General features: G+C 32.7%; 6 protein-coding genes across 25 annotated transcripts in view; 5 read left to right on the top strand and 1 right to left on the bottom strand.

Moving 5' to 3' along the window:
- The window catches only part of LOC146921211 (uncharacterized), a 4,887-nt gene extending 245 nt beyond the window's left edge, over positions 1 to 4,642 (top strand). The window contains exons 1-3 of the mRNA XM_085711267.1: positions 1 to 1,483; positions 1,574 to 2,114; positions 2,565 to 4,642. The exon at positions 1 to 1,483 is cut by the window's left edge and continues 245 nt beyond it. Coding sequence (XP_085567393.1) covers positions 1 to 1,483; positions 1,574 to 2,114; positions 2,565 to 4,642 — 4,102 coding nt within the window. The remainder of the gene's footprint in view (positions 1,484 to 1,573; positions 2,115 to 2,564) is intronic.
- A 566-nt stretch (positions 4,643 to 5,208) lies between these two features.
- LOC146921210 (uncharacterized) lies at positions 5,209 to 7,713 on the top strand. Its single transcript, XM_085711266.1, has one exon. The coding sequence runs from the start codon at positions 5,209 to 5,211 to the stop codon at positions 7,711 to 7,713; it is 2,505 nt and encodes an 834-aa protein (XP_085567392.1).
- A 4,772-nt stretch (positions 7,714 to 12,485) lies between these two features.
- Positions 12,486 to 14,345, bottom strand: LOC146921209 (metalloendoproteinase 2-MMP-like). The gene is made up of 2 exons (XM_085714636.1): positions 13,924 to 14,345; positions 12,486 to 13,428 (listed from the first exon to the last, which is right to left on the bottom strand). Exons 1-2 carry the CDS (start codon positions 14,291 to 14,293, stop codon positions 12,830 to 12,832), a joined length of 969 nt encoding a protein of 322 aa, XP_085570762.1. The 5' UTR covers positions 14,294 to 14,345; the 3' UTR covers positions 12,486 to 12,829.
- Positions 14,346 to 25,267: 10,922 nt separating this feature from the next.
- On the top strand, positions 25,268 to 34,103 carry LOC146921208 (uncharacterized). Of its 4 annotated transcripts, none has more exons than XM_085714632.1 (16): positions 25,268 to 25,436; positions 27,063 to 27,178; positions 27,395 to 27,677; positions 27,874 to 27,983; positions 28,080 to 28,404; positions 28,769 to 28,872; positions 28,969 to 29,299; positions 29,686 to 29,795; positions 29,882 to 30,209; positions 30,337 to 30,446; positions 30,759 to 30,836; positions 31,022 to 31,451; positions 32,365 to 32,494; positions 32,568 to 32,891; positions 33,015 to 33,116; positions 33,409 to 34,103. In XM_085714632.1, the coding sequence occupies exons 2-16, from the start codon at positions 27,100 to 27,102 to the stop codon at positions 33,772 to 33,774; spliced, it is 3,210 nt and encodes a 1,069-aa protein (XP_085570758.1). In that variant the 5' UTR covers positions 25,268 to 25,436; positions 27,063 to 27,099; the 3' UTR covers positions 33,775 to 34,103. The 4 variants fall into 4 exon arrangements, with proteins under 4 accessions (XP_085570758.1, XP_085570759.1, XP_085570757.1 ...); XM_085714633.1 differs by having other exon boundaries at positions 29,674 to 29,795; positions 30,759 to 30,815; XM_085714631.1 differs by having other exon boundaries at positions 29,674 to 29,795.
- An 11,226-nt stretch (positions 34,104 to 45,329) lies between these two features.
- On the top strand, positions 45,330 to 49,914 carry LOC146921207 (uncharacterized). Its single transcript, XM_085710761.1, has 9 exons — positions 45,330 to 45,356; positions 46,019 to 46,093; positions 46,566 to 46,645; positions 47,300 to 47,360; positions 47,718 to 47,821; positions 47,957 to 48,136; positions 48,775 to 48,884; positions 49,129 to 49,217; positions 49,659 to 49,914. Exons 2-9 carry the CDS (start codon positions 46,054 to 46,056, stop codon positions 49,670 to 49,672), a joined length of 678 nt encoding a protein of 225 aa, XP_085566887.1. The 5' UTR covers positions 45,330 to 45,356; positions 46,019 to 46,053; the 3' UTR covers positions 49,673 to 49,914.
- Positions 49,915 to 51,863: 1,949 nt separating this feature from the next.
- On the top strand, positions 51,864 to 59,385 carry LOC146921206 (uncharacterized). Of its 17 annotated transcripts, XM_085714625.1 has the most exons (12): positions 51,864 to 52,213; positions 52,704 to 52,734; positions 52,832 to 52,904; positions 53,002 to 53,064; positions 53,178 to 53,237; positions 53,792 to 53,897; positions 54,359 to 54,664; positions 55,392 to 55,476; positions 55,673 to 55,776; positions 55,920 to 55,986; positions 57,541 to 57,704; positions 58,258 to 59,385. In XM_085714625.1, the coding sequence occupies exons 1-6, from the start codon at positions 52,207 to 52,209 to the stop codon at positions 53,819 to 53,821; spliced, it is 264 nt and encodes an 87-aa protein (XP_085570751.1). In that variant the 5' UTR covers positions 51,864 to 52,206; the 3' UTR covers positions 53,822 to 53,897; positions 54,359 to 54,664; positions 55,392 to 55,476; positions 55,673 to 55,776; positions 55,920 to 55,986; positions 57,541 to 57,704; positions 58,258 to 59,385. The 17 variants fall into 17 exon arrangements, 15 of the variants coding, with proteins under 15 accessions (XP_085570751.1, XP_085570743.1, XP_085570755.1 ...); XR_015012044.1 differs by adding an exon at positions 57,220 to 57,346 and having other exon boundaries at positions 52,704 to 52,904; positions 53,792 to 54,664; XM_085714617.1 differs by lacking the exon at positions 52,704 to 52,734 and having other exon boundaries at positions 52,783 to 52,904.
- The last annotated feature ends 9,331 nt before the right edge of the window (positions 59,386 to 68,716 follow it).

Raw genomic sequence — 68,716 nt, 5'->3', positions numbered from 1 at the left:
CTTTTTATCATGTGCACTAACTATGGAAGAAAGTGAAAGAGTTGATGAATGTAAGAATGCTAAAGAGGTATGGGATACTCTGAGAATACATCATGAAGGTACATCTCATGTCAAAGACACTAGAATTGACATTGGTGTCATAAAGTTTGAAGTCTTTGAAATGAGTGAAAATGAAACCATTGATGAGATGTATGCTAGATTTACTACAATAGTAAATGAAATGAGATCTCTTGGAAAGGCATATTCCACTCATGATAGGATCAGAAAAATCCTAAGATGTCTTCCTAGTGTGTGGAGACCTATGGTCACTGCAATCACTCAGGCCAAGGATTTAAAAACCATGAACCTAGAAGATCTCATTGGTTCACTGAGGGCTCATGAAGTTGTACTTCAAGGAGACAAACCAGTAAAGAAGGTAAAGACACTTGCCTTGAAAGCATCTCAGCAAACTCCATCAGTAGCTGATGATGATGTGCAAGAACCACAAGAATTAGAAGAAGTTCATGAAGAAGAAGCTGAAGATGAACTTGCTCTAATCTCCAAAAGAATTCAAAGAATGATGTTAAGAAGAAATCAGATCAGAAAGAAGTTTCCAAACACCAACAACAGCACAAGAACTGAAGCTGACAAAAGCCAAGTCACTTGTTATGGCTGCAACAAAACTGGACACTACAAGAGTGAATGTCCTGACATCAAGAAAGTGCAAAGGAAACCTCCCTTCAAGAAAAAGGCAATGATCACTTGGGATGACTTGGAAGAATCAGAACCTCAAGAAGATGAAGAAGCCAACATGGGATTGATGGCTCAGTCAGATGATGAAGAAGAGGTAATTATCTATAAAACTGATTCTTTTTACAAAGATCTTGAAAGTAAAATAGATAGTCTTTTATATGACTCAAACTTCTTAACTAATAGATGTCATTCTTTAATCAAAGAACTTTCTGAGATAAAGGCAGAAAAAGAAACACTTCAAAACAAGTATGATGAATCTAGAAAAACCATACAAGTTTTGCAAGATTCCCATTTTGAAATGTCAGAAAGACAAAAAGAATTAAACAAGAAACAAAAAGGCATTTTATCTATACCTTCTGAAATGCAAAAGGAAAATAAACTTTTGAAAAAGGAAGTTGAAAGATTAAAAAATGATCTTACATGTTTTATAAAATCTACAGAAACATTTCAAAACATTTTGGGATCTCAAAGTAACATTGCTGAAAAATCTGGTTTAGGTTTTAAAAATCCTAGCAAAATCATTGAAAGTTTTGTACCTAAGAAAACTGAGATTAAAATGAAATGTTCTTATTGTAATAAGCCAGGACATAATGAATCAGTATGTCATGCTAAGAAGAAATTTATCAGAAAAAATATGATTAATCTTAGTTCAGAACGTTCTCATCTCAATAGATCAGAAGGTTCACAAAAGGCTGAGAAGGCTAAGAAGATATGTTCCTACTGTAACAAATCTGACCCTACAAGACAGAATGTTACAATAAGGAAAGATCTCTTAGAAGAACTAACCCTCAAGGACCCAACATTACATGGGTACCTAAAGTTTTTATCTTGTCAAATGTAGGTTCTGCCTCAGGGTGCTAGATCAAAGCCATGGTACCTGGATAGTGGTTGTTCTAGGCACATGACAGGTGACAGGAACTGTTTTCTGACCCTTGAAAAGAAGGATGGAGGACTGGTAACATTTGGAAATAATGACAAAGGTAAGATCAGAGGTAAAGGTACTATAGGTAAGCCTAACTCTGCTAAAATAGAAAATGTTCAGTATGTAGAAGGTTTAAAACACAATCTACTTAGCATAAGTCAATTATGTGATAGTGGATTTGAAGTGATCTTTAAACCTAACATATGTGAAATAAGACAGACCTCCTCTAACAAGTTGTTTTTCACTGGATCAAGAAGAAAGAACTTGTATGTTTTAGAACTAAATGATATGCCTGCAGAATCCTGTTTTATGTCTCTTGAAAAAGACAAATGGATTTGGCACAAAAGGGCTGGTCATATAAGCATGAAAACCATTGCTAAACTTTCTCAACTTGATCTAGTTAGAGGTTTGCCTAAGATCAGTTTTGACAAGGACAAGATCTGTGAAGCTTGTGTTAAAGGTAAACAAGTAAAAAGTAGTTTTAAAACCATTGAGTTTATTTCAACTCAGAAACCTTTAGAACTACTTCACATAGATCTTTTTGGTCCAGTTCAAACTGCAAGTCTAACTGGCAAAAGATATGGTTTTGTTATTGTTGATGATTTTTCCAGATTTACATGGGTTCTATTTTTAAAACACAAGGATGAATCTTTTGAAGCATTTCAAAACTTTTGTAAAAGAGTTCAAAATGAAAAAGGTTCTAATATCATTACAGTAAAGAGTGATCATGGAGGAGAATTTGAAAATGCATCCTTCAAAACATTCTTTGATGAAAATGGTATTAAACATAATTTTTCCTGTGCAAGAACTCCACAACAAAATGGAGTTGTTGAAAGAAAAAATAGGACTTTGCAAGAAATGGCTAGAACAATGTTAAATGAATCAAATGTTGAAGATTATTTTTGGGCAGAAGCCATTAACACATCTTGCTACATTTTGAATAGAGTTTCAATAAGAAAGGTTCTTAATAAAACCCCATATGAACTCTGGAAAAACATTAAACCTAGCATATCTTATTTTCACATATTTGGCTGCTATTGCTACATTCTGAACAACAAAGAAAAATTGGGTAAGTTTGATCCTAAATCAGATAAAGCTATCTTTTTAGGATACTCTACAACTTCTAAAGGTTATAGAGTGTACAATCTAAAAACCCAGACAGTCGAAATTAGTATGCATGTCATATTTGATGAATATGATGAACATTCTCAACCAAAAGAAAGTGAAGACACAGAAGTGCCAGCACTTCAGAATGTTCCCAGTCAGAACACTGAAACTTCAGCAGAGAAAGAAGATGATCAGAATGTTCAAGACCAAACCTTCCAAAGTCCACCCAGAAGTTGGAGAATGGTAGGAGATCATCCTGTAGATCAAATCATTGGAAGCACAACTGATGGTGTAAGAACCAGATTATCCTTTCAAGATGCCAACATGGCAATGATCTCTCAAATGGAACCCAAGTCAATCAATGAAGCTATTATTGATGACTCTTGGATTGAGGCCATGAAGGAAGAACTTTCTCAGTTTGAAAGAAACAAAGTTTGGAACCTAGTTCCAAATAATCAAGAGAAAACCATCATTGGAACAAGATGGGTTTTCAGAAACAAGCTTGATGAAAATGGTAAGGTTGTCAGAAACAAAGCAAGGTTAGTTGCTCAAGGTTACAACCAACAAGAAGGTATTGACTATGATGAGACCTTTGCACCAGTGGCAAGGTTAGAAGCCATCAGAATTCTTCTTGCATATGATGCACATAAAAGCATTAAACTTTTTCAAATGGATGTTAAAAGTGCATTTTTAAATGGATTTTTAAATGAGGAAGTTTATGTAAGCCAACCTCCTGGCTTCATAAATGAAGAAAAACCAAATCATGTTTTCAAACTCACTAAAGCACTCTATGGTCTTAAACAAGCTCCTAGAGCTTGGTATGACAGACTTAGCACATTTTTGATTGAAAATGGTTTTTCAAGAGGAAAAATTGATACCACACTTTTTAGAAAAACACATAACTCTGATTTACTAATTGTTCAAGTTTATGTGGATGATATTATTTTTGGTGCTACCAAAGAAAAAATGTGTGAAGAGTTTTCCAACCTTATGCAAAGTGAATTTGAGATGAGCATGATGGGTGAACTTGGTTTCTTCCTTGGTTTACAAATCAAACAACATCCAAATGGAATTTTCATTAGTCAAGAAAAGTATGTCAAAGACATTCTTAAAAAATATAAAATGAATGAGGCAAAAATCATGGTCACCCCTATGCATCCATCTTCAAGTTTAGATAAGGATGAGAGTGGAAAATCTATTTCTGAAAAAGAATATAGAGGCATGATAGGTTCATTATTATATTTGACTGCTAGCAGACCTGACATAGTGTTTGCAGTAGGATTATGTGCTAGATTTCAAACATGTGCAAAAGAATCTCATTTAACTGCAGTTAAAAGGATTTTTAGATATCTAGTAGGTACTACTGATCTTGGCCTTTGGTATAGAAAAGGTTCTAGTTTTGATCTTGTAGCATATTGTGATGCTGACTATGCTGGAGACAAAGTTGAGAGGAAGAGTACAAGTGGCTCATGTCAATTCTTGGGAGAAGCTTTGATTGGATGGTCTTGCAGAAAGCAAAACACCATTGCACTCTCCACAACTGAAGCTGAGTATGTATCTGCAGCTAGTTGTTGCTCTCAAATGTTATGGGTAAGAAATCAGTTGGAAGATTACTCATTAAGGTACACAAATGTTCCTATTTTTTGTGATAATACAAGTGCAATTAATCTGTCTAAAAATCCTATTCAGCATTCTAGGTCTAAGCATATTGAAATTAAGCATCATTTCATTAGAGACCATGTTCAGAAAAAGAATATTGCATTAAGCTTTGTTGATACAGAAAATCAACTAGCTGACATTTTCACAAAACCCCTTGTTGAGGATAGATTTAATTTTCTTAAAGAGAAATTACAAATCATTAAAAATCCCAATAAAGATTGATCATTAAATCACTAAGGGCCTAAAACTTACCCCCTTGATATTATCTGATTTAAATTAGTAAGATCAATCTTAATATGAACATTCATCAGAATGTTCAAGAGTTCAGAATGTTCATCAGAATGTTCATACAATCAGAATGTTCATCAGAATGTTCATCTGATAGTTCAGGTCAGAATGTTCATAAGGTTCAGAATAGTCAGTCTTAGATTCTGGGTAAAAATCCTGTACGCAGGAAATCATGGGATTTAATCCAGTAATCTTCTCAAAATCTCTAGCATTTAATGCTTGATTAAGGGTTGTTGTGCTAAAGCTATGTCCATTAGACAAAAGCTTAAAAATTATTTCAACCACTCTCCTTCCATCTTGTCAAACGGCTAGTTCTTTCTCTCTCCCATAACTTTTCAGTTTTCATCTTTCCCAATAAAACTGCCAACACTCCTTCATTTCCTCTTTCCACTCTTACACGTTGGTCTATAAATCATTAAACCAACTCCAAACCTTTCATCACATCTTCAAACATTCTTTTTTCTCTCAAAAATTCTCAACACTCTGTTTTTCAAACAAAAATGGCGAGAACCAAAACCACCTCACGCTCTCACTCCCAATCACCACCACACGCTGCTGATCAACGCTCTGATTATTCTCCACTCAACGAAACTGCTGTTCATACCATTCTTCCTGATGAGATCATTCCTCTATTTGACTCTCCTAAACCTAAATCTTCTAAAAAATCTGTCAAACCAAAACCTAAGGCTACTAGAAGATCAACAAGAATGAAAAGAGGATCTTCATCAACACCAACCACTTCTCACATGGACCTAGTCTCTGATGATGAGAAGAAAGAAAAGGAAACAGCTTCTGAGGAAGGAACACACTCTGAAAAGGACGAATCTGACAAAACAGAGAAAGTTGAGGAAGAACTTTCTGATAAGGGAAAAGAAATTGCTCAAGAGGAAGCAAATTCTGAAGAAACTGGTGAAACTCTTCTTCAAATGGCTAAAACTGCTAAAAAGGTTTACCAAAGGAGGAAGAAAATTGCTGCTGATGCTCTGCCTCTAAAGAAAACTGCTTCTCCATCTCTGGAAAATGAAGAAGTTGGAAAAGAAGAGAATGTTGAGGAAGAAGCCCCTTCCTTGAGAAGAGGGAAAGGCAAGGACATTGCCATTCTTGCCTCTGCTTTGAAGGTTCAGAACTTGGAGAAAATGGCAGCTAGGCCATTAAGCAGAGCAAAGTTCTTTGATTTTGAAAGTCTCAAAACAAAGGGCTGGAACTTGGAAGTTTTCACAGATCCTCAAGGATGGTCAGGATTTGTCTCTACACAAGAACCAACCTTTGAGGACTTGGTGAAAGAGTTTTATGCATCAATGAGAGTCAAGGAAGAAAAAGGAGAAAAATTCCTAGAGTCCACAGTCAAAGGAGTAAAGTTCCAAGTCACTCAAGACTCTCTCTCAAACATTCTAAACATTCCCAATCAAGGTAAACAACTCTTTAACACTTGGTTTTCTTGCTCAGATGTGACACGTGAGCAACTCATCCTAGAGTATACCAAACCAAACCTTGATTTCACCTCCACAAACCTCAAAGATGCCCCCAAAATCCTTCATAACATGATTAGGCACACCATCTTACCTAGATGTGGAACCTTTGATGCAATCACAGACCTAGACCTTTGCATCCTTTATCATCTTATGAACAAGACTCCCCTAAATCTCTGCTATATCATGATTCAATACATGATTGACCAATGCTTCTCCTTCAAGCAAAAAGTTGCTGGTTTGCCATATGGGATGCATCTGACACCCATTTTCAAAGCTGTTGGTGTGTCTCTGGATGGAGAAGAAAGTCTGGATACTTTCATGAAGTTCACAGCTAAAACCATAAGTCAACTACGTCTCACTTCCTCCAACATGCCCATTCCTCAAAAGACTGAATCAGTAAAGAGAACTGCTGATCAGAATCTTCAAGAAGTCAGGAAGAAACAAAGGTCTGACAAGCATACCAAGAAGGTCATTGGATCAAGCTCTCACAATAATGAGAAAGGAAAACCCACTCCAGCTCAAGAAGTATTTGCTCATATTGCTGAACATGCAAGAGAGCTGGTTGAAGCAAGCACTCAACAGTTTGAAGCCATGCTTGCTAGGAAAGTTGTTGAGAATGTTGGAGAATCTGCTGAAGGGCAGCAGAAAGTTGAAGCACCTTCTGGAGATTTAAGAGTTGAAGAAAATACTGAGCAAGATGCTCAGAATGTTGATAATGATACACAGGAAGTTGCTACAATCCTGGCATCAAACACTCTTGGAAGTGAGAATCAACAAATGGAAGTTGATGATGAAGTTCAAGTAAATGTTGGAACACATTCTGACTTTGATCTCAACATTGAAGATACTACAAATGATCTCTATAATGAGATCTTTCAAGATGCTCAAGAAGAAGACATTCAGCCAAATGATCAGAATGTTCAAAACAATACTGATCAGAATGTTCAGGAAGCTGGAGATCAGAATGTTCCCACTGAGCAGCTGTCAGCAGATCCAAATCCACTGGATTCAGGATCTTTGCCCTCTATGGAAGTTCAGCATCTTGTTCAACCTAATCAGAATGTTCAGGTTAATCCGAATGTTCCCTCTGATCAGAACATGGAACATGCTCAGTTTGTGAACTTGTCAACATCAACTATGGGGTCTACTGCTGGAATTAGCCAATATTTGGTGTCCTCTCTACCAACACCAAACACCATTCCATCATCCACACCACCACCTCCTCAATCCAGAACCACTCAAAAGCTTCCAAACATGTCTGCCCTGTTTGACTCTTTGAACACTTTTGTCACAGCCAATAGAGAGAAATCTGAACCTTCTCATGCTGCTGAACCTGCTAAGCCTTCAAAGGCTGAGAAGTTAGCTGTTAGGGCTCTCAGGGTTTCAACAAAAACCCACAAGATTGTCTGTGCACTTGCTGATTGGACTAAGAATGTTCATGCTCCTGGTCTGGCCATTGATCCACCAATCTTTGATGATCCATCTGTCTTTGAGTCTGAACCATCCTCAGATTCTGGGGATTCAACTCCCTGAATCATTTCTGGTCCTACTCCCTATCCTTTTTGCAGATGACTAAAGGGGGAGAAGCTTTAGGATATTATATCTTAAGTTTTCTAAGTATTAGGCCCTAAGTAGGCTAAGTGATCAATAGTTATTGAAGTCTTATAAAACTTCATTTTTGCATGATCATATGTACTTTGAATTTCTTTTTTGTTTTTGAACCATGTTCATCATATAATTGTACTTCATGAATGATAAGTAATGAATGAATATTGATGTTGGTTCAAATCTGCATATTTTTATGTATGCTATGGATTATAAAAATGAGGGGGAGCTTTTATAACTTCTAAAAACTCATAATGGATTATAAAAATGAGGGGGAGCATTAAGATAAATTTTCTTTCAAGCTCTGAAATTCTTCATATATAATCAAAATCCATAATCCTAAATCATAAGTTTATCATCTTCAAAAAGGGGGAGATTGTTGAGGCAAAATCCCAAATTAATTTTAAAGATAATAAACTTTAAATGATTAAAGGATTAAATGGACTTTGATTAATTCCTTGGTATTTAACTTGTGCTCTTGAGTGTTTTTACTAAGACAAGAACATGTTTAAAACATACCAAATCAAAGGACATTTGAAATCATAAACTAACTCTGAGTTCAGAAAGTTAGTTCAGAAGGTTATTCAGAATGTTGATCAGTGAGTTGATCAGAACGTTCTGATAAGAGTTCAGAAAGCTGAACGTTCTGATGGAAACCCAGAAAGTGTTCATAAGCAAACACAGGATCATCAAGAACATGAAGAACATGCTAGTACATTTGACATAAATGAAAGGTCCAGAAAAGTACATTTGCATGGGTCTATCAACAAATAAAGGCATGAACAAGGAATCATATGGAAAGGATCTTTAATGTTCATCCAAGACTATGAACATTAAAGTACTAGGAATATTCCAATGTGAATTTAATCCTAGATGTTGCATTCACTGCACTTCAGTAGTGTCCTTACTATTATGATTGATTACATTAAAAGCTAGTCTTACAAATCATCCTAAAGTAAGCACAAATGGAACATTCTGATGGTCAGAATGTTCATGTCTGCGCATGCTTCAACCAATGAACAGTGTAGTTGGTGAAAAGTTGGCAAGCAAAGCAAAAGAGATCTTGCATCAGAGATAACCTGACCTCTGAGCTGTAAACAAGCAGATTTCTTTGAAGCATGGGCCTGAAGTTGCAGATCCACTGCTCTCTCTCTCCTGCACAAAGTCCAAGACAGATTTGGTGTACTTTATCCCACCTTTTCCAGCAAAACTGGATGCTTATGGAAAGGCTACTTTTTGGAGGATAAAACTCAAACAAATCTCACATCACGTGCTGGGCAAGCCCAGAAATTCATCCAACATTCATCCATGATGAACCCAGATGAAGAACATCATGAATATCCAACATTCTGATGAAGAACACAGCAACATTCTGATGTTCATCCTGGGAACTCAACAACATTCTGATGGTCAGAATGTTCACCCAGATTTTCAAGTAAAAGCTTGTGGGGCCCAGGACACGTGGCATAACACCATTGGTCACCTTACAACGGCTATATAAGCCCAAAAACTCTATAAATAGAGATCAAAGGCTCAGCACTACTTGCACCATTGCAAAGCATACAAGAAAACAACTTAATTTGTTTGAAGCTCTTGCAATTCAATTGATCATCACTGAAGGCTTTCTTCTTACCTTCTTTATAGTGTACATCAATTTTCTTTCTCCCTCTTTGTTATCTTATTCACAGATAACTTCTTCCTTCCTCTCTTCTTCTGTTTGTCTGATTCACATTCAAACTTTCACACAAATTGTAACAAAGTCTCATCTAGCTTTAGGGGTTCTAAAGTGTTAGCTTGAGCAAGAATTGTAAAAGTCTAAGTGGGTAACTTAGCAACAAGGTGCAAGCCTGCTGAGGCTTAGAGAATACAGGTTGTAAGTGTTCAGGTGAACACAGTTTGTAAGGTGCAGGAGTTGAGAAGTTATCTCAAGCATCATAGTGGAAAACTCTCACAAGATTGTGAGGAGAGGACTAGCCCACATTGGGTGAACCTCTATAAATCTCTGTGTGTTCTTTCTTTCTTCCTTATACTCTTTAATTTCAGTATACACAACACACACCAACACATTTACTTCATTAATCAGTTTCTGTGTATGAACTTCAGAACGTTCTAAGTTCAGAAAGTTAACTTAACCATTCCAAGAATTTTCTTGAGAATTATTTTTAAGTTACAGGTTATTTTTAAAGGGTCACAATTCAAACCCCCCCTTTCTTGTGACTATTTTATCTACTTCATATAGGACCTTGAAAGAATCACACTCGAATGTATCAAAACAACACCACTAGACCAACCTAAGTGGGTCATCTATATTAATCATTTAAAATTTAATTAGAGAGAAGCAACCATTATCATAAATGTGTCGGTCAGTCTACATTTTTTTATCAAGTACCTAGTGACTGAAGCTCACACATTTTAAGTGTGGAGAAGTGGAGTGTCCGGTGTTCGAACCTCGACCCCTACATATATTATGCATTGTCCCTACAAACTGCGCTAACCTCACATGGACTGTCTATCTGCTTTTTTAATTGCGCTAATCCATATAAAGTACGAAAATAGTTTGTGAAATTTTTATTTTAATTAAAATTATAGATATAGGTGATTTCTTTTACTTTCATATTTTAACAACTTATACTTATATATTTTTCAATGACATTATCAATATAACAAATATAATATAATTTTTTTAAATGACACCAATAACAATGACATCATCAATATAACAAATACCATATATTTTTTTTAATGACACCAATGATAATGACATTATCAGTATAACAAATATAATACAATTTGTTATCAGATGGCGATTAACCATGGTGCAAACCTCGAGATGGAAAGGTTCAACAGGGTGTGTAGCTTCATACTATGGCAAAGAAGGGTTAATGATATGTTGGCTCAATAAAGTTTACAGAAGGTGGTGCATGAGATGAAACCGACCGACATTGAAGATACTGATTGGACATAGATGAAGGAAAACGGCACAAAATTGATACATCTATGTGCTTATGATGAGGTGATGTATCATATCCTCGACCTAACAACGCCGAAGGAGGTTTGGGTTAAATTAGAGTCAGTATATGTCTAAGACGCTAATGAACAAATTGTTTGCGAAGTAACAATTATATAGTCTGAAGATGCATGAAGGATGGAATTTGCAACAACATATCAATATCTTCAACAAAATAATTACAGATGTGGTGAGTCTTGGAGTGAAGATCGATGACGAAGATAAGGCAATTATTTTGTGCTCGTTACTTTGATCTTATGACCACTTGGTGACTACTCTTACTTTTGGGAAATACACTTGGTTACTTTCATCTTATATTCCATAATTGAGAAAGAACTCAATTTCCCTTGGCACTCCACATGCAAATGGTTTCTCCTACATATCTGATGGAGATATGGAAATTACGAAGGTGAGAAAGGGTGTCTTAATTGCGTTGAGAGAAAGAAGAACTGCATGTAACATCTACAAATTGTAAGGGAGTACTATTGTAAGTGATGTTGTGTAAGTTGAGTATGATAATGATGCAACCAAACTTTGGCACATGCGTCTGGGTTATCTCAGCGAGTTGGGATGATGGAGCTTCATACTAAAAATCTATTGAAGGGTGTTCGCATTTGCAAGATGGATTTGTGCAAGTATTGTATCCTTGAGAAATTGTGTCGTGTTTGGTTCAAGATCGAGAAACACAAAACAGAGGAAAATTTAGACTATGTGCATTTTGATGTGTGGGGGTTTACTCCATGGGTGGTTTCGGGTATTTTGTGACTTTCGCGGATGATTTTTCTTGTAAGGGTTGGGTGTATTTCTTGAAGCATAAATTTGAAGTCTTTACCAAGGTCAAGTTGTGGAAGGCAAAGGTAGAGAATTATAAATGTAAAAAATAATCAAGTATTTGCGGTCAGATAATGGGACAGAGTACAATGATTCAAATTTCGAGAGGTTTTGTAAAGAACACGATATCCAGAGACATTTTTCCGTTTGAAAGACACCACAACAAAATGGCGTGGCAGAGATAATGAACGAGTCTCTAAATAGAAGGGCAAGATGTCTTTTTTCAAATGATGGACTATCTAAAGGTTTCTGGGCAGAGGAAACTCACATGACAAGCTCTCATATCAACAGGTTACCATGGGCTTCATTGGAGGAGAAGGTTGCAGAGGGGGTATGGACAAGTAATCACATTGATCTTGACAATTTGAGGAAGGGTCAATCGCCTCTAAGACTTGAACCTAGTAATTCATATTCATGACCAAAAGTGATAAAATCTTAAGCTATAAGGGCAGAATCTAAATAATTTTTTTCTTCAAAGATTTAAAACCAAAATTCGTTCAAATGTTACAGGTCAAAAGTAAACATTACCCAAATAGGTTAAGACATGTTGTTCAAGGACTAACTAAGGGTATTATAAAACAGGGTGATCATATAAAGTCCAAATGATTTGAATTTGTCAAACATGTTTTTCATGCTTTGACCACTCACACTTCATCAATTGGAATATGTATGTTAGCTACGACATCAACAAAATCACTCCACAATTTTCTTTTCCCCATAACTTTATTGATTTCAAGCAGTAATTTCGATAGAGAAACAAAATTTTAATACACCATCCAATAATTATTCAAACATAACAAAACAAATATCTAAAAACTTTTAAACTCTAAAGGGTATTTGATTTTTTTTAATTGATAGTGAATTTGGTAAAATCACTTTATATAATTTTAACAAAAATACACTTCGCAACTTCAACAAAATTGCAATATCATCACTTGAGCTTATTCAAACAAAAATCCACATTCTCTAAGAATGTGTGTTTTTCCAAACGTGAATCGGAGACGTACATCTTTCATGAAACTACACTTTGTATATACACACACAAATTGACGAACACCATTCAGTTGAACTAGGTCTTACAGAGTACCCTAACTGTTTTACAATCTTGTTATTATTACCAAAATTATAGAATACTTGTAACTCCTAATTTAATAGTAGCTTATTAGTAACATATACAAACCAAGAACATGAACTATGTTAACCTCTTCAAGTATTGACACCATAAATTTCCTGAATCCTTTGCAAATCATCATCATTCACCAACTCAATCTTCTTTTCTTGCAACACAATCGGATACATAATAGCCTCCTCAACAGAAGAATGCCCCAACCCTAGTAAATGACCAACCTGATGCATCACAACAGATTCCAGATCCACATCATCCTCTTTAACAACATTTTCACTAGGTAACACCCACTGTTCATCTGCATCCAAGTATACACTGCCAACATTAACACTATTGTTTATATAACTGCCTCCAACCGTTCCACCTTTTCCATCCAACGTCAAAAACGCTATACGAATATCTGAACCATTAAACGATGTTGTCTCAATAAAGTTCAATGCAGTTGCATTTGACCAACGGTTAAACGCGTCTTGAAACAAAGACTTAACATCGTCTGTGACGTTATTCTCTGGATGAAAAGCATATGTCAACGATCTGTTCTCCACATTCCTCCACCACGGTTTAAATGGACTTGTTTTGTTGGTGAAGTTGTTCTTCATGGTGGTGGTTCCATTGATTATGTCGGGAACACCACAACGTGGCTTTGAAATAATTTCATATATATCTTGATCAAGTTGACCTGTGGAGAAAAACTTGTTTGGTCACAATCGAAATGATATTTATGTGACACACACATAAAAGATAAATAATTAAACAATATACATTTTTAAAATAATTAAATGATATATATTTTTGTATGTGCGAGTCTAAATGATTTAAATAATTAAATGATATATATTTTGTATATGCGTATCTAAATGATTTTTTTTGGACCGGTCACTATATACTCCCTCCGTTTCAAAATGAGTGTCGCTTTAGCCAAAAAAAATTGTTTCAAAATGAGTGTCGCTTTCAGTTTTCAATGCAATAATAACTTTTTCTTTTCAATTGTACCCTCCAATTAATACTCTGCACACTACTTCCAAAATATAACTTTTAAAACTAACCAATAGTTAATAAGGATAATTTGGTAAAATAACCATTCTCTTTCTCTTAATCATTGCATTTCTTAATATGTGTGTAAACACCTAAAACGACACTCATTTTGAAACGGAGGGAGTAGTATTTATCTTACCTGTAGTATTGAGATTGAAATTTGTTTGAAATTCGATTATTGCAGATTGAAGATTTTCAGTGAAAGCATCTGTGAAATTTGAATGCAAAGTTGAAGAGTTTAGGTAACCGAAGAATTGTAAATATTCTTTCAAATCGGAAATTCCGCTAACGATGTCTCCAATCTCTAGAGCTTTGTTGAAGATTGACTTGAGTTTATTCCAGATGCTGGAAAATAATTTACTTGAAGTTATGCGTTTAAGATAGAAGGGAATTCTGCTTCTAACTATTAATCCAATTGCTGGTGCAAAAGAAATGGATTCGGATACATCTGCAAGTAGAAAAGATAATACTAAGAGAAACATATAGGTTTTTTGTGTTTTCAATTTCATAGTTTGGTAATTGTGATGTTAACTTGGATTATAATGTTTTTTGTTTGGGGTTAGAGAAAATGTGAGTTAAGGTAATACCTTAATATAGAACTTGGCCAATGGATTTGGAGAAAGTCAGATACCTTGTAAAACAAATATTATTATTGTCAACAATGTATTGGTCAACTAGTTGTGTTTATTCAATATGATGCAATCACGGGGAAATTTCGTTATTAACTTAAAAAATGAAATAAAATTTGATAACTATTCAAATGGTTCGCTCTCAATAAAATAAAGGGTTAATAGTGTTTTTCACCCCTGTAATATAGGCCATTTCCGGTTTTCGCCCTTGTAAAATTTTCGGTTTGATTTGCACCTCGTAAAAAAATTTTTTTCCGGAAAACACCCCTCCCCCCTCCAACTCAGCAACTTCGCTTACGTGGCGCTAATTTGGCAATTTTTTTCATTTTTTTTAAATGCCACGTGTAAAAAATAAAATCCAGGTCAGATTTTTTTTAAAAAAATATTTTAAAATAAATTTTCAAAAATAAAAAAATCCAAAAAATAATAAAAATATTCAGTTTTTTTCCAAAAAATTAAAAAATCGAAAAATAATATTTAAAAAATAAAAAAAATCCAAAAAATAATAAAAAAATTCAAATTTTTTTCAAAAAATTAAAAAATGGAAAAATAATTTTTAAAAAATAATAAAAATATTCAAATTAAAAAATCGAAAAATAATTTTTAAAAAATAAAAAAAATCCAAAAAATCATAAAACTATTTAATATTTTCCAAAAAATACAAAAATTCGAAAAATAGTTTTTAGAAAATTCAGAAAAAATATTAAGATTTTTTCCGAAATATAAAAAAACAGAAAAATAGTCATATTTTTTTTCCAAAAAATTTAAAAATCGAAAAAAAAAATAGATTTTTTTCAAAAATTTTAAAATTATAAAAAAAACTATTATGATTTTTTTTGGAAATTTAAAAAATTAGAAAAAAATCAGAAAATATAATCGGATTTTTTTAAAATTAAAAAGATTTTCAAAAATTCTGGAATTTAATTTTCAAAATACAAAAAAAGTAAATTTTCAAAATTTAAAAAAAAGGTCAGATTTTTTAAAAAACACTCTGGAAAAAAAATTAATTTTAAAAATCTGAATACAAATTTAGAGGTTTTTACAAAAGTTGTGGAAATTCCATTTTTCCTATAATTAAGCTCTTCCTTAGAGGAGGTAGAATTCATAAATCATCTTTCCATGACGATGACAAAACCCTCCGAGATTATTTGAGAATAAAAATTCTTATTATATCCCCAAAACGGATTTTTGTTAGAATCATTAGGCAAAAAAAAAACTATTTTTTTTCGATTTTTAAATTTTTTGGAAAAAAAAATATGACTATTTTTCTGTTTTTTTATATTTCGGAAAAAATCTTAATATTTATTCTTAATTTTTTAAAAACTATTTTTCGAATTTTAAAATTTTTTGGATAAAAAACTGAATATTTTTATGATTTTTTGGATTTTTTTTATTTTTAAAAAATTATTTTTCGATTTTTTAATTTTTTGGAAAAAAAACTGAATATTTTTATGATTTTTTGGATTTTTTTATTTTTTAAAAATTATTTTTCGATTTTTTTGAAAAAAACTGAATATTTTTATTATTTTTGGGATTTTTTTTATTTTTGAAAATTTATTTTTCGATTTTTTAATTTTCTGGAAAAAAACTGAATATTTTTATTATTTTTTAAAATTTTTGGAAAAAAAATAAATATTTTTATGATTTTTTATATTTTTTAAAATTTTTTTTGAAATATTTTAAATATAAAATCTGATTTTTCCACATGGCCAATAAAAAAAATAAAAAATGAAAAAAATAAGCCAAGTCAGCGCCACCTAAGCGAATCTGCTGAGTTGGAGGGGGGAGGGGTGTTTTCCGGAAAAAAAAAAAAATTTACGAGGGTGCAAATCAAACCGAAAATTTTACAAGGGCGAAAACCGGAAATGGCCTATATTACAGGGGTGAAAAACACTATTAACCCTTGTTTTTTTTTTCCGAGGGTAATGGCTTTGTCCCCCCTCTTTGTAATTTTTTTTTCCTTTTTTAAATAAAATTTACTTATTGGAAAGGCGGCAGAGGAAAGGGGTGTCTGTTGGGTGCCAACCTAGTTGGGATGCTTCAGATTCTCCTATATGTCCAACCTTTCTCTTGGCCTTATAAAAAAAACATGACAAATTCGATAAAATTTTAAATTTTAAATTAGTTTTTTTCTTATTATTTCAATTATTTATAATTTAAATATGAATCTAAAAAAATTTAAAATTTATTTTTAATAATTAATATTTTATTGAATTGTTTAAATTTATAATTTTCAAACGATAAAATTACATATAGTCTTTTCTTTTTTTCATAAATTTAAATACTTTACCCTAACTAACTTTTTCTTATAATTTTCAATATTATTTTTATGATTAATAAAATTTTGATTCTTAGTGATAGTTTTATTTATTATTTATTTTGAATAGTTGATATTTTAATAGGTTTTTAATTATTATTCAAAAGTAAATGCAAATATTTTTATATCACATCATGTTGGTTTCTAACTCGGCTCTCAGTGGCGGAGCCCTTCATGGATTAGGGTTGGCCACTGCCCACCCAAAAAAATTAAAAAATTAACGATCATAGGTCTACTTTGCGAGATTTTATACAATTTTGTGTCGATTTTAAGTTTCGGTTGATCCAAATTCCCGCAAAGTGGTGCAGTGGCTCACCCGAAAAATTTAAATAATTCAATTATAGGTCTAATTTGTGAGTCTTTAAATAATTTTTCAACGGTTATAATTTTTTGCGGTTTCAAAAGTGGCATACGTAATTTTTGTGATGCTTATACTTGACATATTGTCATGTCAACTGAAAAATTTTTCAGTTAATAGTCGTAATGTACAAAAAAAGTTTCATAATTTATAGTAGTTGTTAAATTAGTAATTTTTTAAGTATCCACCCTAACTTTTTAGTCAAACTCCGCCATTTCAACTTCGTACTTAATGTTTATTACAACTTTAATTTGTGTTTATATATTATAATTAATTTTAGTGGCCCACCCCACCCGAGTTTTTTTTTTCTGGCTCAGCCACTGTCGGCTCTCATCATGGAATACAATTTACACAGGAGAAATATGATACGACACAATCACAAGATCGACTTATCATATTTATCATATTTAATAACCAGAGAAATATGATTCTTTCGAAAGGAATATTGAGAGAATATAGAGTGAGTTCTAGAGAAACTATTAATATTTTTTTTGGTGGTGGCCGGGGTTCGAACCCCAGACCTTACATATTTTTTTATGCATTGTCCATACCATTTGAGCTAACTTTTTCACATTTAAAATGTGTGAGTTCTAGCCACTAGACTACTTGACAAAAAATACATATGTTAAAAATTCTACAAATAACAAGTAGTAGTGCGATAAAAAAAAATTAGTAGTATTTATTAGAAAAAAATTAATTTTTAACATTTGTAAAATAAATTGACATACTTTCCAATATATAATTAATTTTTTTGATATTAAGGACGTCTATTTATCATGAGTTAAGATCATCTCCATTTGCTACAATAATGTCAATGTCTATTACTATAGTTTTAGTGTAAATACATAATAGAAATGCACGTATTTATAAAATTATGACATTAATTAAACATTTATACATTAAAACTATAGTATTGGATATTGCCATTGTAGTGAATAGAGATGATCTCATCTCATTTATCATAATCCATTGCAATGACTTTCATTATTCACCTGATTGCATTCATTCCAGTAGTTGTGTTTATTCAACATGGTGCAATCGCGGGGAAATTTCGTGACTGACTTCAAAACATGAAAGAATTTTGTGTTGTTTTGACTAACAAATAAGGAAAAAATAATCGACAAATATTCAAACGGTTTGTTGCTCCAAATGGATTGATTTAAAAGAAGTTATATTTGTATAATTTTATATGAGAATTTTCTATTTTATACTTATATTATATTTTTATTTTATTTTTCTGTTATTTTGATTTTTGTATCAATATCTACTTTTCTTCGTAAATTCATAATTGTTCTATAAGTTATCATATAAATGGTTGTTCATATAATACACCTCTTGATTTAAATGTTAGAAAGCTTGGATTCCTTGAATAAATGGTTATGGCGTATGAAGAAAATTTAGATGGAACGAAAGAATTAATTTTTTTCATCTAACAAGTTTCACGATAGAGGGTATTCCCTTCTATTTAAAAAAACAATTTTCACATCTATTCCATCCGTTCCACTTTATACGTCATTCTAACAAAATTTGTTTGTCAAATTATAGGCCACTTTAAAGTATCAAGGAATCATTAATGTTTATTTTTCTATTATGCCCCTTTCTATTTATTACTTTATCTTTTTTCAATTCTTTTAATTTATGTTTTCCATACCATTAATGAAAGATATTTTTGTAAAACAACTCACAATTACTCTTTTCTATACAACATTAGCTACATTTCTTAATTCATGTGCATTTGTTAGAATAACATGTAAAGTGGACCGAAAGGAGTTTTTGGTTTTTCTCTTGTGATTTTGTGGTCCTAGTGCGACGTTGTTTTGTTAGTCTTATTTGTGCGGTGTTTGTCTTTTCCGTCTTGTTCATGTGTTTGTTCAGTTCAGATTGTTAGATCAGTTTCGATCCAATGCGTATTCAATCAATGATTTTGACGTCGTCAACAATGCAAATCCAGATGCATGAGTACTCCAAAGACTTGAATATAGTCCTGTTTTAAGGTTTTTGTAGTTTATAGTTTTATCTTAGGGTTAAATATGTTTTTGGTCCCTATAAATATGTCAACTTTTCGTTTTAGTCCCTCTAAAATTTTCCTTCAACTTTTAGTCCCTATAAAATTTTTAATCTTCACTCTTGGTCCCTCTTTTAAGGTAAACTCATTTGTAGAATTCATATTATTTAATAAAATTTTCCAGAAAAATTCAAAATATTATAAGAATCACTCCAAAAAAAATTCAGAATTTTTTAACAAAACATGAATTTAATATGAATTTTTATATGTTTTAAGGTTAAAAATTCATATTTAATTTGTGTTTTGTTAAAAAATTCTAATTTTTTTAGGAAATTTTTTTAGAATATTTTATACATTTCTGCACAATTTCATTAAAAAATACAAAAATTAAATTAAAAATAGGGACCAAAAGTAGTGATTGAAAATTTTATAGGGACTCATGTTTTATCTTGGTTTTCGGGTGTCAAACATTGATTACGTTTGAACCTTTTTAACCTTTGATATCTTATTTTTTCTTGGGAAGGGAAAAAATAAGTAAAACCCTTGAGAATCGAGGTCCGGGAGTTGTTTTCGCTACGGGAAGGTGTTAGGCACCCATAACGACTATAGTATCCTATAGGAACCGTCTTTACTTTCTACGCGCGTGCTTGATTTTTAAATGCTATTTGGAAAATGATATTTACACCTAAGAGTTTACTAAGTGAAGAATTGGAGGGAGAAGAAAGCGTTTGAATTTTTATTTTATTTGAATTGAAGGAATTTTGATTCCTTGCCTACGTGCCCTTTTAAGGGATCAAATCCACCGTAGTTCTCTTCCAAAAAATGTTTTTGTTTTTGTTGGTTGATTTTAAGTTTGAAAATTGGAATTTTGAAGAATGAGGGAGAGAGGCCTCAAGGGCATAAGATTGTGAAATTGTGAGGTTGAATTAGTTATTTTGCAAAAGAAAGTCAAAGTATGATTAAAATTCATTAAGATTTTATTTAAGAAAAGAAAAGGAAAATTCAATGGGATTTGATCCCAAGGTTTATTTAGAAAATGATTTGAGTGATGTTGTTCATGTTTTTTGGAAAAGAGAGTTTTTTCTAAGTTTCAAATCTCCTAAACATACATCTAAGCATACATATCCTAAACATACATCTAAAAATATCTATGTGATGTGTGTGCATGTGTCGGTGCTTGTGTCGGTGTACATCATTAGAGTCCATTGTCCTTTACATCATACCCTAGTTACATGCTATGGTCTTGCAAGAATTTAAAAGCATAAAGTAAAATACAAGGATTCCTAAGTATTACATTCTAATTTTTGCATGAATTTGAAAATAAAGACCAAGAATAGAAGATGGAGGATGAGATGCTTTTATGGAATGCATGAAACATGAAGTAAAGTGGTTAGTAGCATAGGGTATTATAGAATGGAAATTATAAGCAAAAGAAACACTAAAAAACTTGACAAAAAGTAATAAAACCCTTAACCTAAAAGCACTAAAATATGCCTAAAATTTACCATACATCAAAGCCATTATATGACCTATAATCCTCACATCATGACAATTTTCTAAAGGCTTTTATTACAATCAATGATATGAGAATTATAAGGACACATGCAAGTCAAGTATCATGATGTATTTTAGACACACTTGGCATTTTATTTTCACAAACAAACATTCACATGGCTTGTAGAACAAGTAAACACATACAATATATTCACATGCAGTAAAAACACTTCAAAACAGCAAGAAATCCATTACAAATTCACCCTTCACAAATCAATATCATGTATCATGATTAGGGATCAAGAACATGTACTTTTCACAAGTTTTTTAATGTAAAATATCACAAGGTAGCAAGAAAAGCATCACATTATTTTTTATCAACCTTTAACATGCAAGCTCATATCACAAAACTAACAAGAAGTATACATGGATTTTTTTAGAATTTTTAAAGGACATTTAAGCTCAAGAACATGTAAAACTCCACAAATTTTAACAAAAATAGTGAACAATTAGCAAGAACACCACACATATTTTCCCTCACATTTTTACATATGAAAATATCACAAATGTGTCAAGAAAATTATCAAAAACATGTGGAAAATTTTTAAGAATTTTTTAAAAGAAATTTAGGCAAAGCAGGGGTGTAAAAATTAAAGAGGTGAAAACGCAATCCACAGCAAAACCAAGCCCAGGCCCAAGGGAACATGGATCCTGGATCATCCAAACGTATCAGGGACGTTGGATTGATCCAGTTCCTAAAACCCTAGATCAGACGGTGTAAACACATGGTCTAAGGGTGAACCAGACCGGTTCGAATGAACCAGTTCGGTTCAAGCCTGTATAAAAGCAAAAAGAGGCCGGTTCTTTTCATTCTTAACCCTAGTTTCTCTCTCTAAGGCTCTCTCTCTCTCAAAGCTCTGCAAAGAACTCGCCGGAGAGGATGAATACCGGTCGGAAACTTCATCTTCTCCGACGTAGCCTCCAGATTCCGATGAACATGCAACTTAAACGTTTTCTTTAGAACAGAAACACCGTAACACTCGTTTCTTCGTCCTCTATCTGAATCTTTCATTATTTTTTGCAAAAAAATTGTAGATCTTCCTAGATCTACACTTTTAGGGTTCGGTTGTGTTGAGACTGACGAAGAACAAGTTGAAACGATGCTATGATGTTCGTTTTTACGGTGTAAATCCTCACCTCTTCCTCTATTTGCAAACGTTTTCAAGAAAAACGAGGAAAGAAGTGCAGATTCACACCGATTCACTTCGATCTGACTTCGCTGATGTATTTAAAGGAAAAAACTGAGAAGTTTTACGTGTTTACCTGTTGGAAATTGGAGATTCGAAGGAAGACGAAGGAAGATTCCTTGATTCTTCTCTGATCTTCTTGTGAACGCTTCGTTGTTGTTTCAACTGAAAAGATAAAACGGTGAATCTGTTTTGATGCACCGGTCTGATTCTTTCTCCTCTATCTTCTTCTCTGGTTCGATCTTGCTTTGATCCTTCTTCTTCTCTCCTTTAATCTCCTTCTTGTGATCGCCTTTGAGCTCGAATTGCAAGGAGAGAGATGCAGTTCGATGATGATGATTTTCGAAGAAAATCACTGAGAACTTGCACGAATCCAATTGAATTTGGTGAAAATTTGTTGAATTGAAATGGTTTTGGTTTTGATTCTCTGAGAATTTTCGTTGATTTTTGTGTAATTGATGATGAATTTGTTAATTTCGTGTTTGTTTTGGTGAATCTGGAAACGGTTAGGGTTTGTTAGGTTCTTCAAACCTTCATCATGTTCTTGGGATCTTTCTGGACTTTGATTCTTTTTACTGGGAGAGAGAAATGTGAATGTGTTTATGAGTTGGCACTGCGTGAATGATGATCCTGACACTTGTGCAGTGAATGCGCCTTTTATAGGCTGCCATGTGGCCGTTGACCCAATGAGACGCTGACATGTGGACTTGGCTGATGACTTGGACAAAAGGACTGAAATTGGACTTGGGGACTTCCCTGCAATTACCAAAAAATAATAGACTGGACCGTAGAATTAAAAAAAAGGACTGAAACGTAATTTTGACAACTTGAGGGACTAAAATGAAAATATTAGAAAATAGGGACTTTAATGAAAATAAAAATAAAATTTTGACTAAAATTTGGTAATTTGTAATAAACGTAAAGTGAAACCAATAAAAAACACAAAACGGACTAAAATGAACCAACTACATAAATGAGGTACTTCAAAGTAACCTCTCTCTGTCAAAATTTCATGTGAAATGACCAAAATGCCCCTAGGGACTAAACTGGCTCAAAATGTCTCAGATGCAATTTTAAAATGGTTTTTTAACAGGGAATTAAAGCAAGAGTTTATCCAAACCAATTGAACAGACTCAGAGACAATTTTTAGAGATTAAACAGAGTTCAAACACTGGAAATGACTAAAATGCCCCTAGGGGCTAAACTGACTCAAAATGACTCAGATGCAATCTTTTGAAATGGATTTTGACATGGAATTAAACAAAAACTCAATCAAACCAATTGAAAAGACTCAAACAATTTCAAGGACTAAAATGAGTTTGAATGCAGGAAATGACTAAAATGCCCTTCTTCATGAATTTTGCAAATAACATTGAAATAAAATGCAGAGAAATATGCAATTGATCAGAGACCAATTCAAATGACTTGAAATACAAGAAAGATGTTTTGGATGACTTGAAATGCAAGAAACATGGACAAATACACAGTTGAAAAGATTTGTAAAGCTAAGTTGAGAGATAAAGCAGAGTAAAATGTCAGTGTAAACAATAGCAAATTGGTAATTCTTCAAGAATAATAGACATATATCAAAGATGAAAGAAAATTTTGAACAAGTATTTTTAGGTCCAAAATTAGGGTATAACAACTCAAAGTTGAAGGAAAATTTTAGAGGGACTAAAACGAAAAGTTGACATATTTATAAGGACCAAAAACATATTTAACCTTTTATCTTATTAACATGAATGTTGTGAGTTTGTTCGTGGATTCATCCATTTTGTTTTTAGGAAATTTGTATTGTTCCGATATACTATATCAATTTAAATGAATGAATAGTTATTTTTAGTTAAAAAAAAAATTACAGTATAGATTATTCATCTCTAAATGACGGTGAAAGTTTCGTATTTATACCATACTAATAAAAAAGTATTTATGATAAAGTCTTATCCAATTATGCATGCTCACCTCATAACAAGATAATATTATATTATTATCTCTTGTTAAAAAACATTATATTATCGTATATTGTAACTTTTTTTTAGTATATGTTGTGTTTGAAAAGAATCAAATAATAATATAACAATTTTTTTAGGCAAAATCAAATTAGATTAAAATAAAAACAAAAGAGGTACAAACATTAGAGACATAAACTCGACTTAAGAAATTCACATAAAAATGTAGGTCAATCCCAAATAGGTGATATGGGCATACAAAGCAATCATAATGGAACAAATTTTAGTTAATCATAACATAAGAGCATCTATCACGAGCACAACCCAGCCTATGTACCGGCTAGAAACTAGATTGAAAAAAAAGTGATTTGTGAATATTAGTGAATACAACCAGAGTTTAAAAAATGGCAAGTGATTTAACCGCCAACATTAAAGCAGAATAATGTACCACAACTCCCTATCACAGACAACATCAAGAAAAAGGCCCTTTCGAGCCAAATAACGACTAAAACCAAACGCTAGCACAATTACAAATCCATGCATCCACCATTTACTATGAGAAACAACAGTGAGCTTATATCTATTTTTGGCCAACTAGGCGAAATTCATTCGCGAAGGACATGCGTGGATCACAAGAACATGAAAGCTCTTGACGCATATAAAACCCATATCGAAGGATGAATCCAACACTATGCGCTCGAGCCACAACAATTGACCCAAATTTGTTACCAATCGAGCCCATATTGCACACAAACCGAACCACACATAAGCATGCCACCGTAGCAAAAACAACCTTCATGTCGAGAGAGGAACATATATAGGTTGAACAAGACAAACATAAACAGACTTGACGAAGAACCAACAACCATCGCTGAAACGGAGGCGGTGTCAGACTTCCCTTGTTAATAACAAAAATTATGATTTTGTTAAAAACATCCGGTCAGTTTCACAACCCCAAAGGGGATCCACAACAAGAAAACTTTCAACACCACACAACAAAGAGAAAAAGGCTCGAAGCAGAGTTACATAAGATTTGGTTAGAGGGTGGTGCGAAGGGCCGACGCAACTCATCACGCCACCGGTGGAGGCTTCTACATCATGAAAACAAGAGTTTGGATAGGGGAGATATAGTTAGAGAAAGGTATTGTAGAGAAAGCACAGTCAACAACTAACATATTAATATTTTTTAATTTCAAAAATATATTTTCTTATTTTTTAAATTGATTTTAAAATTTGTAAATTAAGGGAATGTCCACGTCAACAAGATCCGGACAAAGTTGCATAGTTAACAACTACCACATAGACAAGATTATGACGAATCATAGCTTAAATAGGACTTTTTTAAAAGATAAATATTTTTGAAAGGGCATTTTTTATTATTATTTTTTTTTTTGAAAGAGGCATTTTTTATTATTTGTTATTACTATTGATATATTTTAGTCATTAAAATTGCTACAAATTTATTTTGCTGAATTGAAATTGCTACCAATTTTATTAGTGGCTTAATCGGCTAGGAATTATTTCGGGTACAAGGCTAGGGATTAACTACAACACTCGTTTTTTGCTATCGCTTTCGATTCTCCGATTGGTCTAGTCATCTCTCCGATCTAACCTGTTTCAGTTTGCAGAACTCGATTTGGAGTTTCAAATCTGGTATCCATCTCTACACTCTTCTGTTTTCAACATTCTTCCTTTATTTCTTCAAATTTCATTTCTCTATCGTTTTTATTGCTGATTGGAAAAATACATTTTCATAGAAAATTCACTTTTAACTTTGATTCTTCATAAAATTCAAGTAGAAGGAACACGCAAGTGGATGGTGGGATTGAATCCCACAAAAACAAAAAACAAACCTAAACCCTACCCACAAGGGTTTATGAACTACCCTTTTGGGCCTAGTGCGTTCATCCGGATGCATTTTGAAATTTAAGCTTTATTATAGATATTTCAAGCCATGGATGTATTAATGAGTCTGTTAGGTTTAACACTGCGTCGTGATCATTGTAGATGCACATCGGTGTTGAAGTTTGTGGTTCGGTAACAAAACATCGTATGCGATGTTGTAGGTTGTTTAGAAATATACACTGCAAGTCTTCACTTAAATCAGCCTTTTGTACTAGCAGTAACCACATAGAATATGTAATGCTAGTTGGAGAATGATGGGCAGCTTGCAAATTTTGACAGAAACTCTTTGTAGCTTAGAGCTTCGATGATGAACAGATGAATTGAATGAGAAGGATGCTAATGGTTATTAGTTATTACTAAGATCACAAATACTTAAGAATTGATCCTGGTAGATTTGAGATCTTGAGTTGATGGCGTTGAATGGTCTCTGAGTTGGGTTGTTCCGCCAGCGGTAGCCTTCTTCTTTGGAGGAATGAGGGTAGTGTACCTGCACACAGTCCGACGGTCAAATCAGTAAGCGCAGTGGAATGATTGGTACTTTAGGGTAAAAGTGAGTGTATCTGACCCAGTGTCTATGAGCTACTCCCTCCGTTTCAAAATGAGTGTCGCTTTAGCCAAAAAAATTTGTTTCAAAATGAGTGTCGCTTTCAGTTTCCAATGCAATAATAACTTTTTCTTTTCAATTGTACCCTCCAATTAATACTCTGCACACTACTTCCAAAGTATTACTTTTAAAACTAACCAATAGTTAATAAGGATAATTTGGTAAAATAACCATTCTCTTTCTCTTAATCATTGCATTTCTTAATATGTGTGTAAACACCTAAAACGACACTCATTTTGAAACGGAGGGAGTAGTATTTATAGTGTAGGTTTCGGGTTTTGTCCCTTGAACCTTGACCTGGACAGGTGTTCTGTGAGGGACAGCTGCAGCCCTCAAGGGACAACTATGAACAGACAATGAGAGGATGGCCTTGGATCAGGACGGAAGGGTCTAGGTCTCTTCCAGGGGTCATTATTTTCGTGCGGTCCTGCCTAAGGTCCATACCATAGTCCTTATGGGCCTTAGAACATATGTTGGGTTGGGCCTCGGTCCAGACAGGAACAAGAACCCACATTGTTTTTGTAGCAGATGAAGCAGAATTCTTAGCTGATACAAATGCATCAATGAAAGAAGTGGGCATAATAAATGATACACACGAGTATTATATGTTTTAGATTCAAATAGTAGTTTGTAACCTTGCCTCTTGAAATTATGCATGCAATTTAGGTTTATTTGTTATTACTACCATTTTTCTGTCTTTTTTTAATATCAAATTCATTTTACTCTAGTACATGAGCATAAATCAACAATAATGATTTTTAAACATACAGACGAAAATAAGACCAAGTTGCTTCTAGATATCATAACATGGTAGTCCGAGGCAGAAGATCTAAACGTGCTCAAGGGAGAGGTCGCAGTGATCTACCACAACCTTCCACTTCCCTAGGTAAGGACTTTTTTTAATGCTGAGTTTGCAATAACAAATTTTCTTAAATTTGTGAACTAGTGTCTCTGAATCTGTAGAAGTTTATTTATATCACCCTTTTAGCATTACTTGTGGCTTCAGACAAGCATTACTTGTGACTTCAAACAAATTTTCTCAACTTTGTAAACTATTATCTTTGCAGCCACTATGTGGATCTCACTATTTCTTGCTGTATAGGCGTCAAGACTGACAAGAACAGAATTCAAAAGAAAGGACCAGTAAAGGGTTTTGATGCATTAAACAATAAGCAAAAATTTGCTCCTTTCAATTCTGAACAGAATGATGAAGACAATAACTACAATGATGGTGAAGATGAAGAGATGCAATTCGTCAATATTTATCAACAACAACTACAGGCGACTGTTGCGAATAATTCAAAAAAATGTATTGAAGCTGGTAGAGGATCCCATGTAGAAACTGACAGGCAAAAAGTTATATCTTTAGAGGGCGCTTCTAACCCGTAAGTCACTTGCCACTTCTGTTTTTCTTTTTTGTTTGATATTTATGGTTTGATTTACCAAGAAACAGAAATAGGACTTGTAGAGTTCTTGCCATGCATTTGTAGAAGCTGTAGCTTGTATATATTGATATATCTCGTAATATACTCATAAAAATAAAACCAAGTTGTATATAATCATCTTTAACATGGAAATCAGAGGTAGACGGATTACTCGTGGTCAAGGGAGAGGTCATAGTGATCTACCAGGGCCTTCTCAACCGTGCATTGATCCACCGCCACAACCAGTACATACTTCGGTTTCCACAGGTATTTAATTTTATAGGTTCTTGCATATGGTGCTTGTTGCATGTTGTAATTGCATATGATGCCTATTGGTTAATCTCCCTATTTCTTGATCTATAGGCGTCAAGAACGACAAGAATCGAATGCAAAAGAAAGGCAGGGGCAAAGGGCTTGATCCATTAAATAAGAAGCAGAAATCTACTGCTCTTAATTCTGAACAGAATGAGCACTGCGACATTAATGGCGAAGATGAAGAATTGCAACTCATCGTTGACAAAATTTGTCAATCAAAACTACACAAGCAGCAAGCAACTGATGCAAATAATGTGGAACGGTTAATTGGATCTAATTTTGGACTTTCCAACAATGTGAGGTCATCAAGTGTAGGATATCATGTAGAAGCTGATACGAGAAAAGTTATATCTGTAGAGGGCATATCTAACCCGTAAGTCACTGGTCACCTGATTTTCATTTCTGTTTGATCATTTATGGTTTGGTTTACCAAGAAATAAAAAGCCAAATGCTGACAAGTTCTGTCGCGGCCCATGTTAAGAAATTGAAAATAGTTGAAAATGGTGTATTCAATTCCTTAAAAGTTAAAATACTGTTCTTTTCTAGACAATATACCTGTATTTGGTTTCTTAACATGTGTCACCAGGGCCCTTGTTAGCAAGACCGTAAAATAAACAAAGAACTTGTTCTTGCCATTCATTCGTAGAAACTGTAGTTTGTATATATTGATATATTTCGTAATATACTCATAAAAATTAGACCAAGTTGTAAATAAATATCTTTAATATGGAAATCAGAGGTGTTGGAAGTAGACGTGGTCGAGGGAGAGGTCGAAGTAATCTACCAGGGCCTTCTCAATCGTACATTGATTCACCACCAGCACATACTTCGGTTACCCCAGGTATTTAATTTTATAAATGTTTGCATATGGTGCTTGTTGCATGCTGTAATTGCATATGATTCATATTGGTTGAGCTCCCCATTTCTTGTTCTACAGGTGTCAAAAATGGCAAGAATAGAATTCAAAAGAAAGGACGGGGTAAGGAAATTGATACATTAAATAGTAAGCAGAAATCTACTGCTTTTAATTCTGAACAAAATGACGAACACTACACCAATAATGTTGGGGAAGATGAAGAATTGGAACACATCTCAGAGAAAACTATTCAAGCACAATTACACAAGCAGCAAGCAACAAATGCAAATAATGTGGAAAACTATAATGGATCCAATTTTGGACTTTCCCACAATGTGAGGTCATCAAGTGTGGGATATAATGTAGAAGCTGACACAAGAAAAGTTATATCTGTTGAGGGCATCTCTAACCCGTAAGTCACTGATTACTTGCCATTTTTCTATTCTGTTTGATCATTTATGGTTTGATCTGCAAATAAATAACAAAAGTCAAATGCTATTAATTGCTCTAGAGGCATATATTAAGGAATACAAAAAATATAAATATTGTCTTGAAAGTGGTGTATTTAATTCCTTAAAAGTTAAAATATTGTTCTTTTCAAGACAATATTCCTGTATTTGGTTCCTTAACATGTTCCTGAGGACATTTGTTAGCAAGACCCTAAAAAAAACAAATAACATGTAGTGTACTTGCCATGCATAAGTAGAAATTGTAATTTGTATGTATTGCTATATTTCATAGTATATATTCATAAAAATAAGACGAAGTTGTATATAAATATATTAGTGTGGCAATCAGAGGTAGAGGAATTAGACGAGGTCAAGGGAGAGGTTGTAGTGATCCACCAAGGCCTTCCCAATCGTGCATTAATCCTCCTCCACCACCAGCACATACTTCAGCATCCCCAGGTATTTCACTTTGCATATGGTGCTTGTCACATCATGTAATTGCATATGAGGCATATATGTGGATCTCATTATTTCTTGTTCTACAGCTGTTCAGAATAACAATGACAGTGTTCAAAGGAAAGGACTGGTTAAGGGGTTTGATGCATTAAATAATAAGCAGAAAGCCACTGCTTTTAATTCTGAAAATGATGAATACTATGGTTTTAGTGATGGTAAAGATGAAGAGATGCAGCTCATCATGGAGAAAATTTATGAACGACAATTACTCAAGCAGCAAGCAGCTATTGCAAATAACGTGACAAAATGTATTGGAGACAGATTTGGACTTTCCAACAATGTGAGGCCATCAAGTGGAGGATCCCATGTAGAAGCTGATAGGAGAAAGGACTTGTCTGTAGAGGGCATCTCTAACCCGTAAGTCATTTGTCACTTCTGTTTTATCGTTTATGGTTTGATTTATCAAGAAATAAATAAACAAAAAACATATACATAATGTATATTAGACCAAGTTATATATAAATACTTTTAACATGACAATCAGAGGTAGAGGAATTAAACGTGGTCGCGGAAGAGGTCGTAGTGATCCACCAGGGCCTTCTCAATCATGCATTGATTCACCAGCAGAAGCTGCACATACTTTGGTTTCCCCAGGTATTTCACTTTATGTAATGCTTGCATATGGTGCTTGTTGCTTGCTGTAATGGCATATGTTGATGTGCAAGTTTTTGCTGTCATGCTTTTGTTGTAATCAAATAACACAAAGAAAAACTGTTATACTTAGACAGCGGAACATGTGATCAAATATATCACTGGTTTATTTATTGTCTTATATGTTTCCCCTGTTTTCTCCTTTATTTCTGTTTTATCATAATGACTCATAAGCTTAGAAATAGAATTGCACAGCGGTAATTTTCCATTGCTTTAATGATGTAATGGTATTTTTTGTTATCCTGAAACTTCAAGGTGCTGCAGCCGACTATGGTAGCTGGCAGAATGCTCACCCCACATTCTTTCACAGAGGTGATACTTCTGCCACAATGGGTGAGTGAGTTAAGCTTAGCCTTTCATTTCTGTACTTTTCTACTCACAATATATATGTCAAGGTGCGGTGAGCTGTGAGGCTTGGAAATCTCCAACATGATATATATAATTTCTTTTAAGTATATGATTGGCATAATCTTCAGGCACTTGGCATGTGTTATTTAACAGCTTGCATTGTTCTACAGGTATGAAGAATGACAGGAACAAGATGCCAAAGGAAGGACTGGTTAAGGGGCTTACTGCATTAAATAATAAGCAGAAATTTACTGCTGTTAGTTCCGGAGAGAGTGATGAATACTCTGACTACGATGATGCGGAAGATGAAGACCCTGACTATGATGATGGGGAAGATAAAGAGATGGAACTCATTCGGGAGAAAAGTTTTGAACAACAATCACTCAGACAACAAGTAGCTGACACAAATAATGTGAAACAATGTAATGGAGGCAATTCCGGAGTTTCCAATCATGGGAGCATGGACAGTGCATCTTCAGATTCTGACCCACACCCAACTCATCCACCAGGCAACAACCCAACTTCACTGCTTGTGAGTGGAAGATCTGGTGTAGGTATTGATAGAAGAAAAGTTATATCTATCGAGGACAGCTCTAACCCGTAAGTCTCTTGGACCAAAACCATGTTAATTTTGCTTATGCACTAGCTCAAGACATGCCATCTCAAATTGTATCTTAAATGTTTGTAATTGTATTCTTAAGCCATTTTAAAACACATGCTTGCTTGTTTTATTGCCAACAATACTGTTATATGTGATTAGAGAGGAACTTGAAAATATATATTGTTGGAATAATTTCTGTTGCCGATGTTAGACTGAAGAGATCTGACTTGAGAGGTTGATGAAATGTAAGTGATGTAGAATCCAATGAGACACAATTTTATAGGAGAAAGCTGTAGATCACAAACTGCTATTGTGGTTACACATGATTTCTACACTTTTGTACTAATTGTTCTTCGTATGTTGTTTATTGCTTGTAAGGTGATTTGGAAAAATCTCATGGATGTTTACAACACTTTGTACCAAAGAGCGTATAGTAGAATATTAGCGATTTGTTCAAATTTTATTACGCTAAGCGCTATAGCTGCTACTTGACAACACTGAATATACAAAAATAATCTTGTATAAAATTATGCACTTCAATTATCATTATGGCTTTTTACCTCTTTCACATGCTAGTTGGAATAAATCAGTGATAAATTGTGTGACATGATAGAACTATCAAGCAAAGTAGATATGGAATCATGTACATAATCAGCACTCCCTTCCTGATGGAAATGGATATGACATCCACACCAACACCATCATATATAGTATAGCAAGCAACATGACATCAAATGAATATATTTATATTCATTGATGTATATATTTATATTCATTGATGTATAGTAGACTTTGTCAATTGCCAACCTAGCTGATGGCACAACTCCAATGTAAACCATACCATATTACTGGCATCATGCCATATCTAATTTGCCAAACCAATTTCTTACTTCGAGTTTAAATCCCTTGCAGGAGGAGGTTTGTTCCCCAAAGTGTTACCCGTGAAATTATATCTACTGTGATTGCACGGATGCCTACTCCAGCTGCGAAGTGGAAAGATTATCCAATTGAAATGAAGGATGAGTTATTTAAGGAATTCATGGTAAGTAGTTATGTTTTCTAACATCGTTTTATTTTATCTTAAGAAAATTTATTTATATTATATATTGGTGCAGGGTAAATACAATTTTGCATCGGATTCTGAACGCAATATTGCAAGAATAGTGTGGAACAGAACATGTATGGACCGCTATCCTGATCATTTAAAAAATGCTAGAAAAACGGCCTTACGACAGGTGAACTCAACAAACTTAGCTGATACTAAGGGGCATGGGCCCAAAGGACTGAAGCCAGAAGTATGGAATGGTTTGGTTGACATCTGGTTGAAACCAGAGTGGATGAAGAAGTCGGATGCTAATCGATGCAATAGAGCCGCCAAACCTGATTCAGCGTTGCACACCGGAGGCTCGATAAGCTTTAGAGAACATAAGAAGAGGATGGTAAATAATAAATATATACAATATTTTCATATACAATTATACTTATATGCTTTATATTTTGGGCTTTTCCCCTACAGTCCACCAAACAAAATGTATTATAATTTCAATAAATGTTAATTATAGGAGGAAGAGATGAAGCAAGAAGTTTCCTATAGAGATGTTTACGCTCATGTTCATAAGAGGAAAGATGGGGGATATATATCTCGGCGCTCAAAGAAATTGATCGTAAGTTAATTTAAAATACGCACAAGTTAATATATTATATGGATGCTACATAATTAATTTATGGCTCTTGCTATTAGGAAATTATTTACTAAAAAGTCAAATAGTTCAATTTCCAATGCATTGAATACTCAAGTTCCAAAGTTCTAAGAACATTAACTTACTATTTTAGACTTTTAAAGAGTGCCATTAGGGCGCTCGTTAACATTTCCCTTAATTTTATTTATATTTGTGATGCTACATATAGTTGATTATTTGTATATGTGGTAAAATGATTCTTGATATATTGTTTTAGGATTTATATGACACTATGATGTTGGAAAAGTATGGAGAAGATTTTTCCATGCATCCAGAGTTTGATTCAGAAGTGTGGGCAGAGGTGTCGGGTATGAATAAGAAGAGGAGAGCTTATGAAGCTCCTAGCTTAGTTATTGGCAATTCTAGACCCATGTCTACTTCACATGCAGATGCCGGTGGTCCCTCCCGCACTGTAGCTCCAACTGAAGAATATATTAAGGAAGCTGTAAATACAGCGATGACTTCTTTTGTGCAAACGCAATTAGCACCTATGTTGCAGCCCATCCTTTCTATGATTGGTAACTCCATGCGACAAGCACTGTCGAAAGGTAGAGTAGCTGAGATAGACAGTGATGATGATTGAGTTGTTGAGGTGGTTACATTATCCAACTCAGCTATCTTTTGTTACTCTGTTTCTGTTTTATGGCCGCTGAGAACAAGCAACTGTTTATACGGGCATGTGGACATCGATTGCCTATAGTATTACTGATTAAGGCTACTAAATATTATGCTATGTTTTTACATTTAAATTGATTAGGTGCAACTGAACGTACTTTTCTTTTTGAAGCATTGGAACTGACTTACTTGTTGTATGAATATGTGAAATGCAGGAGTTGCATTCAATTCTCCCCACATTTTGATAAGGATTCGTATTTGGTATCATTTCAATTAAAACGTTTTATAAATAAAAAAGCTACACAAATTTAATTATAAATCATCTATAAATAACTCTGATTTAGCTTAATAACATTTTATTGATGATTAGCTACAAATTAGCTAGATAGGAAATATTTCACTAATTTGATCATTTTAAGTTGTGACTATTTTCACTAATCTGTTAATTAGCTACCAAATTTGTCTTACTAGTTTTTAAACAAAACTTTGAGAGAGATTCCCTACAAAAAACAAATAAAACTTTCAGATGGATGAAATATACTGGCCAGTCGGCGAACCTGGAGGGTTTGCCCCGGTTTGAACTGGATGTCCGGGCCGGTTTGTGGCATGAAGAGGATCGTACATGGGATATTTAACCTGCAAATGCTCAATTTTACCAACCTCAAGGATAACTATTGTGATAAGAGTAATGCTGAATCTCGCGACAAGTTGTATCACGAATTTGTCCCGATAAGCATGCAAACATCCCATTGGTAAAAACTTGCATTATTTAACTATTAATTGAGAGCTATATAAGACCATGACCACTTCACATCTAAATATTAATTTTATATAGCTTTATATGCTTTCAATTGGAATGAGGCATTGAGTTATTGAGTGGTTTAAAAGGGATACTGGAATAACGTGTGACGGTGAATTTTTTTCTTTGAGGGCGTGTCCTTTTTCCTTTCAGACACATGATCTTGTTTTTTTTTTTTTTTTTTTTAATACAATAGTAGTATATATGTGAAAGAAATGTAACAATCAGTGTATTCGGGATAATCGTGAGCAAAATGGTTCGGGAAATATATCATCACTCTTGTGATAATAATAATTGATAATTATATTTGGTTTTTCCTCTATTTTTTTGGTAGATATAATTATATTTAGTTTATTTAAAAGAAATCTCGGTTAAGAGTAACTTACGTGATAATAATATATCTTATCTTGGTATATCTATAACTGTATGTAAGAGGTATACATGTTTTTGAACTGAATTGTTTTCCAGCTCTATCTTTCATTTAAACTATTTTAATATTTTTATAATAGTACTTAAATTATCAATTAAACAATTTGTTACATCTCATTAAAAAATGAACAATATACAAGAATCGGAGGAACAATATTGTACATCGTAAAAATACTCTATTTTGATCTTTAAAATAAATTATTGTATTTAGATGCAACATTTTTCTTCTAACTTTATCTAACTTCATTATTATTTTTTCTGAGTAAAAAAAAACTATATTATTTTATCGTCCCTTGCCAATAAAAATCGAAAGATAAAAACATTATTGCCCAACTTGACGCTAGCCATTTTGGATTGGCTTTTTATATTTTAAAATTAACATTTTATTCAAAATTTATCGTATCACTTTCATAAATTTGCAATGGACTTTCTGAATTTTTTATATAAACATAAATTTGCAATGAACTTTCTGAATTTTTTCCATATCCTTTTGAACCACAAGTTGAAGAACTGGACCAAGATGATATATGTTTTTGGATTTTGAGTTGCAGGTATAACTTTAAAATTAGAAGAACTCACATAATCAAGAAGTTGTTCATTCTCATTGACAAGATTTTCGTCTTCTTGATCAACGTGACTTTACACCCTGCACTCTAACATCATTCACAATTGAATGATCTTTGGCATTATCATTCACTAGAAGTTTGACACTTTAACTACATGGTAATGTACTTGCTCAGTACGAGTGTCCTCTACAGGATGATGGATCTCAGTATCATCTTGCTCTTCACTATCATTAACCTCAGGTTGGCGTTCCTCTTCATTGTTCACACTCATGTTGGTCCTTAGACGTACGTATTTTATTGTTATCGTTCGTCCTCTTTAGATTGGTCTTTTTCATAATTTGGAGCGGTCTTAGGCGGGATATTTCAGTGCATTCCTTTGGATACTCCTCCTGAGGTTGTTCATATCCAATGGTAATAGGTCAGGAAGAATCACCCTTCGATTTGGGTTTATCCAGCTTCACCCTATCCCCCTTGTTTTTTATGTGCAACATGTTGCAAAGAGAAACTGAGTGTTCTGTAGAACATAACTCAGGCAACCTTTCGTAAAGAATATAAACATAGAATGCAAATCTTTCACGCTCCACCATCACCTCGTTAAAGATTCTCTTTGGTGGGTCAATATTGATAAGAACGCGATCATAGTGGCCAAACACTCTCCTTTGAAATCAGGTTCCCACTTTGAGATGTGGAACCACCCTGGTCACAAATTATAGGTACCAATTGACCGGGCTTCATCTTATCTTTGGGATTGGTGAATTGAATTCAAAGAAACCTCGACTATGAAAAATCAACCTCCATTGTCCGAAATCCTTCCAAATTGTTTGCAGCTTCGACGAGAGATCTCGAGATGTTAAGGGTTTTGTCTCCTTCACTCATAACCATTCCATTCTTGTAAATTTCCACACCTTGATTATAAGTCTTGTGTGAGTTTAATGCAAACTGAGTCCCCTTTAATTTAATGCAAAGTTTCAGTAATAGCATGAGAGATATAGATCATCAAAATTTACAAGAGCCTACGTGAAGGAACATGTCAGATGATCTCCTTGTTTTGTTGGAGGCATAAAGTTTATGGAAAGAAACTTCCATCAACATATTGGTGGTGGCACGAGCATGATGTGCGAGAAGCCCTAACAACAACAAAGCAAAAAAAATCACACACAATGTGCGTAATGAAATACATGAGGAGCCCAACAAAGAGGTAACAGCCAGGATTTTATTGAAATAAGAGAACAATTAGCAAGACACGCTTACGAGGAAATGATCAAGGAGAATCATTGCATATATGGGAACTGATGATGGAACATCATATGATATTTTGACTATCTTTTTAGTTATTTTCTTTGCATTTCAAGGCAAATTAGAAGTCATACGGTGGAGTTGTCAATGGTTTGAGGAACTTTTTGTATTGTTTTCATTCGAGTCGTTGCAATTCAGTTTTATCCGAAACCATGCATCTCTCTAGGTATTTTGAGTCTTTTTATTAAGAAATCAGGTAAATCGGTAGGGGTGTAAGTGGTTCGGACAAAACCAACGAAACCGAAAGTCCAAACCGAACCAAACCGAAAAAATATCCGACATTGTTTGGTTCGGTTTGAAATCGATCCGAACCAATTGAAACCGATCTAATTTGGTTTGGTTCATGGTTTTTCATTTTGAGATCCGTGAAACCGATGAACCAATCCGATGATAACCACACTCCTTATTTTACTAATATTATCCTACCTTACACAAACTTATGGTTAGGCCCAAAATTAAACATAAAATACTTTTTAGTCCATTCACTTTCTCTCATCTTCTTCTCATCTCATCAGTTGACGATTCACGTTGGAATTGGATTGATTTAGTTTGGATGTTTTTATTTAATTTCATGGCGACCATAATTTCATGATATTTAAATTTCAGGATGTTTTAATTTCAGTTTGCATGGATTTGTTATTTTGACTATGTTTTAATTTTAGGATGTTCTTTTGGAATTTTTGTGTTTGTTGATGAATGATGCATGTATGGATCATGAATGATTGAAATATTTGAGTTTGATGAAGTTGTTTTTCAAGAAAGATGGATGAATGAATCTTGGATCATATGTATGAAATATAGAGTAAGGTTAGTTATAAAAAGTTTATGTATGAAATATAGAGTAAGGTTAGTTATAAAAAGTTGTTTGAAAAATAGAGAACATGAAAAAACTAAATATGAAATACAATTATACAAAGATCTATGAAATATTTTGTGAGAATGTGATTTTTTTTAATTGTACTTTTAAATAAACCGATCAACCGAACCAATCCAAACCAAACCGATTAATTTGGTTCGGTTTCTTTTTAAAAAAAAGTGAAAACTGAACCAATCCAAACCGATGAAGATTTCATCGGTTCGGACATTTTTTTGACTAAAAACCAATCCAAACCGAACCGTTACACCCCTAAACAAGACATCACGTGAGGATTGAGGATATGAAAATTGAAGATCAATGTTTATTAGAAGGCATTTTCAGATAATAGGATGAGCTCAAGTTCGCTAACCATGTGGAAATAAACTTACAAAATATGCACACAAAAAATGAATATTTTATTCACTTTTGGTCTATTCACGTTTTTTAATCAAAATTGTTTTAACTTGTAATTTTCATGGGGTCTTGATTAGAAATAGGTCATGGATAATATAATGGAAGGAATTGGAAGAATCATTTGGCTATTGAATGCCTTCAGGGCAACATTTATCATCTAATTGCACAATATCCTTTAGTTATGGAAGTTTGAAGAAACCAACACATGCATGACAAGGCTGTAAAGTCAAGTTTATTTTGGCTATTCATTGGTTTTTATTGGATGAATATATGGCTTTGATATCATATCTAAAAACTTATTAGTAATGCTAATACGCCATTTATTAGTTTTCTTTAAATTATTAGAAGTTATTTTAATTAATTAGGGATCGTTGAGATAGAGCTCTATAAATTGTAATTTGTTTGATTTAATAAAAGATATTTAGAATGAGTAAAATTCTATTTGGTTCATGAAACCTTATATCTAACTTATCTGTTTTCTATGACGCTAATTTTCGATTTATCAACCTGAACCTCCATAGCCGGTTGTGGCGTATCCTCGACTTATGAATCGGTTATCCATCCCGATTGTGGCGTCTTTTCACAAATCCACCAACTTGTCCCCTAATTCATTCTCGACGGCTCCACGACACTCACCATAATACAAAGTGAAGAAAATTCATTTCAAGTTTCAAGGCATTGCAAGACGGAAGAACGCCCAAAAAAGGGACAAAAACTACATAATTCACACATGAGGGGCTTCCATAAGTGCCCCTGCGCCTAGGACCATGCGCCCTTGCACATGAGGTAGCCGTGGCTACTGCCTCATGGGTCCCATCCAAATTCATGCTTCCAGTGCTTTGGTGTGCAGGCAAGGAGTAATGATTGCTTGCTTTTCAAGTTGCTTTAGATGGAAAACCCTGTTTTTCTTCTCTTAATCCCCTAAGTAATAATGTAGTATAAATAAAGACCCTTGATACTATTTTATTCATTCATAATGCTAGAAGTACAAACCAAGGGTCAAACATCAGAGCTTTAAGGTAGAGGATCTTCATCCTCCTCTTGTTCTCTCTCTAGGGTTAAAGGGTATATTTTTCTATTGTTTTGTAATGATGTCAGTTGCCATGTGAAACTAAACCTCTTTGATTAGAGTTCCAAAATGAACCCTTTCTTATTTGTTGGATTCAATTGATAATGTTTTTTATTCACTTTATGATCTAAAGTCTGATTTAATTTGTATATGTCTGTTTCTATATCATATCGTAGATGGAGCAATATTAGGACTGATAATCCTAATTCTTTATGCACCCGACTGTAGTAAATTTCTTAGTTTATAAATTAATTTCTTTTAATTGAATCTAAATATGAATTTAGGGCTATAACTCATCTTAAGGGAACACCGCAATTGTAACTAGTTGAATTACATCGATATTAAAATAAAACTTCCACTGAGTCATCACGAGGTTATGTTTTGATTACTTAAATCTAAAGAGACAAGTCAAACTAATAATTAACCGAGATAACTCCAACAAAGATAAAATGGGGGATTCAAGGATTCCCTAATCGCTGTAACACTTATGAATCAAGAAATCCTATCTCGCATTGGGCAGGACAATTGAAACCCTGCAACCAACTTTCAATCTTTTATTTTATGGGCTTTTTAAACAAATTCCGCTAATTACCAAGTTGAATGACAATCCCTGTGGAGACGATAACTTACTACTTTATTACTTGATACAATTTGGTACACTTGCCTAAATTAATCCTTTAGGAACAATCAGTATGGCGGTGAGGAAAAAACCATTCTTGTGTGGTCAAGTATGACGTAATGAATGTCTTAATTAACCAAGGACTCTTGTTTGGCATTATATACAAAAAGTGCAATTATGAAACAAGATTGTCGTCCCGTACACGAGGTTAGATCTCTAAGGATGCAGAGGATAGGAGCGTTTAAATCCAAACCAATCCAAATTATAACCGCAAACCGATCCAAAAAAACTGAATACCGCACAAAACTGAATATTATTGGATGTACTTGGATGATATTTTGCAAAAACCGCTCGGATTGGATCGGATTTTGGATTGATTTTTCAAAACCGAACAAAGCCGCATACAAATATTTTAATATATATTTCCATTTTTATAAGTATAATATATTATATTAAGCTATATTTTTTTAATTCTATTAATACTACGTATGAGTTTAATTTAATCAATCCTGTTTCTATTTCGTATGTTTCAAAGATAATCAATCATTGTTATTCCGTACTATTAATATTTTATAAATCATATGTTATATTTTGTATCGAACAAATTATTTTATCATAATTTTATAAGATTATTATTAATAAAAAAAAGTTACAGTTTGTAATTTGGATATCCAAAACCAATCAAAATTAAACCGCATTATTTTGGATCGGATCGGATCCGTTTTTTAAAATAAGTCATTTAAAACCGAACCGAACCACATATAATTTTATCTTTAGATTAGATGAGTTTTTTCCTTAAAACCGATTCAAACCGGACCGCGAACACCCCTAGTCGAGGCTCCAATACCCACCCACTGAGACACATGGAGATCGTGTTAACCTTCTGAGAATAATAATGAACATATGCCATATAAGTCCAATTTCTATTAGTATATTGAAATTCCATATGTAATTGCAACATCAAAAGGCCCACCATTAGTAAGATATATAGAATAACATCCATCACTCATCTAAAAATGAAATATCACATGATAGATATCATGGTGAAAACTTTCCAAGCGGATATGGAAGCGACGAGAATATGACTAGTGACATTCCTTTTTTTTTTTTTTTTTGAATAATGACTAGTGACATTTCTTAAGATATACAAATATAAAAGCTACAAGAAAAAGAAATATTCACACATCCCTAATGGACTAAATGATGACAGTACGTCATTACTAGTTTTTTAGTCATATTTGTGTCCTTTTTGTAATGTTTAGAGAGTCAACTGCAATGAATTCATGGTGAAATCAAGCCAAAACAGGAACAAGAGCTCAAGAGAAGAAACTTCAAGAAACCAAGGAAAATTGCCTAAAACTCAACCATCGTGCCACGTTTATCACGTTCGTGGCACGTTGAAGGAAGCGTGGGACAAAGGATTCAGCACTGGAATTTTCGTGGCACGAAGCATCATGCAACGTGCCACGATGGTTGATTTTGTCAGCTGCCACGTAGGATTAATGAAGCATCGTGCCACGACCAGCCCGTAATGTGGCACGATGATGGGCTTTTTCTGAAACCCTAATTTCTTTCTATAAATAGCCAGCTGCTTGCAAGGGTTTTGGGAAGAGATTATTATTGCGATTTTGAGCACTAAGGACGACAGGAGACCAAGGAACGAGCCCTGAATCTCATACCAACACCCCGTTGGTTAGATTTATGTATGTTTTCTCTTGTTATTTCTTATGATTGTTTAGCTATGAGTAGCTAAACCTTTAGTTTGGTTAAGCCATGATGAAACTTTTGTAATATATGATTCTGTAGTTGAACTCTCTCTATAATCAATGCTATTCAGTTTTTATTCAAAATTACTTGTGTTTATTGCTTTTCATGATTATTGTTTTGTATGACTACTAGCCCTAGCTTCTTGCAATCACATGAATTGATCTTAGGAATTGAATGACTACTAGCCCTAGCTTTTAATCCTGAAATAGTAATTTTGTTTAACTCAACACTAGGAACCTAGAGATAGGAAATTGAGGGTTATGATGCATGAATTAACGTTCCAAAATTGCTTCCACGGTTATTCAATCACGTTAAGAGATTAATATGGTTATAACTTAGGAAAGGGCTTTGATGCGAGAGATTGATCAAAGTCACTTAGTTAATTTATCGTAAAAACTGAGTAGTAATTGAGAGAAGAGAGAGGAAGACTTTTTCATATAAAGCAATAGTGGATTCACCGGCTTAACCATTCATCTCAATATAATTTTCTTTCAAACTCTTTCTACTTTAATCAAATCTGATTAAAACCAAACCTTACTGCCTAGGGCAACCAAATACAAAGTTTACACATCCTAACGTATAACGCGCTTGCCACAATTGAAATTAACACAGTCTTTGTGGATCGATATTTTTACTACTTCGATAGTTTTTGGTACACTTGCCAGACGACTATCACTAAACATAGGCCATAACAGTCTAAAGATACCCCCATAAACAGGCATCGAACCACATGCCCTAAAAAAATCTATACAAGACAACCATTTGTAAATACGAAAAATATAAAATAAAACGACCTAAATGCTCAAACTACTTTCACTTTTATTGACTTTTGAAGAAAAGCATTTCCAAATTAAAAGTTATCCTATAGGAACCATGTTGTTGCACACTTCTTGTAAGTTCAAAATACAATAATCAAGTGATTCAAGGATAGACATATTGTTTGATCACACTAACATTTTAGCTAAAGCATCAACAAAAAACAAGTTAATTTCTCCAACTTATCAGCGTGGATAGAAGCATCAACACCCAATGTATCCATAACCTCTCTTCCTAATAAAGTGGAGTTAAAAAGTACCTCCACATGCAAAGGCTAACTATTCAGCTAGGGACAACGATGGGAAACATACCTATTAGATGAGGATTTACTTCCCATAGGTGACAACATAACCTATTGTAGTATCATGAACAAGGCCAAAGATGCCACAAAACAAGCAAAATACAAGCAGAATGAATGTCCATCTGGAACCAAGTTATCACTTGCGTTAGGAAGAGGGAATTCCCTTAACAAGATCATAAATATTTCTAATGACAGGTCATCTTATGTTATTCTTAGCATATTTTTCAGTAGGTTTTAAAGTAGGTCATCTTACGTTATTCTTGGAAAGCCAATTTAAGTCTATGCTTCAATTACCTTTGGTGGTAAGACCCCACACGTAAGGATCATCGTGTGACCAACAGGTGCAACCAAATATTGGAGGGATAAACCTAGTCAACTGAGATAGTATAGACCCCACACGTAAGGATCACCGTGTGATCAGCAGGTGCAGCTTGACGGCCGGCTAGGTTGGTAGCATCGCAACGACCTCATCACTTGTATAGTCTACCTAGAATAGATAAACGCGACATGACTGTTATTTAATATCCAACATAATAAATAGGGGTGATTCGAAGAATCCTAACGCTGCTTACTTTTCTGCAACCAAAACAGGTAACTTGCTCTGCTGCAATCAGATAAAAATTGCAAATCTCTAACAATTTAACTCTTATTTATTTGTCAACTAAAAATAAGTAACGAGAATTGGTTGGACGAAACGAAAATCCCCGTGGATACAATACTCTACTTATCACTTTATTACTTGGTAAACAATTTGGTACACTTGACTAATCCGCACATTAGTTTCTAAAGGTATTCAATCTCTTTTAAGAGAACAATCGTCTAACCGCATATGGATATATGGTATACTTCACAATCTTTGAAATGGGAAACACACACATTCCAAGAATATTCTTCAAAGCTTTTGAAAACCTCACATACTGGAGTTGTTGAGAGTCTTTATAGGTGCATCACCATGTTCCGGTGAAGTTCAACTACATTCCACCGTGTCACACCTACTTTAATCGTCACTTATGAATGTATTCATATGAGATGAATATACTAATATTAACAACTAGAAATAATTATCTTGTTAGTCGAACTATAAAAATAAGAAATTAAATGATTACGTGAGGAAGATTCTTAATCGAGTGAAGTATATGCGATGGAGGTGATTCTTTCTCAAGACCATTAACTCAAAATATCAGTCTTGAAAGACTCATAACTGAGTCAATACATAGTGGGGATGCACAATGATGCAATAAACCCATGATCCATGCTCTCAATGTCGCTATGGATTTTGAGGAATAAGGGAGAAGACACAGTCTCTATTGGAACTTCACATCTTGTATATTTTCATGAATCATGCCAAGGAAAGGTGAATGAAGCCAAACAATGTTTAACTCCCTTGGCAAGCATGGGGCGCCACAATCCAACAACGAGGGAGTTATTACACAACATGAGTAAAATTAGCCAAGTGAAGGTTTAATACCATATCGTCTGGGTAGTAGTCAACAGTTACACAATAATTACTCTTTTCATGCATTGTAATTAACGTATCTAATCAATCAAATAAGCTTATATCACACTTTATCTTTCTGCTTTCATTTATGCATTTCTTAGTGTAGCTTAAACCCAATAATAAACATCTAATCAATCAAATAAATAAATTAGGGAACCTACATTTGAGGGATAGGTCCTCCTTCAAAATAAATCGCTTGAAGTAAAGGGAATCACAATTGAGAAAACTCAGTTAATTTCAGCTTCCATCAACCATTATACTTATATATATATATATATATATATATATATATATATATATATATATATATATATATATAGGTGCACTTTAGATTCTATGTATGTATGTATGTATGAAACTCTACAATGAACCTACTCATTTTAATGAAGGTGCACTTTAGATTTTTCTCATTTTCATTTGGACCAAATAACATTTTTCTAGATAACTAATGACTATTTCCTCACATTAAGAAAAAATTTATGGAGAAGAAGGTAATTTCATCTCTTTATTTATTTTGATGAAACTTTTTCCTCCTTTTTCGTTTGAACGTTTCTTTTTACCCCCCCCCCACACACACACACACATTAAGAAAAAAATCTATGGAGAAGAAGGTAATTTCATCTCTTTATCGATTTTGATGAAACTTTTTCCTCCTCTTTCGTTTGAACGTCTCTCTTTACACCCCCACCCCCCACACACACACCAAATATTGTTAAGACCTCATAAATACATATTCGATAGTTATCTGGGGGTCTAAGGAAAAACACCCCCTTTCATTTGGACCATATGACATAAGCCAAAAATACGGATCAAGCCCAAGTTATTGAGGGGCCCATACTTGACCCTTTCTCTAGTTGAATGGGATGACACACAACCTCATTGCATGTGAGACACATGGAAGTTGCATGTGCTTAAGGTGACAAGTAGAATTATAAATTGTTGCATGCAATACACCTGGCCTCTTGCATGTTGCAAGTAATACACCTGGCTTCTTGCATTTAACCTGTTTAGTTGTTCTTCACCTATAAATAAGGTTCATATTCATCTTCTTAATCATCTTTAAGAATTAAAAATCAATAGTGAGTGTTTCAAAACAAAGTATCTGCGTTTTTCATCCCAGGTTCTAAACCACTTTCTTCCTTCCTCTTTCTGTTGTTACCTTCCTTTTTTTTTTTTTTTCATCCAAAAATTAAGAATTTTTTTTTACAGGGAATTTATATCTTTGTTCTTCTCTCATGTTCACTTCTAGAAATCAAATCAATACAAATGATTATTTGAAACTGATAATAAACTTAATTGCACCTTCATCCGCATGGATTTATTGACTTTATATTTTTAATTATATAAATAAGAGTACATTTGGTAATGAACTATTCATTTTTTGACTAGAAAAATAAATAATTAAAAACAAGTTATTTCCTTATGTACTATTATTTTATTTGGTTTTAATTTAAAGTGAATAAATTTATACATTTTCCCAATAAATATACACATGGAAATAAAATATTAGAAGAAAAAGTTTAGTAAATTAAAATTTCTTTTGGGAACGTTCTAAATTAGTAACGTATGTAATGAAATCAGTCACACTAAACTCATGTATTATTGTTAATTATGTAATAAACATTAGAGATTCACTTTATGATGGTAAGTTTTCTTTCTGACTGGTTGAGGGTGTGAAGATATATTTCTATTATTTTTTTTTTATAGATTTCCTATTTGAATAGCTTCTTGATCTTCTAACTATTATACTAATTAAATTTGATTTTTGTGATTCTTGGGTAGAATTTGTTAAGGGTTTTGAAGATATTCACTTCAAAATGGACGACAAGGATAATGATCACTGCTTTGTTACTGGAGGTGAATCATGCATGATCCTTAAATATACAATTATTGTGTTTGATTCATACAATTTGAATTTAATTTAAGAATTTTATTCTTTCTTTTTAATTTTTACAATTTTCAATCGTTTTTATGATTTTTGTTCTCAATTAAATTTTGAATGTTTGTACAAGAAAATAATATTTTTTATTTGAGTTGATTTTAAATCGAATATACAAAACATGTGTATAATTTAATTAGTTAAATAAAACCATTTAATGTCAATAGCCATAATTTCCTAAAAAAAAAATATAAAGACAAATAACAAAAGACTATTATTTGCTTGAAATTTCTCTAATTAACTTAAGGATATCATTAGCGCACAATTGTACTTCCAGTGTTTATATGGAATCGCATGTATATGTGTGTGTATGTCTATGATTTTATACAATGAAAATGTAAACTTCAGTCTACTAATTTCTAAAGTTGAATTTCTTTATGGTTGAAGTAGGCTCTTCTTCAAGTGATGTTATCAAAAGCATAGCTTCAAGCACATGTGTGAAAAAAGAGGACATTGGTATAAAAACAGAGGTTTGGACTAAACTATACACAAAATTAATGTTCTTGCACGCTTTTGATGAAAACAATGTACTATGATTTATGTATTCGATATTTAACATTTTCTTTTCCAGTGGGTGTGATTTTTACCGTGATATAAAATCTCATACCAATTGGGGTCTGATGCAATTGTGGGTACTGCTATGACTAATATATTTCAACTGTATATTTAGATGCAGTCCCCAATAGATAGATTTTTCAAAAAAAATCCTAACTTATTGCCATACGTATTGTTTATTTTATTTGGCTTAAATGTATAGTTAATAAATATATATTTTCCTAATTAATCAATGTATGGCAATTAATTATTGGGCCAAAAGTTTTATGAAAATCAAATTTCATTTTCGGAACATTTTTGAGAAATAATCTATCTAACTATAGTCGACCACACTAATATAAAAAATTGCTGATTAGGTCTCAAAGATTTTATCTTAATGATTCAGTTTGTGAAAGAAAAATTTATTTCTCAATTCTTGAAGATGTAAAGATTATATTTTTTCTTATTTAATCATAATAGCTTGCTTTTCTTGATTAGCTTTTATAGATTTCTTACTTATCTTGTTTCTAGATCTTATTGCTATCAAATGAATCAATTTTTCTTTTCGTTCTTGCATGAGATTTTTTTAGAGTTTCGAAGAGTTTAACTTCAAAGTGGGTGACAATAATGCTCATTGCTTTGCTGTTGGAGGTAAATCATTTATTATCCCATAATATATAATATTTATGTATGATTCATTGAATAATATTCAATTTGGATAAAATTTATGCGTGTGTCTATGTTATGATGTACACATATATGTAGATGAGAAAATGGAAGATGTAATATCAATATTTTTATAATTTTGTTCGGTTTGAATTGAATAACTTACAATTATATTTAAAATAATGTCAGACTATAGGTTTAACCACTAATAAGATAAGTTCTTATTGAATGTCTGGGTAAAACTATTTTAAACCAAGAGTGTATCTTCATTAAAATTTGCTTTTACACAATTTAGTTTTAATTCTAATAATATTCAAAACTGATTTCATTCTATGTTTGAAGGTGGTTCTACTTCAAACAGAGGATTGAAGAATATTGAACAAATTGACGTAACCTCACCACAAGATATGAAGCAGAAAGAAAAGTCAAATTCAGATTGTATATTTGTACGTGCCTAAATAATTTTGATTAAAATTATTCACTGATTATATGTTCAATGATGAATGTTATACATTTTATTATTTGAATCTTTGGTTTAATATAAACATTACTGCATTTCAATTTTGATGACATATTTTCAGACTATTAAAGAAGTGACAATAGATGGCCGACCATGGAATGCTAAAAAAGTAAATGCAACTAAAACTGAACCTTATGAGCCTTATCAATTTGTGGGATTCTATATCTGCAAGGAACATAATGGAGTTAGATGTCTCGGAACAGTTATTGGCTACAGTCCTGAAAAGAATAATAAGCTCATTGTATGTTTTTCTTTAACTTATGCACTTACTTGGTTTGTCTCACTATAATTGTCATTTTTTTTACAATGTATGCTTTCTTTAATAAAGTATGAATGATGTTGAGTTTTAAAATATAAAAGTACGACATTTACTTATAATTACAAGCCATAAAAATCAAAAGCATTAAAACAAATGAACTCATTTGTTATTTTAACCTTTTGAAAAATTACAAGACATTAGATACAATCTCTAATATTCAAAAGAAAACAATTTTAAATGAGGGTAATACTAGGATATTATTAGAAAAACGAATAAATATTTTCTCTTGATATTCAAGTGGGATAAATAATGAGATAAGAAAAATATTTTGAATGTGAGGCTTATAGTGTCGCATATAAAGTAACAATTTAGTGCACGTCCATTTATAATGACGCAGATAAAGTATCAATTTTGTCAGTTAAGTATTCAAAATCACTAACATTTTTATTTTACTAATTACTCTAGAAATTTCTCTATAATGTAGACAAATTTCTATTAATTCTGACACACACACACAAATATATATATATAGCTTATTTAATTCATTAAAGTCGTTGATTATACTCTCTATATATAGATATAATTAGCTAAATTACTAATCGACAATTATTTGGAAGTAGGTTCAGTATAAAGAAGATGGAAGGATAGAATATATGACACAACTTGAAGCTTTGTATGGTATGGCAAAAAGTGAGGACTTTTTGCTAGCTAAGCCAACACCATATGCAAGGTATACATAATATTTTTATTTATCATAAACAACAATATTAAAAAGTTCAATTATAAAAAAAAAAATCAAAGATGAAACAATTTATTCAATAATTTTTTAGTACCATTTAAAAGCAAATTGATAACTTTCTAAGTTTATTTTAAATATATTACAATCAATCCATTAGAGTAATAATAATCTTGCTGATCTTGTTTTCCTTGTATAATAGTATATTTAACTTTTTATAAACTATGTACAATTGAAGAAGGACTTCAAAGAAGAAAATTGATAAGAAAAAGGCTGACAAAGGAGAAGGATCAACTGCAACCAAGAAAAAAGCAACTACTTCGGGAGGTAAGTAGAGATATCTTTTTTATTTTTGTGTCTATAAAACCTTCCAATCTCTAATAGAAAAAACTTTGTTAATGTACTAAATAGATGGTCATGATATGTTTTTATGAAGTAAATACTAATGTTTAAAAATTTGAACCAAATCAAAAGGATTAATTTGCTGAGTTATGAATAAATATTCTCAATGATTTAAATATTGTTGTTGTAATTAGATTTCATTTTCATTGTGATTAAAATTGTGTAATGAATTGAACCATAAATTTGTGGTCTCATTGGTTTTATATCTAAATAATTATTAAAATATGAGCAAACACAATTTTGTCTTAAATTTTTTTACAATTATCATAACTTTATATTTTATGGTATATTGATTGACATGAAAAACTATGTTATAGACATACCAAAATCTTTGTTTGACCATAGTTTCTGTCATGTATATTTTAGGCCGGAATAAATGAAGAGAATTGTGCAGCAGTGGAGAATAATTAGCTTGACAAAGTCTCTTGAACCTCAAATTATTTTATGATATTGTCAAACTATTGTGTGTTGTCTTATTTGTGTTTTATTATGTTTTCCTTCATTTTGGTACTTTACTCTAATGACTATACAAGTTTATTAAACTTGTCTGTATTTCCTTAATTCCTTTAAAGTGGATATAAACTTGGATTGCTTTATAAATTTTGCCTCGGTATTTTTTTTATTTTTTTATAATCACGTTTGATGTGTGAGTATATATTGGCTCAACCTAACATCTTGGTCCATATTAAAAAATTCAAGTGGGTAAATCAATTAAATTGGTCCAATATGATTTTCTCGTTGGAATATTTTATTAATTTTTTTTTTTTGGTACATGAATATTTTATTATTTAATTATATTCCAATGTCATTGTACGAGAAAAGATCTTTATAATAATTACATCACCTATTTATTATGAGTCATAATTGATTAGTGATAAAAGGCTAAAGCTAAATAGATTTTTTATTTGGATAATTAATTAAATATTTGATTAATTGTTATCGGTTCAATATGAGTGGATATTAGATTGTCCATTAGTGGAATAATGGAAAACCCTAATGGACATCAAACACTATATAAGGCTTGTCCTCAACACACAATACACTAGCATATTCTATCTTCTCCCGATCTAAAGAGTATTTGAAGCATTAAGAGAACGATTGAGGAATAACGAACTTGGCCGCTAATAATCTTTGTTGAGTGTTTCGAATCTCTCTCTCTCTCTCTCTCTCTCTCTCTCTCTCTCTCTCTCTCTCTCTCTCTCTCTCTCTCTCTCTCTCTCTCTCATTTCACCCACATATTCCTAACTCTTAATATCCTTGATAGATGAAACAAGTCGCAGATCCTAGTTTATATACATGCTCATATGTTTTTCGCACTAAAGTATCATTATTGTTTTAACTTTTATAAATGTCTTGTATGGATGAATTAGTAAATTAATTCCAACTTTTTTTTTGGAAATAACTTTCTGCACACCCTAATTTTTTTGAATTTAGTATCTTTCGGGCCCAAGTGCATAGAATAATTTTTTGAAGCTTGTGGAACTGAAATCAGCACCAAACTCTTGCTAAGAGATTTCAGTGATGCTTCTTCTTCTACTTCTGTAACTTATGGTAATAGTTGTTATTCTGGTGATCTCACAAAATACTTATCAAGTTTAAAACTGGACGTATAACAGGAGACAATTAATCTCATTAAATACTTAACATTTTTATTAAATGAATTTGTTCAAGTGGAAGATTGATTTAAAAAAAAATATGTGTCTCTATTTTATTATTTTGTTTAAGTGGATTCTTTAATCTAAAATGCTTTGACTTGTAGTTTTTATTTGGAATAATATTTAAGTTTTTTTTTTTTTTTGGTGGTGGCCGAGGTTTGAACCCCGAACCTTGCATATTTAATGAATTGTCCATAAATGATATTTAAGTTATGATTAGCTTCTATTTTGAACAATTTGATTAATTATTTTCGTTTAGTATAGTTAAATTTCTTGATGAATATGGTGCCTCTTTATTTCCTTTTTCCTCTCTTAACGATAATAAACAATTGCATCATCAGTCAGTAAATCTAGATGAAGGTTATGTATCATTTTATATTCAAGATGTTCTCACGTTTTTAACGGGGTATCTAATTTGTAAGATTTTTATCATTAGTTCCAACCAGTCACATGCAGTTTTTATATACATTAATGGCAAATGGTCCATTAAAAATTAATAGAGTAAGAATCAAGGATTTTTAGCGACAAACTGCCATAAATTTCTCCTGAGAATTAGCTAATTACAAAAGGGAAAAACAGCTCAGGCCAACCTGGGGTGTTCTGACAATAAGAGATAATGAAGATGTCTGTTTTAATTTGTCTGAAATAGTTTGTGAATCATCCAAGGACGTAAGGGAAGAGCAGTCAAGACATTCGCACTGCTATCATGATTAGATAAAAAATTAGCGTCAAACTAATGACTTTAAACGAGTGTTTATCAGGAGGACAACACAACTATTCATCCCTTGATCTACTAAACTAAATAAGAAAATAAATGGCCGTAAAAATTACCATTTTGCCCTTCTAAGGGGTATTTTGGTAAATTACAAAATGGGCTTCCCCTTGCCTATATATGTGAAAAAAAAAAAAAAAAAACAAAAGAAAAGGGAGACAGAAGTGGGAACGGGAGAAAGAAGGGGGATGAGAGAAAGAACGCGGGAGAAGGGTCGCCGCCGTCGAGGACGACAGAGAAAAGAGAGAGAGAGAGAGACGGGAACGAGAGAGAGAAACGAGAATGAGAGAAAGAGGGAGTCGAGGGGGAGAGAGAGAGAGAGGGAGGGAGTACCGGAGAAGAAGTTGCCGGCGGTGAGAGGGAGTAGCGGAGAAGAAGTCGTCGGCGGTGGGAGGGAGTACCGGAGAAGAATTCGTCGGCGGTGGGATTGGATTGAAGATGATCGGAAAAGTCCTCGCCGTCTCCGCCATCGAACACACCGATCTTCATGGGAGGTATTGTTTATTCCTCTTTTATTCATCTGAGATCATGCATGTCTCTAAAAATGCTTTATTGAATCAGCTTTTGTTAATTTAGGTTGGAATTTATGTTTTTTCTTTCAATCTGATGTTAAGGGTTTGTGTATCGCATTTTTTTTCTTCTTTTCTGGGTGAATTTCGGTTTTAATTATTAGGGTTATGTTTGATATGAATTTAATTTGAATAAAAAAGAGGTAATTCGCTAATGTTTGATGGCAGTTTGGATTGGTTTTTATGAGTTCTGGAAATTTTAATTTTTTGTGGGTTTGTTGCTGAGATTTGAGAATGGTGATTGACTGAGTTTGTTGTTGTTTTCTGAATTAGGGTATGCTTGAATTTTGGGTCTTTCTCAGATTCTTGAAAAAAAAAATGGAATTTTGTTGTCTTGGTTAAGGTCCTTCGATAATAATGTGTTTTTGCTGATATTAGTAATGTTATGTGGTTTGGTTATGTTTATGATTGATAGGTTGGAGTGGACATTTTGTATCCAAGAGAAGGTACCATTTGTTATTTATGATTTGTTTATGATACGCTAATGTCTTTAGGGGTTGGTGGACATCGATTTTATTTACGGCTGGTTTGACATATGCAAAGTTCTTCATGGACCATATTTCAAGGAAAAATACTCTCACAGGCTAGAAGGAACATTTCTAGACATTATGATCTGGTATAAATTAAGAAATTATGGATCATGTTTCTGATTTTTCCTTCTGTGATTTTTTACAGTTCTGACACTAAATAAAGATATTCTTTGATCTTTGTAGAGTAATGAACTCTTTGCACTTTTCTTGGATGAAACTATGACATACTCATGTGCAGTGTTCAAGGTAAGAACAACAATTATTTGATGCTTGAGCCTAAATATCATGTAAACACTACTGGCACTTCAATTTCTGCATTAGCTGATTTACATTTTTATTTTTCCGAAATTATATGATAGGATGAAGATGAAGGCTTGAAAGATGCACAAATGAGAAAAATATCTCTTCTGATTGAAAGAGTGAGTGACTTTAGTCTCTATTATATTGCTATATTAGATTCTGTTTTGCATAATATCTAATTTTTCCTGAAATAAATCAATGCTAGAATAGAGAAGAAACATGAAATTCTTGAGATTGGATGTGGATGGGGAAGTTTAGCCATTGAAGTTGTTAGAAGAACTGGTTGCAAATACACCGTTTCATAATATTTAAACCTAGGATTGGTTTTGGGAATGAGAAATAGATGTTGGGATTGGATTTTAAAGATTCTTATAGTGATGGAATGTAGAGGAGTTGTGAGCTGATATTTCAAAGTTTAGACTTGCTATTAGCAATTGCATGTGTAGAAATAGTGATGTGTATGATTAAAATTGCTATGTTTATAAGTTTAAATTTAGTAGAGTTGAAGTACTCTAATTGATTAATTAAATGATGATTTAAGGAATCCCAATAGATTTAATGATTAAACTATGTCTATTACCTTTGAATACTATCCTTGATTCCAAATTGATGATTAAACTGATTTGGGCTGTTTGGAGACTGTTTTTGGATGAATTCGACATGTTTCATGCAGGAAAAATGGGTCAAATCTACAGAATTGTAGATGGCCTTGCTGTTCGAGGGAATTCGCTTCCGCCGCTCCGGATTTACAATCAGAATTGTTTTCTTCTTCATCAAAGGTGAGCTTTTTATCTTTTGATGAATCTAATACTATCCATGTTTTAGATTGAATGTGTTTTTTGTGTTCTCTGTTTTGTTTTTGTTTTCGATATCGGATTGCATGCTGAAGGCTTGGTTTTTGCTGAATTTTTTTTTAATTTGATTGGTGGCTCTAACCAATCAGTTTCCCAATTGAGTCCTTGAAAAGTAATGTGTAAGATTTATGTGAGCTTGTGTTAATTATTTAGTTTCGAATGAGTGAGGTAATCCAGTTTTGAAATTTTTGATACTATCAAAAAAATTGGGTTGAAGCTATGTGTTTATATATGCGCTGTTTGGAATGTGTTAAATTAAAGATACATGAATTTTCTAACACATAATGATGTTATATATTAGTGAATCCATGTTTAAGAATAAAATCAAAGAGGCCTAATCAAATATTGTGACTGTCTTCTGTCATGATGAATTTGTGTTTCAACAGAAAAGTTGAGTGCTATTTGTTTTTGTGAGTGAATTTTGGGAGATGGTTATTTAGTTGGATGGTTAATTATTTTGTAAGACCTTCTTCTGAAGAACATGCTACCGAAGTCACTGATTTTGACTTGGTGGGTGACGAATATGCAACCTTTGACCTTCAAAACCAGAAGCTATCTTCCTGGTTTTACTTCACTGCAATGTTAGGAGTGGTTTTGTTTGTTCTTAATGTGATTTGGATTGATGATTCAACTGGTTTTGGCAAGGCTTTTCTTGATACCATACCACTGCAGGGATTTCAGATAGTCATGAGGTGATTAATTATTTTCCTTTTTCTTTTCTTTTTTTGTTGTTGATTTTGAATGGTTGTTTCCGATAGGTAAAAAATGGAATGGATTCTAAAACTGTTTTATCATCTTTGTATCTTATATGTTTGGCACTTGAAATCGATGAAAAGAGAATGCATTGATTGAGTTTAGTGGGTAATGATTTTATGTATGATCTTTGTATTATGATTGTTTGTATTAATGGATTTGTGAAGGAAAAACCCAAAAATATAAAATTTACAGAATTTGGCAAAAGCCACACTTACTTAAGGAACATTTTTGTATTCCTCAATCATTGGAGACTTCGCTTTCAAATTCCAACATTTCAGTATATGTTGCCTGAGTAATTTCAGTTGAAGAAACAATTTTGATGACTTGAAAGAAATAAAAAAATTGAATAAAATGTTCCATGAAAGAGAGAAAGAGCGTGTAGTAGTGTTAGTGAGAGGGAATTCTCATGTTAGAAACCTACAACATTTTTGAATTGTAAAGAGTAATTCACGTTGAAATCATTGAATATAAGCTTGACAAGATTAAACACGGCAATGGAAAACAACATTGTTTCACACTTTCATTTAATGACCAAGATGCTTAATCAATAAATGTCCTGTAATTACAGGTCATTGCAATTTATAAAGTACAATTTATGGAGTTGTGGCAATTTCTGCACTAAGGATTAGTCTTTGTGTCAGTAATCATTGTCTTCATGTGCAGGATAAGGAATAACTTAACACATTTGTATGCTAAAGACATAACACCAGATGATAAGCAAGAACTTGATGAGGCTTTACAAAGAGAGGTACATGCTTGATTCCTTATTGAATATATGATGCAATTTCACCTATTTGGCATTCAGATGACTCTCTGAGTTGATTCATATATAAATATTAATTTTCAAAATCACTTTTTTTATTTGTTTATTTTGTCTCTCAATTTCGAAATTAGCTAACATTGACTCATTAAGTTTTCATCATATCTATTTCTAAAATTTGCAGATGAGGGAAGAAGACGAGGAAATTGAAGCTGATGGTGCCAATTACCAGCTTGAAATGATGAGGTGCTTTTGAGAGGTCAATGTGGACAATAATAGCGTTGGATGGTACGTATGATTTAAGTAACACTTTACATATGTATGAGTCTTTCTAATTTCAGTGATTTGATAAACACAATTTGATTTGGTTCAAATTTCAATGTGTTATTTGTAATCACATATCTAACATATGGATAATTCTCTGAATCTAGGTACCAGTCTACATTGCTTGGCTCCTATCAAACTGTGGAGCTGATTGATACCTTTATGAATTACCAGGTAATAGTTCTTGATTTATCTCCTCAACTTTCACAGACAGAGTAGGACTATGTTATGTTGATTTGGAGATCATAATGAGTTGTAGTGATGAACTTTTATTTCACCTAAGTGATCAAGTTTGAACCTGTTGAAAGTCCTGTTAATGCTTCCTTTGAATCTTCCTTCGCTTTCAATACTACTCTTTATTTTCAATTCTTGCAAGCAATATAAATTTCTTTCTTACTTGAATAAAAAGAGAATCTTCAGTAACATATTAATCAACTATATTGGAGTGTTTCAAGTTTAGCATATATGTTGCATTGATGCATTTTTTATTATTTAGGTGCATATATTATTTGAACCCTATTTATAGTAGGGTATAAATAGTTCTACCAAGTGGTTTCTTCAGTATGAATTGTACTTCATTGCAAATTATGCAGATTCATACAAACATCACTGTGATGTGCATGTGTAAATTGATCTATTCAATCATCAATCAAGTTTTAGCCTCATGTTTCATTCTCCATTGCCCCAAAAGAGGTGTTGCAGCATGAGGTGTTGCAATTTGAATTTGAAATGTAAAATGATGATAATTTTATGTTTTGTTTCTTAGTTAGTTGAAGATTTAGAATTAAACTCTGAAGTTCCATTTATATTTTACTTATTTATCCTCTTATATTGGTTTGTGGATCAAAGAAATACAAATACAAATACATAGGATGGGAATTGAAAATGTGAATAAGTTGTTGAAGTAGGTTGGAAGACATATATTGCTGCATGTGCTAAGATTGATGTCCTGCAGCTCCACCACATAAAGTATATAATTTACAACACCCATATCAGGGATAGCTTAGCTAAAGTTCAATTTGATGTAGTTACTAAGCTTTTCTGTAATTACAAAGGATATAGAAAAGTGGCTCTTTAGCATAAAAGAATTCTGCGCTGAAGTTCTATCTATTCATGATTTTAGGTTATTGTAGCTTTCATTTTAAAAGGGATATTCATACGGTTGAGAACTCTATGCTTGACAGGTCTTGGTACAAATTATATCGGAAGTAAGTGGGGCGAAGTTTATAGGAATGAGAGAGTTGTTCGTTTTGTATATAGCCTTGATGAGTACCAAAAAACTAATTTGTTGTATGCTTTTTTCAGTCAAAGATTGGGTCTGCAATATTAGTTTTTTCTTTCAAACATTAAGATATAAAATAAAAATTGCAGCTGTTGTTTATGGAGTTTGATATTATTATTATGAAGTGATTGATGCATGGGCATTAATGTTGCTTGAGAATTCTGCCTATTAGGCAGAATGCAAAGTTGCCAAATTCTAGCCTTGCTTGGCCAGTTAGTTTGTCCCTGATTCATAACCCAGATAAGGGTCAAGGTAAAAGCTTTCAATTTGAAAATCTAACCTCAATAGTCCTCAATTCATAGAAGCATGGCTCTAATAAGATATTGGCATAGTCCTTATTTCTGCTGTTTATTTTGACTTGAATGTGTGGCTTATATCTTTGATAGCATCATTCTGTTATGTTGGATGATGAACCTGACACCATTACATGATTTTTGCTGTTGCAGAGTGGAAATTGTTATGAAGAGATGAGGGAAATATGGCGTTGAGCAGTACGATACTGGTTTTGTGGCTGTTCATGCACTCTATAGAACAATGAAGACCACATAACTCATATTTGAAGTAGGAATCGTGGATAACACACTTTTATATAAGTTACCATAATTTGCGGGTATGGCTTCTCTTTTAATACAATTACAATAGCAAAGTAAGATTCTAAAGCACTAAGAATTGAGGAGTCGTTCCCGTCTGGCTTCTTTCTTTTGCGTTCCAGTCTGCCTTCTTTCTTTTGTTATCCTTTGGTTGATTTATATCTGTTATAACATCTGAATCAATTTTGAGTGAAACCAATTAGATTGGAAAGCTTACTGTTACTACTTTGATACTGTCAAGTCTTATATTTTTATATTGGTTATGTGATTTAAAGTGATTTTATGAATTGAGCTGTTCGATTTTACAAATTATGTTGCGTCAGTCAGCTTAGAAAGTTAATATCTTACGCTTGGAAACTTCTTTTCGAGTGGGACCAGTTGTGTTTGAAAGAGGACATACAGTAGTTTCTTCATGTTTAATTTCATAATTTTATAATTTGCCTATATGTCCCAGTTGCTATTTAAGAGATGGCCATTTTTTATACCTTAAATGTGGATCAGGTGGCTGCAAAAATTGCCGGTGTTTATTTCTAGACAAAGTTTGTTTCAGTGTTGTTTGATAATATTCTGCAGCTTTGTTTCATTCACTCAAAAAGGCTAAACCTAGCTCTGTTAAGGTGATTCTGGATGTCCCTCACTTTGAGAAGGATGTGGTGCAATGGATGACTACGGAAGATAAATTGCAAATGATGGTATATATTCTTTACTATAAAATAAGTTATAAGTTATCCTACCTTCATTTTATAGATGATATGTAACTAATATTTCAATCCTTTCCCTACTTAGTTTCTAAGACCATCCCCAATGGTGGTGTCTTTACCAATTAAGACACCGTACCTAATAGGTACCTCCAATGGGGAATTTTTTTTTGGGGGTCTCTTAAGACCCGGGGTCTTATTTAAGACCCCCAACTTTAAACGGGACCCGCACGTTTTTAATATTAAAAAATTGAAATGTAGTGATATAAAGTTATTGATAGTTGATTAGTGGGTCCCATTTAAGAACTTTGTGTGAGATCTGGGTTGGAGGGATTGAGTGCTTATTAGGTACTACTATTAAAAAATGATAAAAGAGTGATGTGTACGTGTGGGACCCATTTAAGTACCCAAAAATGGGTGTCTCCATTGTGGATGCTCTAAGGATGACTTTAGAGGATGTAGAGACACAGAGCACATATAATTGCAAGGTAACAACTACTGGCAGGGGGAATGCTGAGAAATCTTTGGGTGGTGAATGGTCTAACTTCGTCATAGGCTGCAACTTACAAGAGAGTGACAGGTTGATCTTTGATTTGGAAGATCCACCAACCAAAATGTATGTTAGACACATTCGCGGCCAGTAAACAACAAAACGTAGTGGTTACTTTTGGGATTGAAGATAATGAGGCCGTTTTGGAAATTTAACTTTGTAATCCATCAAACACAACTACACCCTCCGGTCACTATTATAAGCAAAATTTTGCATTTTAGATTCATTCATTTAATGATGTATATAGTCTTTATTATAGACCACATACATCATTTAATGCATGAATCTAAAATACAAAGTTTTGCTTATAATAGTGACCAGATGGTGTACTTTAGAATCTATGTTGTATAACTTTTGTTTTGGTTTCGTTTATGAGACCTGTCTAGGATTTGATATGTTATGGATCATGTTTTTTTTATATCTATATGCATGTAATATCTATATTTGGAATCAGTTTACTTTTAAGCGTTAACAAATATCTGTTTGCAAACAAAATTATCCGAAAAGAAGCAATCCACACCGTGCGAAGCACGGGTTTGTAACTAGTTTTAGTTAGAAATCATGTATTATGCTACATTCACCGAGAAGTAAACAATTCTCTAAAATAAATTAAGTGTGATTGAAGAATTATATGACCGTTTATCATGTTAATATGTTAATTTTTTAAAAAACATTTTCTAGTGTTCGTAATTTAAAAATAAAAAGCAAACCCTCACCTGCCTTCCTTTCTCCTCCTAAACCCTCCATCCAAACACATCTTTAGCAAATTGATCAAATTTTAAAAGAGGAACTTTTAGTTTTCTTTCCAAAGCACATAACAACTCACATAATTTTGTTAACATTCACCCACCCCCACTTAAACTGACACGGTTACAAATGAGCTTTGGGTTAAATATATTCTCAGTCCTTATAAATAATTTAATTGTTCGTTTTAATCTCTCTAAAATTTTCCTTCAACTTTTAATTCTCCAAAAGTGTTACATTATCACTTTTGGTCTCTATTTTTAAATCAACTCACGTCTATAATTCAAAATTTTGAATTTTTTCCGCTCATGTTTAGTACATTATATAATTATCTATGGCAAAAGTTAATTTTTATTTTGGTGGAAGCAAAAGTTTAAATTTTTTGACAAGAATGAATTAAATATGAATTTTTATATTTTTGACACTTAAAAATTCATATTCAAGTCATGTTTTGTTAAAAATTTCTATTTTTTTAGAAAAGATCTGTAAAAATTCTTGTAAAAACTCGTTCAAAATTTTGAACGACACAAATGAGTTGACTTAAAAGCAGAAATAAAAAATGATGACATAAATTTTTTTTGAGATCAAATCTCAAAGAAAATTTTTAGAAAAACTAAAACGAAAAATTAGAATATTTATAAAAATCAAAAACATTTAACACGTAAGTTTTTAACCTAAAAAGCCCTTCACTTCATTCATACTGTTATCTTCGTCACAGAAATTTATCTCAAAACTCTAAATTTTCATTCTTTTCTTGCATTCAATCAAGCCATACCCCACACAAACTTCCAACTTTTCACACTCACAGTCATCTTCATTTGATCATTGACAATCAGAAGGTGAAGTCAAAAATAGACAGAGTGAAAATAAGGTGTGGAACATATGTTAGAAAATTAGACTGACTATATATTACTCTTTAATAATCAATGTATTGGTCTTACCCAATGCACCACACACACATATTTGAATGACAAATTCAAAAATAAATATTATTAGTTATTCGGTGATAATAATTGGATAAAAGATGAGAGACACTAGAGAAGTGGAAATCTGAGAAGTAACTAATCCACTAGCATTTGCTTATAAAAAGAACAACAAATTAATTGATAAAAGATGAAAAACTTGGAAAGAACTTAAAAAACGGATCAAAGCATTTATTGATAAAAGCTTATATTGATTGATCCCACACTGTATCTTTTTTCATGTCTTCTTCAAATTTGTTGTCAAGAAAAAATGGTTTAGGGCGTGCCATTATTCCAAGGAGAAAGATATACACACACCCCGAAATAAAGAAAATAATAATATCATCCACAAGTCCTAGCTCAACTGGCAATCTTCAAATTTGTTGTCAAGAAAAAATGGTTTAGGGCGTGCCATTATTCCAAGGAGAAAGATATACACACACCCCGAAATAAAGAAAATAATAATATCATCCACAAGTCCTAACTCAACTGGCAAATATGCCGAAATTGTTAGGCCGGATGCCATGACCGGGGTTCAAACCCCGGTACCTCCACTTGTGTGTGTGAGTTTATAATGGCTTTGCCATTTCGTCTATGTACCAAAAAAATAAAATAAAATAATAATATCATAATATCATAAATGGAACCCTACTTGTTGAAAAGGAACAACAAAGAGCATGATGATGAACTGGGGTCACAAACATTAATAAAGTCTTCACTCTCATTAGTACACAAATAACATAGTTTGGGGCAATCCAACCTTACTATTCTTACGAAGAATTACATTAATTATCTTACATAGATATGGAAATCCAGATCTATATCATGTAACAAGTTTTCAAATGAAATTTACATACAAGATAAGCGACAAAGTAATAGTAATCAACAACACAATCACATACACACAAAAAATCATCCTCTTATTAATAATCATCATAAAAAAAAAAATCATAGAAAATAGAAATATAAAAATCATGTTCCACACTCTATATATGTAACACAAATTAAAACTTCAAAAAAATAAAAACATTAATTATAATATATATAGAGAGAGAAGTGCAACGATAATAGACTTGCTTGATCTAGCAAACAATCGGACCATAAAGCTTCAATTCCCCGAGAAGAAAAGGAAGTAGCATGATGATAAGCATGGAATAAAGAAGAAGAAGAAGAAGATATCACACACCCTTGAGATCATAAAAGTAAACCTTGGTAGCTAGGGTTTCTTCTTCTTTTTCAAAGCCATCTTCTTCATCTTCTAACCTTTCTCTCTATCTTTTTTCTTTCTTGTAATTGTTTTGGTGCTGACATTATTAGATGTTGATGATGGCTTTGGTGCGGTTGGTGGGAGGGAGGAGATGTCGTAGTGATGATGAAAGTGTGAGAATAATAATAATGAAGGGAGGAAGAGAGAAGAGGACATGATGATTACTCCGGGTTGTATATGTGTTTGTTGTTTTTGCATCGAATAAAGAGATAAAAATCACAAAGTTTTTTAGGTTTTGTTATAGCTAGACAAATTCTCAAGATAGAGAGAGAGAGGTATTTATACAGAACTTTGAGTTTTGTTTTGTTTTGTTTGTTTTCGGTTATTTTAAATGGTGTTAATTAACCTTTTGAAGCCACCATGTTAGTAATGCCTTTTCTCTCTCCTAACACACCAAAGAAAGTGTTATGTAAGGCTCTAGACAGCATTGGTTCAAGGAATGATAAGGGTGTGGGGTTGACTTCAGGAAAGAAAATAAGAAAAAGGGAGAATTTTTTTCCTTTTTTTATTTTTTATATTTTTTGTTAATAGAAAAAGGAGAATTTCTAACTAGAGTTGCTAAGTGATGGTTTAGTTGAGATACCAGGAGTTTGAAAAGGGCAAAGGAAAAAAAGAAAAAGACGGAGGGTTCAAAATCTGACTATGTCTTTTAAAAATGTGATTAAAATATAGAAGTTTGGTTTATGTCTTTCTTAGGAACAACAACAAATAAAGACAAATACATTTTGTCAAAATAAAATAAAATAATGATAAATACATATATCCGTAAAAAAATAAAAATGTCAAGTCCATATAATTGATCTTTTAGTGACGACTCTCGTCAATTTAGTTCCTATAAAATCACTTTTTTTTTTTGGTTTAATTGATGAAGAAAAGATAGATAAACAAAAACGCAAGATAAGAAAGTTCAAAGAAGAGAATAGACAGGATTATTTAACAGTTTGGTACGAGAGAAAATGAAAGTAAAAGATAAGTGGAAAGAAATATATGTACGTATAGATTAAAATTAAAATTGCCAATCGTCTACAATTTCTTTTTGCTAGCATATAACTTGTCTTTCTCATTGTTTGTCTATCTTTGGGAGCAAGTTATATTTTTTTTCCTTAATTTATGCACCTTGCAGCAAGACTTTAAACAAACAAACTTATATGTTCTCCACCATAGCTTTGATCTCAATATTCATCAACGAGCATGGAATGTGACACCAAAAATGTACTAGCAGCAACTAAGTGAACACTCCGCCTGACCTCAACATTGTCAAGAAAATATTTATATAACGACGTCCATGTGGTTCCCCATCAACTTCATTGTGATTTCATTACTCGTTGGCAACAAGTGATGAGAATGGGTCAGGAAAGCCTACATATGGGTCTACGGTAAAGTCTACAATAGGTTAGGTTAAGCCAGATTTTTTTCTTAAATAGAGAAGACTTGAGCTTTTTTAGAAGTCTATTTAGTTGAAAATGTCATGTCACATGTCATAAAAAAAAAAAGTCTCTTGCCTATCAGATTGGCCTACTTAAGTAAATTTGAATAATATTATTTATCACTAATATTATTATATTTGAATTATATTATTTGAATAATATTATATTATATTATTTGTACTTAAAATTAAATTATAAATGTGTTAACCTTTTTCAATAATTTAAGCTTATTAGTATACTTAGTTTTTATGCATATTTAAATGTATTATTATAAACTAAAATTGAAATATTATATAATCTGTTGTCAAATTTTTAAAAAAATTCATGTTAAATAACAAAAGGGGAGTTTAATCGCATTGTACTATAACTTCGTTAGTCTATTTAATTAAACTTAGATTACCTTACTTATTTAAAGATATTCATATGGGATATGTTTTTAAACAAGCTAACAGTCAGACTTTCAAAATGTTAGACTCATGTCTGAAAAATAAGTTTATGACAGGCCGCATGTCAGACTTAAACCTTAAATTTTTTGAGAGACCAGAGTTAAACATTACAAAGTCTAGTTCAGTCTAACCTATTTTAACCCCTGTTTACAACCCTGTTTACAACGATTACGAAGTCTAATAACACTGAGCCGGGTCACTCCAAACCGTTATCTCTTATGATACCACTGTTGGAAAAAATAACGCCAACAACTAACTCATGCATCTATAGGTCTTTGATGAACACACAACAAAAGAAAATAAAAGAACAGACCAATACAAATATATTGATCATCTCAAATAAAATTTCAATAATAGCAACCCAACCAATATGTACATGTATCACCCAATACAATACTCTCAGTCGGGAGTACCTACAAGGAATAATATACAACTAACATCTCATACATCAAATTATCAATCACACCATCCTCTCTCCTAAGACATGATTGGGGTAAATAGACAAGCTCTTCTCTGATCATCCATGACTGGGGATACTTTACCTATTTACAAGTACTCTACTTATAAGAGATGATATGACTCTCATTAATTAATGTACATGCGATTCATAGTAGACATCAATTGTCTCAATGAAATTACTCAAGAGTGAAGATGCATTAATTCATGCATGTCTTAAATTTTCACTATTATACATTTATTTTAAAATTTTCATTGACTTTTTCCAACATAAACAAACAATAAGTCAGATGTCTACGTGAGCTTAACTCAATCGATATGGACATATTGTATAATATATATATAGGGCTGAAGCTCGAATACAGATACTCTACTTCTACATATTTAAAATATGTGAGCTTCAGTCACTAAATTACTTGACAAAAAATAATAATGATAAGTCATTAGAATATATGAGGATTGCTTGGTGGTTGGGTCAGAAGAGTTGAGGGAATAAGAGGTAAAAGGTTGGATCCACACCATAAAAAACTTACAATACTAGCATTTTCCGTTTAAAAACAAGTGGGACCTATTGTATTATGAAAATTAATATATACTATAAGTAGCTTATTAATCTAAATATAATTAATAGAAATTGCATATATGATGGATTTAGTTGACAATTATTGATCAAAATCAAAATTAATATGATTTAGTTGACAATTGCTTGAACTTCACTGTTTGTACCATTCATTGTAATGATCACGAAAATGACTCAATTACGACTATGATTAACCTGATGAAATTTTTAAAGCCGTTCATAATGGATTGAATTAAAATGATCGTTAATTAATGTGAACTATGTCAACATTCCCATCATCTCTCTTCGCCGGTTGTTACACCAGCCATCTCATCTCTCATGTAAAAGTGATTAAACTGATTTTTGTATCAATTATTGGTTAAGCTCATTGCTAAGGTATATATACATCAGAAGCGCTTAGATGATTTGACATGGGTATCTTTTAGCTTAACCAAAGTTTTGGGTTTAAATTTAGGCTTGGGATTGTAGCAGCGTTAAAACTCTTAAAAAGAGATTGCCATCCATTTAGGTCCACAAGACTTCAGGAATTACTCTTTACTCTTTGCAATTGCATGCAGAATTGGTGTACACAAAAAAAAAAAGTTATATACACCCCATTCTACTCGAATTATGCTCAGGTCGATATGACTTCTTGATGGATACAAACAACAACAACCAAGAGTTATTCCACTGTATAGGATCGGTTACATATGGATCAAACATTGCATAATGTTCTATCAAATATACTTTTTCTATCCAAATCATTAAAATTTTCACTTACTGTTTTCTACGTCTTTGTGTACCTACAGTGATTTGACTCCCCTCAATCTCATTTACGTACTCTCCTTGCTACAGAATCCAAATGATTTATCTCAACACATGTCTAAACCATATAAGCATAGTTTCCACCATCTTTTCTACTGTATGTCATACCTCAACTCTCTCTCTCTCTCTCTCTCTCTCTCTCTCTCTCTCTCTCTCTCTCTCTCTAATTTTGTCATTTCTAATTAAATTTTGTCCAGTCTTATCACACATCAACACAACATTGTGATCTCTTTTACAATAAATTTATTTTCATGTCAGTTCTTTAAAGCCAAACACTATCTCACACGACATCGTTGGTCTTATAGTTGTCTGATAAAAGAATTTCCCCATCTTGAGTGGTACTTTTATATCACATAAAACACATGAGGCCCTCCTCCACTTCAACTACCCAACTTGAATTCGATTATTTACACCTCATTCTAATTATTCATTATTTTTTCATATGGACCCAATATATTTAAATTGTATAGCGTGTGATATGATATGAACTCCAACTTCCACTATGCTCTATACGTTTATCCTTTTGTTAATTATATTTCGTATGCTATGCTTGCTTCAGTTCGGGCAGAATCCGTACGTTTGTAAAGCTCGTCTTTAACTTTGTAACCTTTCATTTAATTTCTTCATTGAGTTTTCAAGTAGAACTATATCATCTGCAAAAAGCATGCACTTTGATACTAGCTCTTGATGCCTATATATATTCCAAAAAATATATATGTTGTGTTTTAAATTATTATATTTCAAAAGTTACATGTCCTGCGTAGAAAGTGAGCATCCAACGAGGTCTAAAACAAGGATATCTTTGCTCCATCCTATTTTTTTATTGGTTGAAGGGTTGTGAGAATGGTCCGTCAGACTTAGTCGGTTAATATGTTTAGGGTTTTTTCAGTGGGTGACTCCGTAATGGCTACCTCGCATCTTAATTATGTGGATGATACCTTATTTATAAGGGAGGTGACAATAGACTACAAGGATTGTAAGGATAGTTCTTTGTTGTTTTGAGTTATCTTCATGTTTTCGGGTTAATTTTACCAAGATTCGTGTGATTGGGTGAACGTGGAGGAGTCCTTTCTTAGGATGGTATAGTTCGATTTCTTGATAATAAATTTGGTTATGTTCCTTTAAGGTACATGGGTCTCCTTGTGGGGGGAAATCTGTAGAGGGCATGTAGTTGGGAGTCAATGGTGAATTCTCATTGATCAAAATCTCATGTTCGATTCTTTTCCGTGTCAATTTTTGTAGACTAGTTTAACTTTAAAAAAAAAAAAAAAGAGTAATAACAGGAGCATATGATGGAAGCATGTGTGTCCTCCTCACGGATTCCTAAAGCAAAGAACATATATCATAACATAGATGTCTTTAAATTAAGTTTCAACGATCGAAAACAATAGAAGTATGAATAGAGAAACATAAAATATAGAAGTACAAGATTGTGAGAAAGGATACTCTACCAAAAAAAAGTTCCACGTGTGAGTTAGTTGAGAAAACTAACATGAACCTTTGGAATTAAAAAAATTAACAGTCGAGATTCAATGGTGTCAATGAATCTTTGGCATGGGGTAATAGTGAGTTTAGGTACTTTGCAAAAAATATAATAATATTTTTGATATATCAAATGTGAGTAAGAGTTTCATATTAAATGTAAAAAAAAGTATATGTTGAACAATATATAATTGAGATTATTAATATACAAATGTCTTAATTTTTTGGTTAAGATATGATATCCAATTCCACCTTATATAGATACTTAAAGCCAAATGTATCCGTTAGACTTCTCTACGACCCAACATTGATCTCAGCCCGATGATCACATGGACTCCTTGTTGGATTAATTATTTAATTAATCAATTATGGATTGGCAATAATCAATTATTATAAGTTAATAATAATTTATAAATTATGGTCTATAGTGTTGAACACTAATTAGTTGATGAATATGTGTGATTGGACTATTCTTACTAAATGGACCGTGATGGGTTGGACCATTTGGATAAGCCCAATGAGAGGTCCCTGCCCTCAGCCGTTTAGCTATTTAAACGTTATCCCATCAGACGGTTAATTATTCAAAACAGCCTAAAGCTAGACGGAATAAGGGTAGTCATCCCTCTCATATTTGTCTGTGGTTATCCTTCATCAACCTAATGTAAAGGTACACAATTCTTCTTCCTTCTTTGTTATTGATAATATGTTATAACTTGTATTAGTAATCCATGGCTAAAAGTCTTAAACTTTTATCATTTGGCATCAGAGTCGAATAGATACATGTTATGGCTATGTGTTGTTTGAATCGTATGATATATGAATCTATATATTCCATATATCTTGTTATCAATCATATGATTCACTTTAACGTTGATTATTGTTATTATGCCTATTTATTTCCCATTGATCCTTTCATCCTTTAATAGATTCGGGTATGTTACATTTAATTGACTCATTTATTTGACATTTAATGTTACATTTGTATATTACATTTTGATTGGTTGATATCTTGAAAGGGTAAATATCCCCTAAACAAGAGAGGGTAATCTAGGCCTCACCGTGGTAAATATTTAAAAGATAAATAAATATAAGGTTTCCTTTTTTGAATGATAATAAATATAATGAATATCAATTTTTGTTTACGTCTCTTACAACTTTATAAATAAAGTATTTGGCATGCGCGAAACACCAATTTTGTGGAGCCAAAGAGAGTAATTAATAAATGCTAACATATGTGCATGTGTCTTAAAGATGCATGTTAAAGAATTATATATAGGGTTTGTTTGACAAGAATATGGACCATTTAATCTTTAATAGGGAGACTGCCAAAAACGTTTGCAAAATTTGCTGACTATAGCTAATCCATGTGCATCAATTATTAAGTGAATCCGCCACTACTTTAACGTCCCAATTTTCAAATTTCAATATGTCTTTTATTAGTTTTAATCTCCGCTGCTGGACCTGAGAATTACTTCATTGATCTCTTCAGAGACCCCCAGGTGCCACTGCACCCCCCAGATTTTATATAAATTTGATATTATGCATAGTATTTCATTAATTCATTGTCGTTGCAGCGGTTCCTCCAGTGTTGTATTAAAGGTCGCGCGTTTGATCCC

This window comes from Medicago sativa, chromosome 5, assembly GCF_051527215.1.
Source record: "Medicago sativa cultivar Bolivia chromosome 5, Bolivia_mono, whole genome shotgun sequence".
Classification (NCBI taxonomy): Eukaryota; Viridiplantae; Streptophyta; class Magnoliopsida; order Fabales; family Fabaceae; genus Medicago; species Medicago sativa.
This window is presented reverse-complemented; position numbering and strand designations above follow the sequence as displayed.

Bases quoted from the DNA above. Each gene is read 5' to 3' on its own strand.
- LOC146921206 (XM_085714617.1), top strand. From the start codon at position 54,417: ATGGTTAATTATTTTGTAAGACCTTCTTCTGAAGAACATGCTACCGAA. The intron at 54,665-55,391 runs GTGATTAATTAT...CTTCATGTGCAG, and splicing joins GGATTTCAGATAGTCATGAG to GATAAGGAATAACTTAACAC. The intron at 55,477-55,672 runs GTACATGCTTGA...TAAAATTTGCAG, and splicing joins ATGAGGCTTTACAAAGAGAG to ATGAGGGAAGAAGACGAGGA.
- LOC146921209 (XM_085714636.1), bottom strand. From the start codon at position 14,293: ATGAAATTGAAAACACAAAAAACCTATATGTTTCTCTTAGTATTATCT. The intron at 13,429-13,923 runs GTAAGATAAATA...TTTTCTCCACAG, and splicing joins TTTCAATCTCAATACTACAG to GTCAACTTGATCAAGATATA.
- LOC146921207 (XM_085710761.1), top strand. From the start codon at position 46,054: ATGGACGACAAGGATAATGATCACTGCTTTGTTACTGGAG. The intron at 46,646-47,299 runs GTTTGGACTAAA...AGATTTTTTTAG, and splicing joins ACATTGGTATAAAAACAGAG to AGTTTCGAAGAGTTTAACTT. The intron at 47,822-47,956 runs GTACGTGCCTAA...ACATATTTTCAG, and splicing joins CAAATTCAGATTGTATATTT to ACTATTAAAGAAGTGACAAT.
- LOC146921210 (XM_085711266.1), top strand. From the start codon at position 5,209: ATGGCGAGAACCAAAACCACCTCACGCTCTCACTCCCAATCACCACCA.
- LOC146921208 (XM_085714631.1), top strand. From the start codon at position 27,100: ATGGTAGTCCGAGGCAGAAGATCTAAACGTGCTCAAGGGAGAGGTCGC. The intron at 30,447-30,758 runs GTATTTCACTTT...TGAAACTTCAAG, and splicing joins ACATACTTTGGTTTCCCCAG to GTGCTGCAGCCGACTATGGT. The intron at 30,837-31,021 runs GTGAGTGAGTTA...ATTGTTCTACAG, and splicing joins TGATACTTCTGCCACAATGG to GTATGAAGAATGACAGGAAC.